Here is a 72,089-nt window from a genome sequence, read left to right as displayed (position 1 = left end):
GCCTCAGTTTTCTCATCTGTGAAGTGAGCCAGAGAAGGAAATGGCAAACCACTCCAATATCTTTGTCAAGAAAAACCCAAAGAATCACAAAAAGTCAGACATTATTCAATAATAAGTAATTTTGAATGGAGTGTAATTTCCCTTTATAAATTTTCCTATTGATTTTACTGGTATTTACATAAAACTTAATGATTTATGTGGATTAATTTTATATCCTACTCCTATGCCAAATATTAGTTGTAACAGTGGATATTCTTACTTTAACCCTGTTCTTACTGGAAAGACCTTTAGCATTTCTCTACTACATAAAATTTAGCCCTTGACTTTAGATACTACTTTGCTTTTTAATTTATATATTTCTTAGAATTCACTCCTTCCTAAAAAAAAAAACAACTTAGTTTTATTTATCAATTCAACACCAATTTTGTTTTTTTAATCTCTTTGTTTTTCAAAATTTCTAGGTTGATGTCAGGATTTTTCAGTGTATTGTTCTTTCTAGTTCTATCTAGTTCTACCTGTTCGTTTAAAAATTGTATGTCAAATTCATTAATTATTTTCTTTCTCTCTTTTGTTGATTAACTTATTTAGTGATATATATAGATATAGATATATACACATATATATTCCTTTAAGTGTTGCTCTGTACCCCAAAGTTTTCTTATGCTATCTCATTGTTATCATTTTCTTTTGATGAAATTATCTATTGTTTTAGAATTAATTCTTTGACCCATCAATTCTTTAGGATTAAGTTATTTTACCACCAATTAATTTTTAATCCTTCAATAACCTATTATTGAATATAATTTTATTGTATTATAGTTGATAAATGATATACTTAACATTTCTGCTTTTCTGCATTCATTTGTGAGATATTTTTATGCCTCTCACATGGCCAGTTTTTGTAAAGGTGCTATGCATAGCTGAGAACTCCCAGTAAAGGAATTCTCTCTATCAATGCAGATAAGGCAACTGCTCTATATTTTATATTCTTTTTCCCCCTTTGGCTTTTAATACCATTCCTATCCCTATTCTGCCTTATTTAAATTACACAGGTATAGCTTATGGAACTACCCTAGAGGAATCCTTATAAGTGATTAAAAGCTAATTAATTAAATTTCTTCTTATAGTTGTCATATTCAAACTCTGGGAATTTTACTACTACTAATAACCAGCCTAATAGTGGTAGTATCCAGATTACCCCCTTTCTTTTATAACATAGTTCTTCTCTCTACTCTTGGTCTTCATTTGAGGCTGGACCCTCATTAGCTCTTCCTGGGTTTTCTGAAATAGTTTCCTGGCTGGACTTGAAGTTTTCCATTTTCTCCTCCTCTCTAGTTATGGCTATAAAATAAAGCACAAATCTGACTATATCATTCCTCTACATAGGAACATTTAGTGTCTCCCTATTATTTCCAGGATAAAATACAAAGTCAGAATCCCAGAATTTGAGTTTGAAGGAACCTCCAGGAGTCAACCAGTCCAACCCGTAGTCAAAAGGAATCTCCACTATAATACACTTAGGTGATCATTCGGCCTCTTTTTGAAGTCCTCCAAGGAAGAGAAACTCATTACCTCTCAAGTCAGAACATTCCATATTTGGATAATTTATTTTTAAACCCTAACCTGTCTTAGGATCCAAGGCAGAAGAGAGTGATAAAGGTTAAGCAATTGGGATTAAGTGACATGCCCAGGGTCACACAGCTAGGAAGTGTCTGAGGCCAAATTTGAACCCAGAACTTCTCAGCTGTGGGCATGACTTTCAATCCACTTTCAATCCACCTAGCTCTTTCTTCATGTGGACAGTTGTAATTGTTAGGAAGTATTTCCTAACATAAAGCCTAAATTGGACTCCTTACAACTTCCACCCATTGACCTGATTCTACATCCTGGGACCTAATAGAGCAAGTATAAATTCTTCCTCCCCATGATAGCCCTTTAGATACTTCACTTGACAACTATCATGTTCCCCGCTAAGTTTTCTCTTCTCCAAGCTAAATATGCCCAGTTCTTCTTTTTTTTTTTTTTTTTTTTTTTTTGGTATTTTTTTTATTCCAAATATTTACAAATGAAAACAAAACAACCATTTCCATATATAAAGAAAAAGAAGATATTAACACAACTAAAGTCATCAATCTCCTATATGTTCAACCTACTTTTCTTCATATCTCCATGACAGATCCCATCCAAAAGTGTCCCGACCTCTTCCCATCCCCCCCATATCACATAGGATGTCATCAGGGAGGCCAACATGTTCATATAAATGAAGTCTTTCATGCTTTATCTTTCTGGAGGTAACATTCCCAGGTTATTCTTCCATTATTAATTTTATGGCTATATATAATGTTCTCCTAGTTTTATTCATTTTACTGTTTATTATAGTTCTTTCCAGGATTTTTTAAAAAATTAGTTTGTTCATCATTTCTTTTAGTGCAGTAGTAGTTCATCAAAATCATATACCACAATTTAGCTACTCCCCAGTTGATGAACATCCCCTCAGTTTCCAATTTTTTGCCACCACAAGGAAAGCTGTTATAAATATTTTGGACCAGATGGGTTCTTTTCCTCCTTCCCTAGTCTCCTTGGGAAACAGATCCAGCATTGGTCTCCAAAATGGTTGAATCAATTTAAAGCTCCACCAACAGTGCATTAGTGTCTCCATTTTTCCACATCCCCTCCAACATTTCTTTCTTTGCCTTATTGTCATTTTAACCAGTCTGGTGGGTGTGAGGTGATAATTTCAGTGTTGTTTCGGTTTGCATTTTTCTAATCAGTAGTGATTTGGAGCATTTTTTCATATACCTATATATGGTTTTGTTTTCTTCCTCTGAAAATTGCTCATTCATATCTTTTGCCCATTTATCAGTTGGGGGATGACTCTTATTCTTATAAATTTGAAGTTCACTATATATTTTTAGATATGAGACCTCTACCAGAGGGACTGGCTATAAAATTTTTTACCTAATTTTCTGCTTTCCTTCTAATCTTGGCAGTACTTATTTTATTTGTACAAAACCTTTCATTTCAGTGTATTCAAAATTATCCATTTTACATTTCACCATGCTCTCCATCTCTTGTTGACTCATAAAGTCCTCTCCTTTCCATAAATCTTATAGGTAGTATGTTCCTTGTTCTCATTTACTTTTCTCCTTTTATGTCTAGACCATGTATCCATTTTGATCTTATCTTAGTCTACATCTCATTTCTGCCAAACTGGATTCTAGTTATCCTGGCAATTTTTTCCAAAGACTGATTCATTATCCCAAAATCCTGGATTTATGGTTTTATCAAATACCAGATTACTATAATCTTTTATTGCTGTTTGTTATAGGTCTGTTCTGTCCCACTGGTTTACCTTTCTATTTCTTAGCCAGTATCAGATAGTTTTGATAATTACTACTTCGTAATACAATTTAAAGTCTGATATTGTTAGACATGTTCTCCCATTAATTCCTTTGGTATTCTTGACCTTTTAGTCTTCCACATGAATTGTGTTATTATTTTTTTCTAACTCAACAAAATAATTTCTGTTAATTTAATTGCGATGGCATCAAATAAGTAGATTAGTTCAGGTAAGATTGTCATTTTAATATGTTTTGCATCCTTCAAAAGTTGTTTGGCATTTCAGTAACACAATGATCCAAGATGATCCCAAAGGACTCATGATGGAAAATGCTATCCACCTCCAGAGAAAGAACTGATAGAGTCTGAACACAAATCAAAGCATGCTGTTTTTATTTTCCTGATGAATTTTTTAACATGTGTTTTCTTCCACAGCATGATACATATGGAAATGTTTTGTATGATAGCACATGTATAACCTATGTCAAACTGCTTACTATCTCAGGAATAGGGAAGGGAGAGAATTTGGAACTCAAAATGTTAGAAAACAAATAATAAAAATTGTTTTTATGTGTAATTGACAAAAAATAAAACATTACTGAAGATTTTTTTTGCATCACTAAGAGCTTAAGTTTATTTGCTCAGGGGCACAACGCCAGTGTGTTTCAGAGGCAAGACCTGAACTCAGATCTTCCTGACTCCAAAATCATCTCTCTACATAATACTACCTCAAAGTCCAATCTCAAATGTTTAGTAAAGATTTAAACTTAGGTTTTCTAACTTCATATCCAGTAAAGGAACTTACTAGTAGTCAACCTAAATCTTCCAACTCCAAATCCATCATCACATATACCAGGCTTTTAATCATGGTGGCTGGAAAGCAGGCTCACTCCAAGCTTCCATGAGGTCTCTTATATTTGACCCAGGCAGGGAACATCTATTGCAAGCTTAAAGGACCATTTTCCTTATAGGTCAATCTATTCTTATTATACTTCTTTCATATACTAGTCTTCCTTCCTCCTTTCCTTCCTTTTTCTTTCTTTTTTCCTTCCTTCCTTTACCTCTCCCTTGCTCTCTGGCTTACAATTGATATAAATTTTAAGACAAAAGAGCGGTAAGGGCTAGGCAATTGAGATTAAGTGACCTGCCCAGGATCACACAGCTAGGAAGAGTCTGAGGATTCAAATTTGGATTACTTTCATTTATTTTTCCTACTTTTCTTCCCATTTTTCTTCTATCTTTCTTACTTGGTTCTTGAACTTATTTCGAGTTCCTCAATAGCTTGTAACCAATTTCTATTTTTTTGGAAAGTTTGGATGTGTTTGCTTGTTTGTCACTGTCTGCTATTGCTTCTGTACTTTGCCCTTTCTCTCCATAGAAATTATCCAGGGTCAAGAGGTTTTTTGGGTTTGGGGGGGGAGGTTTCTGCTGCTGCTTGTTCCTTTTGCCACTAGTTGATTGGGGTTCCTGCATGTTGATTGCTTTCTTAGCTTCCGACTCACAGGTCTTTGCCTTGGTAGTATCTTCCCTTCACAATCAGAAGCCCTAGTGAGGGTAGGTAATGTGATGTTCTTTGCAGCATGCTTTAATGTCTTTTGCTCTGAGGCTATATTTCCAGCCACTGCTGCCTCAACTGTGTCCAGCCCTGTCTCTGCCCAAGCTCTGCACTCTGCTGCCCAGGCTCCACACTCTTTAGCCTGGAGTCTCAAGTCTCGCTGCCAAGGCTTTGCACTGCCCTCAGGGGTAAGTCTGTGGTGCTTTCAGCCAGCCCCCAAGAATTTAGAGATTGCCCAGCCCTCGCTCTGACTCTGGCAGTGGTAGGTGATATGGGGGAGGAGTGATCAGCTTGCCCTTTGATAGTGCAGTTTCGCCTCCTTATAGCATGAGAATACCTAAACACTGACTACCTTTAAGGCTGCCTCCTGTGGGAGAATCCCTTTACTCATCCGATTTTGATTTCTGTCCTTTTGAGATGCTTTGTAATGATGGGTTGGAAGGAGATTTAGAAGGTTCCTGCTACTAAGCATCTTAGCTCTGCTCCTAAGGATTCAAATTTGGATTTGAACCTAGGTCCCCCTTGATGCCTGGTTTTCTATCCACTGAGCTGCCTAGCTATCCAAATATGGTAGTCTTTCATATACTTAAAGACAGTCACCAGATCACTCATAAGTCTTGACTCCTGTCTAAATATTCTCAGTTCCTTGAATTGATCATCATTTAGTCACCCTCTTGGTCACCCTCTCCTGGGTACTCTATAGCTTATCAATGTCCTTCCTAAAAGGTGATGCCCAGCACTGAATCCAATAATTCTGATATAGTCTGACCAGAGTAGAGGTGAGAGGGAATATCACCTTCCTCAACTTGGACACTGTCCTTTACCTAATGTAGCCTAAGAATGCATTAACCTTTTTGGATGTATTTTCATAATGATAATTCCTACTGAGACTTCTAAAATACCTAAATCTAGGGATAGGGAGGTAGTACAGTCAGTAAAGCATCAGGCCTGTAATCAGAAGGACCTGGGTTCAAATTTGGCCTCAGATACTGTTATGATAAGAAGAAGATAAAGGGAGTCACTAGGGGCCTGGGAGCCAGTGACCAGTCTAGCAGGAGATTGGGGTTAGTTGATGACAAAGGTGAGCATCAACATCTGGGAATGAATTTGGTATGAGAATAAATTCAAACCCTGTTAGCTTGGTGCCCAGTGTGTCTTCACTGCTAGCTGTGGGCTCCTTTAAGATGTTAGGTGAGGTGGCCCCTCCCTGCTGAGGTAGCTGCCTTCCTATTGGATGAGAGCAGAACCCAGCAGGAAGCTGAGACCTTAACTTCCTGGCTAACAATAGAGGCTCAGATTCGACTCCACAGTAACTCCAACTACTCAGTATTCTCTCTTCTCCCCAGTCTCCTTAGCCTTGATGGTGTCGGAATAATCACAGAATTCTCAGATTAAGGATAAGGCATTTATTTGAAACTGAGGAAGGGAAACCAAGGTAAGAGGGCTAAGGTGTTATTAAGCTGTTGCTATGGACAACTGACTGGTGCTGGCAAAGGTCTTAGAAGGACTTGGCAAGCTGAGGGCTGGCTGCCCTCAGCCAAAGGTAATAGTCTCTGTTCAGATATTATTTGAACCGCTAGCTACACAAAAGATGTTGTTGGGTTGATCTTGAAGATGTTCCTAACCACTAGGCTATCCTATCCTAAGTTCCTACCCACGATCCACCACCCTTCTCCCTTCACCACCTGGGGCCCCAGGGGGAAGGTCAGGGGTAGCAAGTTGTCTGGGTGAGGTTAGGGGAAATCAGAATGCAGGGTTGGGTTTGCAGGGCCTTTTATAGCCACAGCCCAACTGCTGGTTGGCACCTGGCACATGGCATATGCCATGCCAGAATTCCATTCTGATAACTGACAGGTATACCTGAGCCAATATTGCATGCAAAATCCCTGCACTACAATACTTCCTAGCTATGTCTAAACCTTAGTTTCTTCATTTTTCAAATGGGTTAATGGTCCTTCCACTACCCATCTCACAGGGCAGTTAAGAAAGTGTCTTTTAGTGGTGGCAAATAATGTCAATCACTTGGGGAATGGCTAACAAGTTGTGACATATGATTAAGATAGAATACTCTTGTTCTATAATGATGAGGGGGGTGGTTTCAGAAAAACCTGGGAAGACTTATATGAATTGATGCAAAGTGAAAGGGGGCAGACCTAGGAGAACATTGAACACAATAACAGCAATATTATACATTGATCAGTTGTGAATGACTTAAGAATTATCACCATTGCAAGGGTTTTATGATGAAAAATGCTATATACCACCATTGAAGGAACTGATGAAGTTTGATTGCAGATCAAAGCATAGCATTTGTCACTTTATTTCCTTCATGAGTTTTTTTCTCATATATATAATGTGTCTTCTTTCACAACATGATGAATGTGGAAATACATGATAACACGTATATAACCTACATAAGATTACTTGCCATATCAGGGAAGGGGGCAAGAATTTTGATTTTAAAATGTCAGAAAGCAAATGTTAAAAATTATTTCTATTTGTAATTGGAAAAATATAATAAAATATTACTGGGGAAAAGGAAAGTGACTTTTAATCTCAAATCTGATTTGAACCTATGCAACCTTGACCATGCTTCTCAAAGGCTTAGGAGGTAACCATATTGTTCAGACCCCTAGTCCTATGAAGGGCTGTCACTGTAGGGTTCATACTGCTATTTGAACTCTATCCTAATTTGGGGAGGGAGAAGTTTATTCAGTAAAGAAATTCGTGGTAGGGTAGAAAGGAGTCAGAATTTTGATGTGAAAAAGTTAAAAACAAGAAAAGGATGGAGATGAAAGAGTCAGAAGCTGGAGGCAGTGTCTGAAGGAGGCACAGGATCAGAACCAACAATAATTACAAGATCTGCATGGGCTCTGACAGGTAAGGTCCAGGATTTAGGCTACAAGGCTTGGCACCAAACAGATAGGTGAATGGAGAGAGACAAAACTTTATCATAATTTGTCCATTGTTTGTCTCTAAGTACATGTGGCCTGTTTTCCAAATTTTTTTGCAGCCTCTACATCTGAAGAGGTTCTACCACACTGTCATCATTCTTCTCCATGTTTATGGTTTGGTCTATGTTACATCTGACAATGAGTATTGGGAGCAGGAAAGGGAAAAGGAGATAGACAGTGGTGGAAGGAATAGTATAGTTGGATGAAAGGGAATCAGTTTTGCAAATGTATAGATTTTATTTGTTTTTTATTTGAAAATTTTTATTTAATTAATTGATTTAGAATATTTTTTCCGTGGTTACATGATTCATGTTCTTTCCCTCCCCTCCTCCCAACCACCTCCTGTAGCCAACAAGCAGTTCCACTGGGTTTTACATGTGTCATTGATCTATTTCCATATTATTAATTGCAAATGTAAAGATTTTAAAAGTAAACCCCAAGACTTCTGTCAAAATAACTGAGTGAATACAAACTGAACAGTCCAATTCCCACACATGAATTTCATAAAAGCTAATATAAAAGAATACCAGAGAGAATAACGATTAAGAAATAAAGAGACAGGGTGCAAATAGGTGGCATAGTAGGTAGAGAGCCAAGCCTGGAGCTGGGAAGACCTGGGTTCAAATTTAGCTGCAGACATTTTCTAGCTGTGTGGTCTGGAGCAAGTCACAACCCCAATTGCCTAGCCCTTGCCCTTCCATCTTGAAGTTGTTACTAAGAGAAAAAAAAAAGAAGGGAGGGAAGGAAGGAAGGAAGGAAGGAAGGAAAGAAGGAAGGAAGGAAGGAAGGAAGGAAGGAAGGAAGGAAGGAAGGGAAGGAGGAAGGGAGGGAGGGAGGAAGGGAGGAAAGAAGGAAGCAGGAAGAAGGAAGGAGGGAGGGAGGGAGGAAGGGAGAGAAAGAGAGGAAGAAAAACACAGTGACAGAGAGAGAGAAAGAGACAGACAGACAGAATAGAGAAACTACAGTGAGGGCCTTTATTACTGAGAGGCTATTCTGTTCCCATAGTCTCAGAGTACTCTAGCTACTTAGCCCCACAGTAGTTAAATATCCCAGTTCATGGGCACAGGAGCTAGCAAAACTGCAAAGCACCTATAAAGTAGGCAGAGGTGATTCAGCCTGACTTAAAGACTCTGAAAAACTTGTAGCTGACCTGAGCCACCTCTTATAGTCTTGAAGGTCCTGGGTTCAAATTTGACCTCAGACACTTAACTAGCTGTGTGAACCTAGGCAAATCACTTAACCCTAATTGCCTAGGTCTTATCACTCTTCTGCCTTGGAACCAATACTTGTATTAATTCCAAGATGAAAAGTAAGAGTTTTTTAAAAATCATTTTATAAGTGAAATGAGACTCTAGAAGAAGGAATTGGGAGGAGAATGAGAACTATATAAGTGTGAGCTGTTACCATAATTATCATTTTTATTGACAATCAGGTGACACAAGAGATGGAATGTGAAGCCTAGAATTAGACATGAGTTCATATCTAGTCTCAGACACTTACTAGCTATGTGGCCCCGGGCAAGTCACTTACTCTCTGTTTGCCTCAATTTCCTCAGCTGTAAAATGGGAACAATAATAGCATCTACCTCCCAAGGTTATTGAGGATCAAATGACATAATAATTGTAAAGTGCTTAGCAAGGTGCCTAGCACATAGCAGGTGTCATAGAAATATTTTTTATTAGTATTATGTAGTTATTCAAAATTCACAAAGCATTTTATGTGTATTATTTTGCTGGAACCTTACAACAACCTGGTGATGTTTTGTTTTGATCTGGTCCCAAGTTTTCATCAGGGTAGGGGATGATATGGAAACTTCTTCCACTGAAATAAATGGAAAATCCCTTTGTAACTTTTAACCTACAATCTCGGAGAGTTGCTCATGGCATTGAAGTCAAACGACTTGTCTGTGGTGTGGGATCCATATTGCTGAGAGGGGTTCAAGCTGCATTAAAGAATTCCATAGTGCCCCCCAGAACTCTAAGAGAGGGGGCAGTTAAAGACAGCTGGAGTCCTGGTATAAAAGCCAGATCACCCTGCTTGCAAGGATCTGGGTTCCTGGCTCTTTGCTCTTGGCTCTGAGCAGAGGGGATCCTAAGGCTTGGCTCTGGGCTCTGGGCACACATACTCTGTGTAGCTGCTGGAGCCTTTCGGTCTCTAACAGCCAAAGCTGTTTTAATTTTGTTAGACCTTCAAGTAATACCACAGTCTACCTTAGTTTAGCTATCTAGGTTTAGAAAGAAGAATATTTAGAAGCTTAGATAGGAGATCAGCCATTCAAAATACATTCCCCCCTTTGGGGGGGGGAGGAAAGGGGCTGCTTATTTGACATAGCTGTTTTAGGTAGTTTCTCCTTACCTATCAATCCTAAGCCATTTCCCCCCTTCCCATTCCCAGATATCAGTAAACCCTTATCATCTAGGAACTGTATCTGGATACAGATAATTTGGGGAAATACTCACATCTTCCATAAGCCAAGTTCCTCTTACTAGTGGCTCTGAAGTTGATCCTAACCTCTGAGCCAGTGAGCTGCTTCTAAGACATCAAACCTCACCTATTCTATCCTGTGGGGAAATAATATACAGAGAAAGATATCATCATAAGGAGTTTAGCCTTTCCCCACTTACCATCTTGGCACAGAAGTTACCAAGCCAGATTATCCACCATTACCAAGCTGTTAACTGATTTCCAACTGCTTAGAGGGAGGGGGGAGGTGAAGGAGTACTCCTCAAGCTCCTGCCCCACCCTTACAGTCAAACCTGCCTGTGTTTCTCTAAAGACCTGGGATTAGGGAGACTTCAGTGTCACTGACCCCTGTCATCTTACAGTTTCACTAATCCTACAGTGGTCAACCAGTTAGCACACATCAGATACAAGACATGAGCTCAGGTCTTCCAATGCCAGGTAGGCCCTCAGTCCAACTATTCCATCCTGCCCTTCATGGTACACAGTACAGGTGCAGGGTGCAAATGCTATTGTGTCCATGTTACACTTAAGACTTAGAAACTATGCCCAAGGTGCACAGTTAGTAAGTGACAGGGCCAAGATTTGGATCTGGATTTCTAGTCCTCTTTCTACAATATTGCATTCTCTTTCAGGCAGCTGATCCTGTGCTAAATTATTCCACACAAATTATAACTCCATAGCACTTATAGCTTGTGCCAAATAATTAAGCACTTAATTAGATATTTGGGGATATTGCTCTCTATTGTTTCATGCATGTTCAAAGTGCCCAGTCTAGCACAATGCCATGTAGATAATGACACTAAGACAGTTAATACATACTTGTTAATAGACTAATCAGTAGGGACATGCTGATAAATATTTAACAACCTGCTCTCTGGGGGGAGAAAATGTATGCATAACAAATTTTTAAGTTTAATCTGCATTATTAATATTTTCACCAACATACTCTTTTAAGTCTAAACAATCACCAAGACAACAAATAAAGCCCTAATTTGTAGTATTTGCTGATTTCTAAGGTATAACCATTTTTGCTGAAAATTTAGCAATCATTTCTGAAATGCATTGGTTCCAAAACACTCTAGCAATAAATAGAGAGGGGAGCAGCTAGGTGGCTCCATTGATAGAGATCAAGGACTGGAGACAGGAAGTCCTACATTCAATTTTGGGCTTAGACTCTTCCTAGCTTTGTGACCCTGGGCAAGTCACTTAACCCTTATTGACTAACCCTTACCAGTCTTTCACCCTAGAATGAGTGCTTAGTATTGATTCTAAGACAGAAGGTAAGGGTTTTAAAAAAAAATAGAAAGGAAAGACAGCATGGCATAGTATGAAGCAGTAAAATGACTTGACAAAAAAAAAACACTTGATTTAAAGTCAAATGATCTGAGTTCAAATCCCAGTTCTGTCACTTGTATAAGCTTTTAAAACATGAACTATCACAGATCCTTTCTGAATTTGAGTGTCTTCAATCAGTAAAATGAAGAGGTGGGCTAGATGATCTCACCCCTAACTCTACAATTAGTGATCCTATGAGAGCATCCTAGGTCTTCAAGGGGAGGAAAATTATTGACAAACTGGGATCAGTCCAATAGAGGATCTTTGGGAGCTGGGGATATTTAACCGGGAGAAGAGAAAACTGTGAGGAAGGAAAGGAAGGAAGGAGAGGGTGGGAAATGGCTTGCCAGAAGAAAGATGAGGCTAATCCTGCTTGTTCTTGAAAGTCTGAACTAGGAGCAATGAGTAAAAATTGCAGTAGATTTAGGCTTGATATAAGGAAGTACTATAAAGGTAGAATAAGCTGCTTCAGGAGATAATGAGCTCTCCATCACTGGAGGGCTTCAAATAAAGACTCAACAACCAATTACTGGAGACATTTGAGGGGAGAGATTCCTTTTTATATATGGGTAGCCTAGATGGGAAAACTCTTTCCAAATCTGAGGTTCTAAAAATCAACAGATTGTGTTAAAGGATATTAAAGAGATACCAAAGTCTAAATGAATCAGAAAATAAATTGAGAAGAAAAAACTATTTAAGTATACCCTTCCCTTTTCTTTTCTTCTCTTCTCCTTTCCTTTCTTCTCTTTTCTCTTCTTTTCTTATTTAAGCTCTTATCTTCTGTCTTGGAATCATACAGTGTCTTGGTTCCAAGACAGAAGAGTAATAAGGGCTAGACACTAGAGGTTAAGTGACTTGCCCAGAATCACAAAGCTAAGATGTGTTTAGGGCCAGATTTGACTTCTAGGCCTGCCTCTCAATCCCCTGAGCCACCTGGCTGCCCCTCTTTATTTTCTTTAAAATTGAATTTCATAGGAATTTGTGTTTGCTCAGATCAGATGCAAACTGATGCTTGTGTTTGTTTCACCTAATCATATAGGGAATATGAGAAAGAGAACATCACCAAAGCTAGGAAGAACAAGATAAACCTTTTGTAAATGTAGATAAGGGCAAAGCCATTTTTCATGAGCTGGAGAACTTTTTTTTTTCTTTTCTGGATCCTGCCTGCAAGGTTGTGTTAAGATTTCTTTCCCTCCCAACCCATCAGCATTCCATCCACTCTCCAATTCCTCCCACCATATGGACAACTGTCTAAGCAGAGGGGGCACCATGTGAATACCACCTGCAAGGCTGATTCATAAATTCCTGGCTGAGTTTCCCTGCCCTTCCTCCCTTCATCTACAAAATGGGATAAAAGTAGATTCTTTCTTTCTAGGAGATATCAGAAAATTAAGAAACTCCCTGAAAATGGAAGGGACTATGAATTCTCATCCCAATTTGATCTACCTATCTTCTCCAGGCTCTTAACTATAAAATAGAGAGATAAATATCAACTAACCAGGTCACAGGCTGGTGTCACTACAATTATACTAGGTGGTGAAGCCCTTCGTATCTGTATGCATGACATGATCAACAATAATAATAGAGAAGAGAAAGTTAATCCGAATGCCCCAAAGAGGTACTAAGAAAGAGGGGACCTGAAGCTGGGGTCTGCTGAGGCTATGGATACTTTCACCAAAAAATAGGCCCAGGCAGAAAGAATACCTAAAACAAAACCAAACAGCCTTTGTGGAAAGGGAACTGGACTCTGTCTAAAGAGACGAGTTCAAATACCAGCTTGGATACACACAAGTTATATGATCTTGGGCAAATCACAACCTCCTAGCCAGTTCCTTCATCTGTAAGATTCGAAGAGTGGTATATTCCCTATCTTATTAGGTTGTTGCATTAGCTTTTGTATGTTATATAAATAGAAATTACTATTATTAGTCCTATCCCTACCCTCCCTGACACTTTAGCCAAGTAACCCTGAGTAAGCGACAATCTCTCTGAACCACCATGTTTTCTTCTTTAAACAGAGGTAATGATAGGCAATTGAGAAGGAAGCACTTCAAACTTATCAAACTCAGTAATTGTTGTTGCTTTTATACCCTGGATTGCCTTCCCTATGGACTGATAGCATGATTTCAGGGATATCTGGAAAAGAACTCCTTCCCTTCTCAACCATCCCAAAATCACCTCCTCACCTGATTTACAGACCCTGAAATTCTATCATTGAGGATGAAACGTTTTCTTAGGGGATGCCATTCTTTGATTTAAATTCATACTATCAGGTAAGTGATTGATAATCCAACCTTTCTCTTGAGTACTTCTAATAGAGGAGTTTCTCTTTCCAAAAAGCAGGAAAGGGTAATCTATGTACTAAAGAGGAGAAAAAGAAAGAAGTGTAGAAAGGAAAAGCAGGAAACTCTGAAAATAAGCTTCCTGCTTCTCGGTTCTGCCAGGGGCAGTAAAGGAATCTACAAGAGTTGAAGTTTGAGGTCATTCTTTGAATCCCTTTCTGCTGGGGGTTGGGGGGAGAGGGGAGAGGAAAGGGGGTAGGTTGGAGTTGGTGGGGAAAGAAAGGGAGGAGATAATTTAAGGAGTGTCATAGTTTTGGAAAGGAACTTTGAGATTATTTTATCCAACTTTTCTCATTTTACAGATAAGGACATTGAGGCCAAAAGAGAATAAAGTTGTCACTTGCCTATAGTCACATAGGTAGCAAATAAAAGTTATTTTCTGACTTTAAGACCAGTTCTCTGGACACTGACCTAACCCTGGTGTAGCCCTACACCAGAGAGACCTGGATCTCTCAGATCTTGAGAAAAGGAAGGGGTCGAATGCGAATCAGACTAACAGGGATCCAAAAAATATACCTAAGGGGGAAAGTTACCTTAAGTTATCTAGCTATTCAGTTCAATAAATATTTATTAGAATCATACGACTGAAAGCTGGAAAGGCCCTTTGAGATCTTCTAGTTCATAATCCTTATTTTTACAGACGAGGAGACTGAGGCCCAGTTTATTATGTGTCAAGTTCCTGGGGACGGGGAGTGGGGGGAAGGTAAAGAAAGGGGAGATAAAAAAATGACAAGCGTCTGGCTCCCAAGGAGCTCCCGATCTGGCGGAGAGAACAGACCTCTCACCCTCAAAGTGGCCAGATCGATACCACAAGGAGGTTGCTGTTCCCATGGCCGAGCCCAGCTCCCGCGCTTACAAAGTTCTTCTATTTAGTGCCAGGCCGGGCACGCCACTCCCACCCACCCCCGCCCCCATCCCTCTCTGGCCCGTGGGGGATGGGCGGGCCCAGGGGAACCGGACAACAGCTCCGAAACCCACACGAACCGCGCACACACGGAGGTAACTCTAAACGTTTGCGCCTGGGCAGGAGGAGGGGGCGGGGGTGGCGGAAAGGGATGAGGTTTTTCCAGCGCCATTCGAAACTGTCAGGCGGGTGATTAATGACCAACAGGTTTGGAATCGCCTTTATTGCCAGATCAGTATTGTTGCCCGTGACAGCTAATGAGGTTGGACAGGCTTCTCCACAGTGAGCTTTATGGGCCCCCGCTCCCTCCCCTGCAGAGCTCACGAGTCCTGCCAGCTTTTGTGCGCAAGAATGCCGGAGCCCCTCACCCCACTCCCACCCCCTTACCGACGACCCAAGGCCACCTCCTCGGCCACGCGGGCCGCGGTGGCACCTGGGAACAAAGGCCCAGGAGCAAAGGTCTCCGTGCCCCCAGCCACCTCGCCCCCGCCGGGAGCTGGGGAGCTTGACCAGGGAAGCCAGGCAGGGTAGGAGGGAGAAGTGACTGGGAGACGGATTCAAAAACTGCGAAGAGAGGAGCAAGACCAAAGGGAACCCTCTTCTCCTGGGATTTAAAAGCGAGGAAAGGCTCCTGGACTCCCCTTCTGGCCAGTCTGACTGACTACAGGCAAGCAGCCCTAATGAGCCCATTCCAAAGGCGGCCAATAAAAGTCGAAAAGGATTTTTATACACTCACTGCTTCGATCAGACAGTGAAGGGGTGAGAAGGGGTGAAGGGGGTCCTTCAGAATGAGGGGGAAGGGAAGGAGTTTGAGGCAGAGAGGGAATAATAATGGTTAATTAATTCATCATCTTCATCATCATCTTTTTCTTAAAAAAAAAAAAATTAACAAAATCAAATCCCTTCCCCTTCAGCGCTGTTAAATTCGGTCCCAAAGGTTTCTTCTGTGCAGAAACGCAGCCAGGCTCGGGTTGGAGACTGGCGAAGCACTGACTTTGTTTTCCCGGCTCTTACAAATAATATTTACTTTTGTGCCGTTTCACATCTTTATACATTTAAGCACGTGTTTGCCTGTAGTTTAATATTTGAAGCAGCCTGGGCTGCGTAATAAGCAAACCACTCAGAAAGCCCAGAAAGACCCCACTGCTTAAAAATCTATTACTTTTCAATGTGATATAAATGTATTTTGCTTCTGCTCAGAGCAATTTCCTAGTTTACTCTTATTAAACTGGGAGTCAGCTTCGCAGAGTTCCTTGATTTATGAAACACATACTAGATTCATTAAAACCTTAAAAGATTTAATACATTTTATCAGGACATTAAATCTGTGCTGGCTTTTTAAATCAAATACCTGCCATATTTCATCTCCCACACCCTGCACACTTATTTAAGAACAGTAAAATGTGGCCTGACAAACATTAAGGCTGCTTCGGACCTGATTTTTTAAAGTGGCATGAAAGGCCTCCTTGGTGGGATTTACAACAGAAACCCTCCCCTCAATCTGTCCCTCCCCAGAATAAGTGATTCCCTTCTTGGTGAGCCAATCCATTAGGATGAGTTCATGGTTCCTAAACTTTTCCCATCAAGGATAGTGTAACATAGTGTAAGAGTCATCTAGTCCAACTCCTTCTCCTTGCAGACAAGGAAACTGAGGTGGAGAGAGAGTGAGTGGTTTGCCTCAGGCCACACAGCTAATTAATGTCAGAGCTTCCACTGGAACCCAATTTCCCTGACTTTCAGCCCAATGTTCTTTGTATTACACCATACTACACATCTTTCCATTAAGTGGAAATGAAATCACCTAGCCCCAGCAGGGAATGAAATAATAAAATAAAATAAAATAAGTCTTCTCTTTCTGAAGTTTCTGACAACTTTTTTCTACAGACCCAAGGACCAGATTAAAATGTGTAAGAGTGAGTAAGAATTAGGGTCACTTTGAAAGCCTATCCTGGAATCTCTGATTTAGCCATTTTATGATGTAACATTCCCTCTAAGGATTAAAGGATCTCAATCATAGATTCAGAGTTGGAAGGGACTTCAGGGTCACCCCAATCTAACTCCCAATTTTTACAGATGGGAAACTGAACTCCCTCCCTCCATAAGGTGACCTGCATAAGGACATCCAGTCAGGAGGCATCAAAGTTAAAATTTGAGCTCAGGTGCTCAGACTCTGAACCCAGCCCTCTTTCCACTGTACCATGCTAAAATTTAGAAGTCACTCAGTTCCCTAGAGTGGCATAAGAACGGATATCACAGCCACCATTCTCAATTTCCTAAACAAATGATCCTGAAACTGCTTTCTCCAAAAAGCTCTCCAAGATTATCAATGATTTCTTCACTGCTAAAGCCAGTGCCCTTTTATCAGCCTCCATCCATCTTACCTCTCTTCAGTTCTTAAGACTCTGTGGGACACTCTACTCTTTCTAAATGTTCCCTTTTCTCTTGGCGTTTGTAGAACTGCTAGTTCTGGGTTTTTTTTTTTTTAAACGCTTTCTGTCTCAGTAACAATTCTAAGACAAAAGGGCAAGAGCCAGGCAAATAGGGTTAAATGACTTGCCCACAGGTAGGAAGTTTCATATTTGAACCCAGGTCCTCTAGACTCGAAGTCTGTTGAGCCACCTTTCAGTCTCTTCTTCTGGATCATCTGCCTTGATTTCTTCCACCAGGATAAAGGGTGTTTCATCCACAGAAATGGTATTTTATTTCCATTTTTCTTTTCCTCTCCAATTTTGTACCTTGAACATAACAAAATATTTATAAAGCCAGAGACTTAAATAAGACTTTAATTAGATCCATCTTCCCATTTACAGCCATTTACCTTAACTGAGGATGGGAGAAGTAATGGGACCCTGTCCTCATCAGACCACATCTGGAGTACTTGTGCTTGAGTTTTGGATGCCCTGTTTTAGGAAGAATACTGAGAGGTGAAAGAACATCGGAGACAGAGCTGAATAGAGAAGGGAATGGAAGATGTATTGTATGTATGTTCAAGTAACTGGGGATACCAAACCTAGAGAAGGTTTAGGGGAGACATATCTACAGAGCCATCCCGTGGAAGATTAAACTTGTTTTGCTAGGCTGTAGGGGAAAGAACTAGGAATAATGGGTAGATAGATAGATAGTGATACCTAGGCATAGCTACATTTATAAACACTAAATGTGTGACCCTTACCGCTCTTTTGCCTTGGAACCAAAACACAGTATTGATTCTAAGATGGAAGGTAAGGATTAAAAAAAAAAATAGAACATTTATAAAGTGCTTTCTTTGTATTGGGAACAATGCTAAACAATGGAGGTACAAATAAAAGCATGTTAGACTGTCTTTGCCCTCTGGAGTCTTATATTCTAATGGGGAATGAAAGGAGATCTTGAAAAGGAAAGAGTACTGAGAGAAGAAGATCTTGTGATGGCATGGCTAGAGGGGTCTGGGAGTGTTATAAAGATTTAGAATTGAGAAAAATAAAGCCAAAGGCCAAGGGAGGATTCAGGGGGTAGAGTCCAGTTTTCCAGCAGGAAGAGAAAGAGTGGAAGTGATGGCCAGATTGAAGATAACAGATGGCTGGAGATGATTGCAGTGATATAGATTTCAGCTCCACATACAAAACAGCCCCTTCTTAATAAATAGAGCTGCCCAGCAGTACAATAAGGTATCTTGAAGACCATCATAGGAGATCTTCAAATGGAGGCAGATAACCACTAGTTAAGAGTAGCATGATAGGAAGGAAAGACCTATACTTGAAATTCATCTCGATACTAGCTGTGTGACCCTGGGCAAGTCACTTAACCTCATTTTGCCCCAGTTTCTTCATGGTTAAATGAGGATAATAATAGAACATTTCTTCCATTGCCCTACTGGCAAACTTGCCCACAGTCTAAAACCCCAGAAGATTTTCAAGGAGCAAACTCCAGATTCTTCTTTGGCAGTACTTCTTTCTCTTCCTCTTTAGATCACAGAATTTTAAGGATGGAGTTGGGGGGGGTATTGGGGAGGAACCACCCCTTTGTACAAATGATGAAATAGTCTTAGAGAAGTCAAGTGGTTTCAACTTCAACACAAAGTTAAGTGGCTAAGTCAGGACTCAAACCCATGTCTACTGACCCCAAGACCATGTGCACTTTCTGTTAGGTTCCATTTCTCCATCTCCTTAAAAAAAATCCCCTCCCTTCACTATATTTGTTGTTCTTATCAGGATAATGATAACTCACATTTCTATAGCAGTTGAAGTTTACCAGGTTCTCTCCTCAAAACACCTTGGTAAGGCTGATGGAACAAGAATTATTATCCTCTTTTGTCTTTTGGACAAGTGTTTTCATCAATGAAGGGGCCTTCCAGGGTGATAACTCCTTCCCATGCAGATCAGTAATTACTCTGGAATTTATGGTTTTAGAAAACTGACTAGGGTCCTGAGAGATTAAGATGATTTGGCCTGGGCCCCCTGGCCAATTTGAGTTGGAAAAAGGTCCTCAAAGATCATCTAGTCCAAACCCTTTTTTTTTTTTTTAAATTGATCAGGAAACTGAGGCCCAGGGAAGTGAAATAATTTACACGAAGTCATACTGGTGGTAAGCATCAGAGGTAAGACTGAAGGCAGGTCCTTTTGATTCTAGGGTGCTGTGGATAGAGGTGTAGGACTGAAGTCAGAAAGACCTGAATTCGAATTCTGCCTCAGACATACTAGCCTTAAGACCCCAGGCAAGACACTTAACCTCTTTCTGCCTCAGTTTTATTCAGCTGTAAATGGGGATAATAGTAGCATCTATCTCCGAAAGTTGTTGTGAAGTTTGAATGCAGTGCTTGGCATAAGCTTGTTGTCATTTCAGACCTATCCAACTCTTCATGACCCCATTTGGGGTTTTCTTTGCAAAGATACTGGAGGGATCTGTCATTTTCTTCTCCAGCTCATCTTATAGATGAGGAAACTGAGGGCAACGGGGTAAAGTGATTCTCCCAGGGTCACATAGCTGGTAAATTTCTCGGGCTGGATTTGAACTCAGAAATATGAACCTTCCAGACAATGGGCCTGGCACTCTATCCACTACACCACCTAGCTGAGCCAGTTGCATTAGATGATTTCTAATATCCTTCCCAGTTCTAAATCCTGTGATCCTATGAACCCAGCAGGGATATGGCTGCCTCTCCAATCCAATTCAGATAATACTTCCCATTCTTATTTCCCATCCAAGGCCCTCTGCTTTTCTCTCTGTGAAATGAAAGGGCCTGATGATTTCTATTTTAGAAATAGCCTGGACCTCAGTTTCCATGTCTGTGAAATGGGAGAGTTAGGCTAGGGCAACAGGACAAAGGTAATACCCTCCTTCTCTCTCGTCTTCAGCAACTTTCCAGGATAATTTTTTTCCCTGTCCACCCACCCCAATAAGATTCTGCCCTTTCATTCATTCCCCTAGGCTCTCTGTCTCCTCCCTCCCCTCCTAGCCCCAGCTCCGCCCCTCGAGGGGGACGGATGGGACCGAGGGGCGGGCTCCCCCTCGTGGCCGATCGGGGCGGGTGGCTGCTGCCAGTTGCAGAAGCCGGGTGGGGGCGGGGCAGGGAAGGCTCTGGGAGAGAGGGAGACACAGGAATTCGGCCCCCCGCGCCTCCTGATGACGTCTCAGGTCGGCGACGGACCCGGAAGGAGGAAACGTGCTGTGCTGAGCGGAGTGGCAGCGGCTGCCCGGGGAGGGAGCTCGGACAGGTACTGAGCGCCAGGAGGGACAGCTTTAAATGCCGCCCCGTCCCACTGCCCCCAACTCTCTACCCTCTTCCTCCTTCTCTCCCGGGGCCTCTCCTGACCCCTCCCCCCCAACTCGGGTTCCTATCCTCTGGGACAGGAGTCTGCAAGCCCACCGCCCCCTTCCGACTCCTCTGTTGCCTCCCGAAAGTCTCTGGGCCTCAGTTTCCTCAACTGTAAAAGGAGGGGGAGGGGGGAATTGGCTTAAGGACCCCTAAAGCCCTTTCCACGCTTGACCCCCCACAGTGTCCCAGGGCCCCCTTCCTGTCTCTGTCTCCCGACTCTCCGGTCTCCAAGGTGCCTTCTGCCCCCAGACATTCTTTGGGCCATTCACTGCCGGGACGTGGTGCAAAAGGACCTCGCCGGAGTCCAGGCTGTCGCCTTGAACGATCTGGGGAGCTTCTGTTCTAAGGGCGACAATAAAGGGATTAGTTGTAACATCGTACAAAGTCACCGCCTTCTTCTCCCCATTTTATAGACGATGAAATCGAGGGCCAGGGAAGTGAAATACGACTTGGAGGCAGTCACTTAGGGAGTAAATCAGGTGGAGCCATACGCTTGGAGTCAGGAATACCGGAGTTCAGACCCTACCTCATACACTAGTTGTGTGACTCGGGCACTTCTGTGTGCCTTGGTTGCCGCACCTGTAAAATGGGGATAATGCCACCTACTTCCCAGGGCTGTTGTAAAGATAAAATGAGTTGTAAAATGTTTTTCAAAAGTTAAAGCACTATATAAATGCTAGGTAATGTAAAGTTTTTTGCAAACCTTAAAACACTATGTTTATGATTAGCTGGAGGGCAGCCAAGTTGCTCAGTAGAATCTAGGGCCTGGTGTCAGGAAGGTCCAAGTTCAAATGGAGCCCCAGATACTAGCTGTGTGACCCTAGGCAAGTAACTTACTCTTATTTGCCTCCATTTCCTCATCTGTAAGATGAGCTGGAGAAGGAAATTGCAAACTACTCCAAGTATCTTTGCCAAGAAAACCCCAAATGAGGTCACAAAGAGTTGCACATGACTGAAAAAAGGTCTAAACAACAACAAACCAAACAAAAATGCTAGCTGGTATAAAGTTCTTTGCAAACTGTAAAGCACTATTTATTTATTTGTTTATACAATCATTCATTCATTCATTTATTTATTTTAACCCTTACCTTCCATCTTGGAGTCAATATTGTATATTGGCTCCAAGGCAGAAGAGTGGTAAGGGTAGGCAATGGGGGTCAAGTGACTTGCCCAGGGTCACACAGCTGGGAAGTGTCTGAGGCCAGATTTAAACCTAGGACCTCCCATCTCTAGGCCTGGCTCTCAATCCACTGAGCTACTCAGCTGCCCCCTGTAAAGCACTACTTAAATACTATCCAATATTAAGTTGAAGAGTTAGCATTCAAGCCTGGATCTTCTGGCTCCAAATCCGGAATGCTTTCCACCTCAACTAGCTGCCTCTTGGTCCTTGGAGTGGAACTTGATCAAGCCCTACTTTTAGCCATAGGACACTCTGACCTTACTTGCATCAGCTTCTGATCCAGTCTGGTTGCAGATAGGAGCTGATAAATTCAAAGACCTCAGTCTTGGCTTTTTTGCAAGTTTAAGCTGATGCTCTTAAAGATACCTGCTACCTATTTCTTTGTCTGCTTTCCTATACACCTTCCAGTATAAGGATAAGAAAGTAAAATTTCTCTCCAATACAGGGAGCAAAACCAATTCCTGACTTAATATTTCCAAACTATATTCCTCCAGTACTTGCCAGTATAATTACAGTGGCCATATTTTCCAAATTAAAAATCATTACACATAGTTGGGCAAAAGATATTTCTTCTTCAGGGCCTCTTTCAAATTATATAATCCTGGAAAATCTAAGCTGGGGCTGCCATCACAATAGTATGTGTACCCTCTCACAAAGAACTTTTTTTTTTTTTCCAAACAGCTCTATGATGTGAAAAATGGTCTTTGCAGTATAGCTCTTTGGATGCTAAGAGCTCATAGGAGTTTAAGGTGTCTCTTATTATTCAAAGGCTAGTTCCCAAAAATAAATGCACAAATCACTGCTCTAAAGTGTTCTCATATTTGAACCCAGCTTAAAGTTCACGGCCAGAATCTCTAGAATTTCAAGTCCTTCTTTCCTGTCTGAACAGATATCCCTGGGGAATATAATCAGCTATAAAGTGTTATTCAAGTAGCATGTATAAAGCAGTGCTTTGGATTTAATCATTTTCCCAAGTGACAGGGCCCTACCCTATTAAGGACCAAATGAATAAAGGAGGAAAGGAGAGAGGAGGAGGAACTCTCTAGAAAATCCTGCCCTGGAACCCTGCTGTGCATATACTGTCTATCACCCTAGCATGTGAAAAGAGTAAATAACAGTTTCCTTTGAAATAGCCTGCAATTAGCATTGGGTGGCTCTGGCTGGAATTACATAGCCACAGTCTTCTGCTCATTTGACATCCTGTATAATTTGGTCAGTCAGCACTTGCAGCTGGCCTGCTCCCCCTTGACAAATATATGTCACTTCAAACATAGGAAGATCAGTTAGATGAAGAGCTTGAGGATGTTTAGCCAGAGAAGACATTTAGGAAAGACGTGATAACTTTTCTAGTATTTAAAGGACTATCAATAGGAATTGGGATTATACATATTTTGCTTGATCCCAGAGGGCAGAATGAGAACCTATGAGTTGAAGTTTTTAAAAAAAGCAGATTTCAGCTCAATTAAAAAAAAAAAAAAAAAACAACCAACTTCCTAACAGTTATACCTGGCCAAAAGTGGGATTGGCTATTTCAGGAAGGAGAGTTCTCAATTACTATAAACCTTCAGACTGGGACTGGATGATGACTTCTTATTGTGGTAGGATACATTCCTGCTCAGGTAGGGTTTGGACTAAATGACCCCTAATATCCTCTTTTTAACTCCTGAGATTCTGTACTCTGTCTCCAGTGCTCATAAGCAGAGAAGTATGAATCTGAATTCTACCCTAGGCTCTTCCTTGGATTATGGCTGACTCTGAAACCTGCTCTGCTTTAGGGGGTTGGGGAATAGTTTCTGGGCTTTTGAAGATATAAATGTTTAAGAGTTTTTCATCTGCTGATCCTTAAATGATAACTTGAGGCCATTCAAGCCAAGGCTTAGGGTAAAGAATACAGAATTGGGGGCAATCTAACATACATAAAGAGTCTGGAGAGGTTTTATAGTCAGGATGACATCCTATAGATGAACGTTTGGATCCCACTAGATCCAATCGGTAAGGCTGAAGGCTCAGTGGAACAGCTTAGGGGTCTGACTTTTGACTAGAATAGAAACTTCAGTCCTGCAATTGTTTGATTTCTCATGCTCAGAGAATCTGCATTTGCCCTGGTGACTGGAGAAGACACATAGAGAATAGAGCAAGCCTTTGTAAAGAGCTTGCTTTCTCCTTGAATCTGCTTAAAGGGATGTTTGTCTTTATTAGGCAAAATTGCATCTCCCCAAATATCTTGCATTTATAAAATTCTGAATCTTGATGTTTCTCCTTATTTTTGATGGTATGTATTTCCTTGCTATTTTCTATTAGAATTTGCAATACTGCTCTTGCCTCACCCCTTCCCCCCATCAGGTCAAAATAGTTGCAAATTTAGTTTCGTATTCCACTTACATTGGTACAAGAATAAACCTGTGTAAGCAGTCATGCATGATGCAAGGTATGTGTATTGGTGAAATACTGTTGTAGCTTTTCTCCTGGGTCCTAACCATCACGTGTTTACCTGCACCCCTTCCCTAGAGTAAAAACTTCCCAATGGCGCAAGTAGGGGCAGTGGTGGCTGTGGCGACTAGTTTCTTCTGTGCAGCCCTCTTCTCAGCCGTGCACAAGATTGAAGAAGGGCACATTGGGGTGTATTACAGGTAAGAGGATGGGGCAGGGCTGCAGAGAGTTTCTAGCTTTCTGAGATTGTTAATGGTTCTTTGCTCTCCTGCTACCAAAACTGGATTCTGGTTTTGTTGGGTTTGTTTTCCTAGGGGAAGGAGCATTCTGTTAGAGTTGCCGCTCTATAGTAACAAGTACTGCTAGATCTGTTTATATATATAAGATATCCCAGAACTTTTTGTGCAGTTTTGAACTTTAATAATTTAAGCTTTAATAACTTAAAACTATCCTGAGACTTTTGGGATACTGTATGGAGCTGCATTCAGATGACACAATTGATGACAATGTTAATCATAGTAATTGTTCAAAAAGAGTACTTTCCTCATGACTGCCCTGTGGAGTGGGTAGATCAAGGAGTAGCATCCCCATTTTGCAGATGTGGTAGCTAAGAGTCAAGAGAAATTTGCTCAGTGTCACAGGATTGGAATTTGAACCCAATCCTTTTCTGTCCATTTGTGCTGGTTCAGAATCAAAATGTAAAGAGAATGCTGGGTTTGAGAGGGATTCTAGAAGTCAGTTTTCCATTCACTTGTGCCTAAAAGGCTTCCTTCTAGGTTCCTAGGTTGCCCCTGAAAAAGCCAACTACCTCCCTTAATAGCTCCAAGAGAGGACAGTGTTCCCACTGTGTCTGATCAAAACAAAAGTGACTCTTAAGGCCCTTCTAAAAACTTAGGTCCTCTGGGGCAGCTAGGTGGCTCAGTAGATAGAGAACCAGGCCCAAAAGTCCTGTGTTCAAATTTGGCCTCAGACACTTTCTAGTTGTATGACCCTCGGCAGTTGCCTAAAGCCCTCACCACTCTTCTGCCTTGGAACTGACATTTAATTTTTTTAAGTTATATCCTCTGTTTATATATATTGAGGAGACTCCCTGGGAGGTTCTTATTAGAATAATTAAGCCATCCAATTATCTGTACTTTTATCACTGTTATCCAAAAAATTTACCTCATCATTTGTGAGGAGGTGACTCTGGGTTCTCAAAGATTATCCCATCAACTACAAAACCTGGAAGGTCCTACAAAGCCGAAGAGGCTTCAGGTATGACCTGAGGCTATACTATGTCTGTTGTCTGTGGACCAGCTTCACTATTTTCCCAGAGGCTCATCACCAGAAGGATTGCAGCTAAATGACATTTTTTTGTTTCTAACAATAACCACTCACAAGAACTATCTTCTAAGGCAGCTTTTAATCTTCTTTGTGACATTGTCTTTGTCTTTGTGACATTGCCAGTGTTGTGATACCTCTGAACCCTTTCTCAGACATGTTTTTAAATGCACAAAATAAAATACACAAGAAACTAATTATACTGAAATAGCAAAAAAAAAAAAATGTTTTTCTTTTCAAAGTTCATAAATCCCAGGTAAAGAACTCCTACACTAAGGCACAGAGGGAGTACAACATGTGTCAGAGAAGGGGCATTCTCCTCTAACAAAAACACAGATCCTTGGAATAAATCTTTGATTTCATAGTAAAATGTGATTGTGTTGCTGAGCCCTCTGTAGACTTCCTTTTCTGAACTGAATTGTAGAGGACAGCAATCAGCAAGTAAGGACTTATTGAGCAGTACTTATGGGCATCCTCATTAATAGTCCACACCTGATTTTTAGTGTTTAGATTGACTTCCCTTTCCCAAAAATACACCTGTGCCACTTCCCCTTAGCATAAGACTAAGGGAAAGAAACTAAGTTTAATATACATTTATGTACCACAAAATGGGGAAAGCAAATGTATTGTCCAAGAAATAGCCCAATTATGTTACAAAGCTACATAGAAAATGTTGGGAGGGGTTTGATTGGCCACATCCCTCTGCCCTAACATTATTAAATGTTGACCTGAATTCCTACTTTCAGCCTTCTTAATGGATTGCTACCTCCTCAACAGCCCACTGAGTACCACTTGTGGCAAAGCAAAACCAGCTTCTACTCTTACCTCAACTCCAGCCAGAGATTTTTGTCTCATTATGGGCAGGCAGCCTGTGTGCCCACTTCATTCCTAACAAAGGCCTGATTCACTCATCAGCTGGAGGCTGGTCATTAAGAATATCACTGCTGCCTAATACATAAGGACTAAGTCGAAGGGAGGGTAGGGGAAGAGAAGGTCCAGAGAAAGCAAAGTTGCCCAGAAGGTTTATGGTACTCTAGAGAGTTTGTATATTCAATGTCTATGATTGTTCTGAGCTCTTAGGCTCCCTACAGGAGCTGTAACTCAGCCTGCCTCTCTCTCTTCCTTTCCTGCAGAGGTGGTGCTCTGTTGACCTCCACCAGTGGCCCTGGTTTCCATCTCATGCTTCCTTTCATCACATCGTATAAGTCCGTGCAGGTACTTTGGCTTGTATCCTGTGAATATGCTTACATTTGGATGACTGGATTGTTTTTTTGTTTTGTTTTGTTTTGTTGGCATTGGGTGGATAAAGTACCCCTTTGTGAAACTAAGTCAAAGCCTTTGATATCCAAGAAATGCAAGACTCTTGAGATATTCACTTAGTCTTCTCTGAAACCAACAGTTGTTCCTTGGGGCTCCTTGTCCTGGCTCACATGTTCTTCCTGTTCTATTTAAACTAACAGACATCTCCATGGCCACCATTTTCATGGCATATCCCAAGCTGAAGGTTCTTATTTTGCAACAGAGTAAACCCACACAAAAAGTAGGAAGTGAAAGCAAAAAAGGAATTTGCTCTTTACCTCCAGGCAAACCTCAGTGGAAAAAAGTATGAGATGAATATCGCTTAATTAGAATTCAGCCTCAGAGAGATGCTCCTGTGCTCATGAAGTACCCTAGGCTCCATGGACTGAGTAACTAGACCAGCTTTCCCAGGCATACCCTGTATGTTTTTTCTCTTAGAATAGTGCAGTTAATGTGATACAAAATGGAGTTAGAGATAAGGTCAGATAAGAGAAAGAAGGCATTGGAGAGCTCTGGGAAGCATGTCCTAAAGAAGAACTAGCTTGTTCACTCTTATATGAGGAGGCTGAACAAAATAAGAATGGCCTTCCCTTGAAGGAACACTCCCCATTCCATGGGTATCTCCCAAAGTCACAGAATGTTTGAGCTACAAAAGACCTTCAAAATTAGTTCAACCTCTCATTTTGCAGGAGGAACTTAGAGGGAGGGAGTATTTTGCCCAAAGTCACACTGAATTAGTAGCAGAGTTTGGACTCTAACCTAGGTCTCTTCACTCCCAGTTTAGTGTTCTTCAGATAAAGAGAATGAAAATTATAAGAGAACGGTGGATTTCTAGTGCCTGCTTTACTATTGACACTACTGAGGTGGGAGAAACCCCCTTCTCAGGTGTCAGTGGGTTTATGGGTTTTGATAACCTTCTCAGGGTTTCCCCATGGAATGCCAGGGGCTTTGTCCTTTAGGACAATTGGGTAGCTTTCTTCCTATGAGGTCAAATTTTCTTTATATCAATCATTGACCCAGAAAGTACCCAGTCAAATAGGGGAGGGTCTGCCAGTCTCTCTGCTAATTTACAGATGGTGAACTTGAGTGCAGAGAATTGTCCCAGAACAAGACATTGGAGGTGACAAAAAAGAAGACAATGTTCTTGCTTCCCCACCCCTTTAAAACCTTTTCTGTTTTCTTTCTTTACAGACCACACTCCAGACAGATGAAGTGAAGAATGTTCCTTGTGGAACAAGGTGAGGAGCCAAGAGTGAAACCCTTGGGCCCCAAGAAGTGAAAGAACAGGTTTTTAGTGGTGGTGGTTTGTCTTTTTTTTTAGTTCCTTCATGACTCCTTTCCTTCTCTTATCTCCCTGCACTTTGGCCTGTTCATCTACCTCTTCATTTCCTTGTGGCAATAAACAATAGATAAGTCAACAAATCCTTTTTAGAATGCTGGTTGCATGCCCAGCCCTGTGTCTGCCACTGCAAAAGCTACAAAAACATAATAATTGCTTACATTTATACCAATCTTTCAGGCTTTAAAGCACTTTTACATGAATGATCATATTTGAGCCTCACAACAGCCCTCTCAGGTCAGCCATGTTGTGAGACCCATTTTATATTTTTGAGGAAATTGAGTTTCAAAGAGGTAAAGAGACTGGCCCAGAGCCATAGAACTAATATGTTTCTGAAGTGAGATTCAATCTCCAGGATTTATGACTCCATATAGAGTTTCTCTTTTGCCACAGTGCCTTGTGGTATATTCCTGCTTGCTCTCAAGATGCTTATATTCTAACTGTGGAGTGCACATAGATGAAATGTAAGAGCCATCCTCTTGAATTGGTGCTTGGCAGTTTATTAATTTTTACAATCTGGGGTTTATTTCTCTCTGTCTCTGAGCTTCAGTTTCCTCATCTAGAAAATGGAGATAATTATACTTAAACTGCCTACGTCTTAAGCACAATGTGAAAAGGCTGTTTTGATGAGCCTTGAAATTATATATCAGTCAACAATCATTTATTAAATAAGTTCATGCTATGTGCCAGGTCCTATACTAGACACCAGCAGTACAAAGACAGAAATGAAACAATGCTGGCCCCTAAACAACTTACTTTCTAATGGGAGAGAAATGTACATATATGTCAAAATAAATATCCAAGGTAATATTGAGGTGAGGGCACTAATGACTGGAGGAGATCAAGAAATGTTTCATGTAGAATGTAGCCCTTTTTTTTTTAAGCCCTTACTTTCCATCTTAGGATCAATACTGTATTTTAGTTCCAAGGCAGAAGAGTGGTAAGAGCTGAGCAATGGAGGTTAAGTGACTTGCCCAGGGTCACATAGCTAGAAAATGTCTGAGGCCAGATTTGAACCTGGGAACCTCTCCTTCTAGGCCTGGCTGTCAATCCACTGGGCCACTTAGCTTCCCTTTAGAGTATGACATTTGATCTGAGTTTTGAAAGAAATAGAGGATTCTAAGAAGAGATGGAGCTGGTACAAAGGGTACAGTGATGGCAGATGGAGTGGCATATGGGAGGAACAGCTGGAGGGCCAGTCTGGCTGGACTTCAGAGTTCGGTATAACAAGGTTAGAAAGGTAGGTTGGAAGCCAACTCACAAAGGGCTTTAAAAGCCAAGCAGGAGTTTATATTTTTTCTTAGGGGCAATAAGGAGCCATTGGATTTTATTGAGTAGAGGCATGATATATCCAGATCAGTGCTTAAAGAATATTAGTTTGACAACTGTGTGGAGGAGTAGAGAAAAGTAGGAGACCAATAAGGTGGCTCGTTCAGCAGTCCAGCTGAGATATAATAAAGACAGAAATAATGATTTTTAGTTGATGGGATATGATTTATTAGCTATATAGAATAAGGGAGAGTGCCTGAGATTGGAAACTTGGATAAATGGAATGTGCCCTTGATAAAAATAGGGAAGTTTAGGGGATAAGAAGAAGGGGTGAATTTAGGTTGAGTGTGAGGTGCCTGTAGGACTTCCATTTTTGATATGTAAGACTGAAACACAGGAAAGAGAAATAGCTATTTATACTGTGCTAACTCCTCCACAAATTTGTCCTTTGCCTCTATTTAGTATTTAGAACGGTATAGCTTCTCCCACCATACCCCCAGCCTCACTCATGCCTTCTTCCACTGAGCTCAATGGCAAGTCTTACAATGAACCCTTTTTAAAAATGCTCCTACATGCCATTAGCCCTAGGGTGTATATCTGAAGTTGCTGCTATGATCACCCCTCCTTCTCTTGAGAGCTGTTTGGCCTCTAGGGCTCTCTTCTTTTTTCTGGAGAGGGTTGGAGGCTAGTTGTTTAAGGAAAAAGGTGCTGCTCACCCAGAACCAGACCTCCAGTTGTCTTCCTTGCTGACTGACCACTTTTTTCCCACTAACCTAGAGTTTCTCACCCAAGTTGAGGCAGCATCTTATAGGGTGAAAGACACTGGACTTAAAAACAAGACTAAATAAGGTTCAAATATTGTCTCCAGCCCATACAGCTATGTTACCCCAAGTATGTTGATTCATTTTTCATGAGCCTCAGTTTTCTGATCTGTAAAATACACTTGTTAATGCACTAACTGCCTCATGAAAAGGTCAAAGAGAAAATACTTTGCAAACTTTGAAGCACTTATAGATAGGAACACCATCTGTAGGAGCTGTTTAATAACAGTGTCAGTACCTTTTCCATTTTAAGATGTTTTCTTTTCTCATTAGCTTGGAGGAACACTTTTTTATTTGGGAGCCCAGAGATGACCATTTTAGTGCATGCAAGTCAAAAATCAACTCTGCATTCTTCCCACTCGTGTCTTTGTTTGATTTTTTTTTTCTACTCTTTTGCTGCCAAGTCACTTAGTTTATAATCTCAGGAAGTTTACTAGCTCCTCAAGCTTCCTTTCTGACACCTTTGTCCTTTCTCCTTCCAATAGTGGTGGCGTGATGATTTACTTCGACAGAATTGAGGTGGTGAACTTCCTGATATCAAATGCTGGTGAGTTCTCCCCATATTCATTATCTCCAGAAAACCTAACTGGTTCTCCTGAGTGTGGGATTCTTGTTGCTCTCACAACCCTTTCCTGCAAGAACCGTTCCTGATCTCTGCAGAAGATGTGTCTCTTACATCCCTGCCCTGTCCAACTCAGCCATCTTTCCTTCCTTCCTTCAGTTTATGACATAGTGAAGAACTACACCGCCGATTATGACAAGGCCCTCATCTTCAACAAGATCCATCATGAACTGAACCAGTTCTGCAGTGTACATACGCTCCAAGAGGTTTACATTGAACTCTTTGGTAAGTCTCCTTGAAAAAGAGTTCCTCTTTTTACTTTCCTACTTTGCTTCTCAGTTCACTTCCTAATTCAGATTTTGAGTATATATATTCCTTGGGCTTGGGAGTATATATATGGGGTGGGAAAATTTAGAGCATCCATTTCTTGGATCCTGGTCACAAAGTGAGTTCCTAGGGACTGTTCTGGACCAAGTAAAGAGACTGGGATAGAAGAAATGCCCTTAGAGATAAGAGTGGGAGAGAGATTTCCTGCCAGTGGCCAGGATAGAACAGAACAGAATGTCAATCTGTTCCTTCTTTTCCTGGCTTATAAATTCTATGAGACCAGGAATTATCTCTTCTCCAGGCTCAGTGCCTCCCCAACACTTAGCACAGTGCCCTGCCTAGAGAACTTAATAAATTTGGGGGAGTGTGAGGGGTGGGAGGAAAACAGGGGTTGTGAGAGCTTTCTCTAATCAGAAAAGGCTTGGCTTTTCATGTGACTCCAGGGAATATACCCTGACTTCAGCTGCAGTGGAAGGAAATAGTTGACCCAAAGCATTACTCTTTTGGGGATCTGGGGTCCTCTTCTTCCCTTACTGCTGATAGGTTTCTGCATAGTGTATTTAGGGTTGATGTCAGTAAAAATAACTCACAAGGGTGTTGCACAGCCTGCAAATAGGCTGCTGGTGCAAGATAGTGATGCCCTCGAGAAAAGTGATGAAACCTCTCAGTCAGTGGTAGAAGCCTCACAACCAGAGTCATTTAGAACCAGGATTGCAAGAGTATTGCCAGATCATCTTACAGGGAGGAAGTCTCTTCAGGCTTTAGTGGGGCAGAACTAAAGGAGAGGCAATGGTTCAATCTTTTCCCAAGCTTAAGTGATTAGTTCTTAGGCTAGAATGTTGTTTTTTTTCCTTGCTCTCATTCTCTTTTTGCTGATACTTCAAAAGCCCATGATTTTATTATTGTGTCCACTGAGACAGAGCCCATCCTCCCCACACCCATAGGTAGTTTTCATGAATTTCTGTGGCCAAAAAATTGTCATCACCTGGGAGCTTTACCTTTTTCCCCCGTTTTTATTGCTGTCTTTTACTTTTATATCACCTACATTCACCTTATATCCTATCCCCTGCTCTTTCAGAAATCCATCTTTAAAAAAAAAGAAAGAAAAACTTTTACTTTCTGTCAGTATTAATTCTAAGACAGATGAGTGGCAAGAGCTAGGCAATGGGGTCAAGTGACTTTCCCAGGGTCACACAACTAGGAAGTGTCTGAGGCTATGTTTGAACTATGGTCCTCCCAACTCCAGACCTGGCATTCTATTCATCTTACTCTCTAGCTCCCCCATAGAGAGCTATCTTTTAGAAAAATAAATAACAGAGAAATGTTTGACAAAGCTAACCAGAATATCAGCTAGGTCTGATATTTTAATTTCCACCCCCCTAGCTAGCCCCACCACCTCTACAAAGAGAGGAGAGAGGCTTGTGGTCTTCTCTCTTCTTTGGCTTCAAACTTGTCTTTATCATTTCAGGGCATTCTGTGTTGATTGTCTTGTGGTTGTTCCTTCCATTCGCAAGATTGTAGTCATTGTGTATACTTTCTTGATTCTACTTATCTCACTTTCTATCAGTTCATATAATGAACTTGTTTGGTAAACTTCTATATTTATCATATTCCTTGTTTCTTACAACACAGTAGTATTCCATACCTTCATTTTGCCATAATTTGTTTAGCCATTTCCAACTGTCAAGCGTTTACATTGTTTCTAATTCTTTGTAACTACAACAGTGCTGCTGTAAATATTTTGGTAGCCAGTGGGACCTTTTTGTCATTGAGTAGCTAGCCTTATGGTAAGGAAGAAGGCTTTTCACATTCAGCAAGGGTGGTCCCCACTTCATAGCTTTTCTGTTTTGACAGAGCCTGCCAGGACACACAGATCCTTGGCATAATCTTTGAGAACCTCAGGACCCCTGGGCCAGGGAGATGCATCAGAGGAGAACTTTAGTGGAGATTTTGCTATTTAGACTCATACATAATAGGACAGATGAAGCCTAACTGCCCACAAATAATGATGCCTGGTCCCTTGCACCTGCTACTAGATAGTACTCAGTGCACCATTAAGAATGTCTTATCATCTTTTGATGGGAATAAATATTATCTTAAAATAAATTCATAGGGGGTAGACAGACTTAAGATACTCATGTATCCCAGATATATAATTATGAGGCTTAGAGCTCATTAGGGTAGATTTTAAAGGAAAGAGATACACACACACACACACACACACACAAGATACATAGATATATACATAGTGACACTTAGAATGAATATTTGAAATATTTCATAGTATCTCAGGGTTTAAAACAGAGGTTCTTAACCTAGGGTTTATAGATCTCTAAGGGGTTTGTGGATTGATTTCAGATGGTTTGTAAACTTGAGTTGGGGGTGGGGGGGAGGCATCTAGGTGGCTCAGTGGATAGTCAGACCTGGAGACAGGAGGTCCTGGGTTCATATGTGGCCTCAAGATATTTTCCAGCTATGTGACCCTAAGCAAGTCACTTAACCCCAATTACTTAGGCCTTACCACTCTTTATGCCTTGGAACTGATACTGAATATCAATTCTAAGACAGTAGGTAAGGATTTAAAAAAAAAAAACTTAGATGAGAGGAAAGAGAGATTACATTTGTTTTCATTAAGCACTAATTGAAATATGGCATTTCCAGGGATCCATTTCTATTTGATTTTGATACCCTGCTCTAGTCCAACAAATTCCCTCCACAGTCCCTAACAAAGGTTATCCAGCTTCCCCCTGACCCCTGGCTTCCTCCCCTCCCACCCCCAGTAACAGAAAATTGATTGACTCCTGAGATTGCCTATTCTTTTAAACAACTTTAATTGTTTGGAATTTCATCCTTTCATTGAGCCCAAACATACCTCACCTAGCTTTTCTCTTAGTCCTGCTTTCTGGGATCAAGCAAAGCAAGTGAGACCCTTTTTCTATGAGATATTCCTTCAGTTCCTTAATGGTAGAGACCCCTGAGTCTCCTCTCCACTAAGCTAAGTACCAAAAGTTCCTCCAGCACATCTTCTGTCATTGATTTTAAGTCTCTTCACCTTCCAGTGAATGTCAGCTCTGGAGGTACCCCCAGTTTCTTAATATTCTTTATAAAATACAGTGGCTTGAGTAGTGCCCTGGCCAGGGAAGATGTCATGAGGTTTCTCATCCCACTCATTCTGAACTCTTAAATTCAATTAATACAACTCAAGATCTCTTGGATGGGGGGAAGGAAGAGAGGGGAGTGGGGAGGGGGAGAATGGGGATTTGTGTTGGCTACCATTTCTCACTGTTGTTTTATGTAGCATTTTCAGTTTACCAAAACCCTTGTGGAAAAACGTCTTTTTCCACAAGAACTGTTGTCTAGCCACCTGTCCTCTTTACTTGTACAGTTGATTATCTCTAAGTCAAGTATAAAATTTTACCTAGAAAGGGCAGCTGGGTGACTCAGTGGATTGAGAGCCAGGCCTAAAGACAGGAGGTGCTGGGTTCAAATCTGGCCTCAGACACTTCCTAGCTGTAGGACCCTGAGCAAGTCACTTAAGCCCTATTGCCTAGCCCTTAATGCTTTTCTGCCATAGAACCAATACACAGTATTGATTCTAAGATGGAAGTTAAGGGTTATTTAAAAAAAAAAGAATTTTACCTATAACTATTATATGCTATTTAATTAGATTCATTCCATCATTTTAGCCTGATGAGATCTTTTGAGATCTACTGTCTAACATCCAATGTGTTAACTATCCCTCTCCACCTAGGGTTGTCAGTGAATTTTATAAGCATGCCATATCATCATTAATAAATGTCATTGATAAAAATGTTGAACAGCATGGGACTAAGGGCAAAATCCTATTGTTTTTCCTCCCTGCCTGTTAATAGTTTATCCATTAAGCACCAGTCTTTGACTATGGCCATTCAACCAGTTCTAAATGCACCCATTTTGGTTATACTTCAGGCCACATATCTCCATCTTATATACAAAGATATCATAAAAGACTTTGTTAGATATTTTGAAATCCTGATGTGCAATGTGTATGATTTATTCTTGTTAGAAAAGGAAAGTCTGGCTTGAATTCTTCCTCGTGAAATTGGACTGACTGGTAACAATCACCACTTCCTCTTATTTTTAACATTCGTTTTTTCCAAATTTTGAGTTCTATATTCTCTCCCTACCTCCTGCCCCTCTCCCATTCATTGAGAAGGCAAGCAGTATATTAGTTACACATATGAAATCATGCAAAACACATTTCCATATTTTTATACCTCTTCCTCTTTTTATTCCTTTTTTATTATTCTTACTTCCTCTTAATGGTTAAGTGCCATTCCTTTAATATTGTAACCTCATATTTTGTGTTCTAGAATCATAACTTGGATGAATCATGACTTAATGCTAAGAAATTTAAAGACAAACTTATATTAGCTTGGAAAAGAGCTGATTGTTAAATTTTCAATGTAAGCATTTATACTTCAGGAAGTAGTAAGGCTCTAAATCAGCCCTTGCTCTGTTGTTTTGTTGATTGTCTAGATCAGTGGTTCCCATACATTTTTGGCCTGCCACCCCCTTTCCAGAAAAAATATTACTTAGCGCCCTGGAAATTAATTTTTTTTGAATTTTAATAGCAATTAATAGGAAAGATAAATGCAGCTGTGGCCATCACCGCTCCACTGGATTGCTGCAGCAGCCACCAGGGGCCGATGGCACCCACTTTGGGAATCACTGGTCTAGATGTAAGAAAGTGATGGAGAAAATGTTAATAATGCCAGTTGAACTTAAAAGTGTGTCATAGATTCATTTTCCCACCCAGAGAGCCAATTGTTAAATAGTACACACTCCCAAAGTGGCAAACTTCAAGATCCAAAAAGTTCTTGATGGGCTGGAATGATTGACCAAATCTAATAAGATGAAATATTATAAGAATAAATGCAAAATCTTGCATTTAGATTAAAATAATTATAGGGATTTCACCCATACTTCTGAAGTTACACATGAGGAAATGAAGCCTAACGATGCAGTGATAGAATTTCAACTTAGATCCCCTTACTCCAAAGCCAGTGCCTTTCTATTAATCATAACTGCCACCTTCTTTTTTTTTTATAAATCCTTACTTTCTGTCTTAATAACAACTGTGCAAGGACTAGACAAATTGGGGTAAGTGATTTGCCCAGGGTCACACAGCTACGAAATGTCTGAGGCCAGATTTGATCTCAGGTCCTCCCTTACTCCAGGCCTGACACTCTATCCACTATGCTACCTAGTTGCCCCCATACTGTCTTAATAATTAATTACAAAAACATAGATAGAATGAGGGAAGTTATGTGAAAAGGATCTGAGGGTCTCTAAGTTCAGTATGAGTTCTTGTACTATTGATGGGTGAACCAATAAAGCTAATGCAGTTTTTGGCTTCATGTCTGTATATTTTTTTGTCCAAATTTATAACTTTATCAGAGTAGGGGATTACTGGTATGGAGATGCCCTCCACCAATACAGATCAGAAACACCTCAAATTTAGTCAGTTATCCAACATGTATTTATTAAGAAACACTTGCTTGCCAGGCACTGTGCCAAGCAGAGGGGTTAAAAAAAAAGACAAAAATAATAGTCCTTGCCCTCAAGGAGCTCATATTCTAATGGAGGAGACAGCATGCTAAAACTTATACATACAAGACAGACAGAGATAGAGCTATAAGATAGAGAGGTATGAGAGTTATAAGATATGTAGAGGGAGAGAGAGATAAGATATAGAGATAAATATGAGAGATATAAGATAGATAGTGCTAGAGATAAAGAGAGAGATATGTGAGAGATAGTAAATGGAGGGTAATCTCAGAAGGAGGCCCTAGCAGTGGAAGGAACTAGCAAAGGCCTTCCGCAGAAGGAAATATTTGAGCTGAATCTTAGAGGATCCAGGAGATAGAGGTGAAGAAGAGCATAATCCTGGGCATGAGGGACAACCTGTAAAAGTGCTCGGAGGATGAGAAATGAGAACAGCAAGAGAGACAGAGTCATCACATGATTGTAAAGTACACGGAGGAGAATATAGTATAAGAAATATAGAAAGGTAGGGAAGGGACTAGGTTGTAAAAGGCTTTAAAAGAAACAGGACATTTTCTAATTGTCTCCTTAAGGCAATAGGCATTCAATGAAGTTTATTGTGTAGGGTCAGTAAACATGGTCAAACCTGCATGTTAGGAAGATCACTTTGGCAATTTATCATGTTAATGATTTCCCTGGGAGTACTAAGAATTTAAGAGATTTGCCCGTGATTTGTTTTAGTGACTAGACTTGAGCTAAGAGTTCCCTGACTCCAAGAGCAGACATCTCTCTAGTTTTCTGTTCTACCCCTCTTTAATAGGAATATGATATCCTAAGTAAGGGAAGTGATATTCATATTGTACCCTTCTCTAGTCAGACCACATTTAGAATATAGGTTTTCAGCTGTGGATCCCACATTTTAGTGGAGACAAGGTGGACTTATCCAGAGACTGATTAGGATGGTGAGAAAACTGAAAGCCCCATGATTATAATATCTCTAGAAAGAACAGCATAATTTTTGCCTAGAGAAGAGATTGACGAGAAGGTGGGGGAAACAGGTGATTGCTGTCTTCGTGGAAGAAGGATTAGATTTGTTCATTTTGGGCCCCAGAGGAAAGAGCTAAGATCAATGAGCAAAAGTTGAAGAGAGGCAGATTTAAGCTCAGTACAAGGAAGAATTTGTGTGTGTCATGGGCTGTAGACTGCATACATGGTAATAATTTGGACTTAAATGAAATGGGCTTTTTTAGGAGGTAGTATTGTCGCCAGAAGTCTAAAATCAGGCTGGGTGCTCACTTGTCTGAGATGTTGTCCAGGGCCTTTCTACTTCAGATATAACGTAGACCAAAATTGAAAGTGGGATCTTTCGATTCAATTTGAAGGATTTGGTTTTGTTGAAAAACCTCTTTCTCTGCTTCCTCCTACAGTCTGGGTGAGGGTCATTCGAGTGGAAGATTGAGGGGGACTATAAAACCATATGGAAAGGGTCCAGGCTATAGAACTCAACCCTTGGTGCCGGTTCTCCATGACCACATCTGGAAGCAGGTGCAGGAAACTGATTACAGCTGTTTCCTACACTCCTCTCTGAACCACAGCTCACATGTGAATTCCAGACGAGGGAGCAGGGACCAAAGCAAATAACCAACCAAATGAGTTGGAATCATTTTCAGAGCTATAAATTTTAATTTTTCCCCTGTGCTGCTTGATGAAGATTCCAGTGGAAACAGAGCCTTCCTTAGGGCTTTCCTGGAAGCCAGAGCCTTTGTTTTCCTTTTAGATACTTCACAGCCGTGTTGAGTTTCGTATGTTCTGCTGAAAGGTTTCTTGCTCTTTTCAAAATGCCTCCCATGTCCATTCTCCTGCTGTTTCCTCCTCCTTGGGCTTTTGGTTCACTTTCCTGTTTCATGCATTACCCACTGATGATGGGCATGCTGTCACTTCTCTGAAGATTGCTTCTTAAATCCTGATAAATTGCTATACTCATTTTTATTTATTTCAAGCAAGACCTCCATCTAAAGTGCATTTGAAATTTGTTGTTCAGTTGCTTCAGTCATATCTGACTCTTGGTAACCCAATTTAGGGTTTTCTTGGCAGAGATACTGGAGTGGTTTGTCATTTCCTTCTCTAGCTCATTTTACAGATGAGGAAACTGAAGCAAACAGGATTAAGTGACTTACCCAGGATCACACAGTTTACTAGTATCTGAGGCTAGATTTAAACTCAGGTCATCCTAACTCCAGGCTTTGGGATCAATCCACTGTACTTCCTAGCTGCCCATTCAGATGGGATTAAGATACCCAAACCACAGAAGGCAATTTATCTTGTGTCTATAAACAAGCCCACCCCACCCCCCAAAAATGCTTTTACCTCAAAGGATGGTTGGGCAGGCTCTTCCAGTTTCTGCCATTTGTGAATATTTCTGAAATAACTTGCATTGATTTTCTAGTTTTTCAAAGTATTTGCTCCCAAGAGGCCTGTGAGGTCATTTGGGCAAACATTATTATCCTCATCTTACAGATGTGGAACTTGAAATCCAGGGACAAATAGCTAAGAAGGGCTAGAGCTGGGCAAGTCACTTAACTCCAGTTGCCTAGCTCTTACTGCTTTTCTACTTGGAACTGATATTTAGTATCACTTCTAAGACAGAAGGTCAGGGTTTAAAAAGAGAGAGAAACTACCTCCATCTAATTGTAATTGTTTTAATTATTCTTTTTTTCTTTTCATACTATATATCAGATCAGATTGATGAAAACCTCAAACTGGCTTTGCAGCAGGACCTGACCTCCATGGCACCTGGACTTGTCATTCAGGTAAGGCAGGGCCATGGCATGGGATTCTTTTGATGACCGAGTTCTTTGCCACAGTCAGTACAGTGGCCATTGGGATTCTCACCACCCCATCCATTTTTGCCCTCTTTTGCCAGGCTGTGCGGGTCACAAAGCCCAACATTCCTGAAGCAATCCGAAGAAATTATGAACTAATGTGAGTATCCTTAGGCTTAATCTGCCCCCTGCCCCATAGCACCTAAAACCCCATGCCTGAGATGAGCATTCAGTTCTTCCCAGTGCCTTTGTTCCTCATCTCTAAGAAAAAATCAGAGTAGCCTCTTTTCACCATGGTAGAGAAGTAGGCCCATTGGGGCTGTCACCTGGGCTGTTGGACTGCGATTGAAAGCCACAGGAGCAATCTTTGGAAAGCAATGGTGCTCTCAAAGGGGTCCTGGGGGCCTTGTTTGTGTTTAATGGTTCGTGCCACAGGTAGGAGGGAAGGAGCATGGAGGGGGCAGGTGAGTTTATTTTCCTAAGAGTAAATTATGTTTTATTTCCCACAAATGAGTTATTGTGAGTGAAAGGAGAGCCACTTTAATATTTGAAACAGGTCAGTTCTTAGCTGGGACATTGAGCAGAAGCCACCAAGAGAGAATGTGACACAGGCAGTTTGCTTCTGTCCGTTCAGTGAGTTTGTTGTCTCTGAGGGATGGCAGATCCCCTTCTGCAGCTTTTGCCACAACTGCCTCTCATAACAGCTGGATGGTTTTTCCTCTTTAGGGAAAGTGAGAAGACAAAACTCCTTATTGCAGCACAGAAACAGAAAGTGGTGGAAAAGGAAGCAGAAACAGAGCGGAAGAAGGCTCTCATCGGTCTGGATACGGTTCCTGGGCAGAAAAACTGGTGGGGGGGAGGGGTAGGGGGGCAAGGGCCAGGGGACTCTCAGGATAGAGGCAGGATGTACATAGGATGCTCACATACTGTTAGGGAAAGCTGTCTCAGTGCATGCTTTCTCTCAGAGCATGAGTAAACCCAGAGCTAAGTTACCTCAGGCTAAGTGGGTCAGCCATAAGCATAAAGGGCCTATGCTTTAAAAAATCAACCACAGGAGTGCCAAGTTTGGGGGAGCTTGGGCTAAGCATCTGGGTGATTCTGCCACCCAAAAGGCTAATGTGCTCTTGGGCCAAAATAATAGAAACATCGTTGAAAGATGACAGTGCCCTACTCAGAGCAGATCTGGAGTTCCATGTGACTGAGCACATTTTGAAGCAGGACATTGACACACTGGAGGTTACCCAAAGGAGAGTGAGCAGGACGGGGAAATGACTGGAGACTTTGGCACCAAAAAAGGTGTGGAAGGATCTGAGCTGTTCAGTCTGGGGAGGAGAAGACTTGGGGCTGGGAGGGCGAGAGTGGTCATGATCTAAGTATCTAAAGGCCCCACGGGACTTGGAAGCAGCCTGGTTCAGCCCTATGGTAGATAAGGAAACAGTCTCACAGAAACTCGGGGCACACAGGTACTAAGTAAAGCCACATCTCAGTCTGGAGCTTGTTCTCCCACACCCACTACCTCCTCCATGTGAAAGAGGAATCAGACTTGTTTTACTTGGTTTCAAAGGGAGAAAATAACAATGGGTAGAAGTTGCAGACAGGCAAGCTTTACCTTAACATCATCATCATAATGATAGCTCACATTTATATATAGCATTTCAAGTTTTGCAGAATTCTTTACAAATATTATCTCATTTTATCTGTACAATAACCCTGGGAAATAGGTGCTTTTTATAATTCTCATTTTACACATGAGGAAACAGAGATAGACAGATGATTAAATGACTTGCCCAGAGTCACAGCTAGTAAGTGTCTGTGGCTGGATTTAAACTCAAGTCTTGCTGGCTCCAGGCCCAGTGCTTTATCCACTGCATCACCTAGCCATCGGGAAGGAGAAACCTAACAGCGGTGGAATGGTCTGTATCAGGCATTTGGGTGTGGGGAGGCAAGGGGAGGGTCAGCACATGGTGAACTTTTGCCCCACTAGTTAGGGAGGCTAATGAGAAGATAATTGTATTCATGGAGAGATTGAACTAGCTCCCTTCCAGGTCTTCATTTCTAACATTTTATGCTTCTGAGCTATTTGTTTCAAGACATGTCTTCTCTGCACCAGGCCAGCAGAGCCTCCTCTAGAGACTTTGAATATGTGCCTCCCATCCCCTGTTTCTGTCACACCCTATAAGTTAATGAATTCTGATATGTTGGGGGCAGGAAATTGAAGTTCACGGGAGAAAACAGTCCTTTAAAACCATATGTCTTAGGGCAGTAATGGTGAAACTTTTAGAAGTGGAATATCAAGGCCCGCCCCTACCCCCCAGACAGAGTGCTGTGCCTTCCCCCACCCCCAAACTGCCTGCCATGCCTTACCCCACACGGGAGGGAGGGGCAGGTGAAGTGAGGAATGTCCTTAGGGAGTAAAGAGAGGGGGAGGGAAATGGCTGGAGTGTTGGGCTCCCCTCCAGCTCTGCCACCTCTGAGCTGCCCACCTTACCCCCTGTGTGTTCCCATTGGACTGCTGGACAGAGGGGTGGGGAATGTGAAAAAATGTCATCAGGCAAGGTATAGGTGGGGAGGGGAGCAACTCTGCCCGAGGCCCTCTGCCTTTCTAGTAATATGGGGGGGATAAGGGGGGCTGTTGACAAAGAGTGCTCTGTGTGCCATCTTTGGCACCGGTACCATAGGTTTGCCATCACTGTTTTGGGGAAGGGGGGTGACCTGGAGGCCATTTGTCATAGACTAGACAAAGTTGGGGTCAGTTCTGTCTCCCTCTGAGCTGACCAAATCTCTGGCCCACCTGCCTGTGGCAGGAGCCCTTCGGTTACTGCAATCATCTAGTCCTCTGGGACTAAGATGTATAACCCCCAGAGTTTTCCATCTTCTTCTGCCTGTATCCCCACTCCAGCTTTAGGTGGCCCAGGGATTTTTGTGCAGGTTTCCTAAATGTTTTGCACACCATAGGTAGTCGAAAACCAAGGTACTCACCAGACCTGCTCATACCAACCTTTGAGATCTGAAACCATTTAGTCATTTTGTTCGGGGTTTTTTTTTTTTTCATTAAATTTTATTGATACCTTTTGGTTTCATATCACAGCTATTTCTGGGTTGGAGACTTTTATTTTAATAAGGGGGGGGGAACAGTTAAAACAATTAATGTATCTCAGGCAACATTCCACACACCTAGCCTCCCACCCACTGAGGCTTTTCTCAACTTTATTAATTCAGAGGCAGAAAAAGTGGCTCAGGTGGCGGAAATCACTTATGGGCAGAAAGTGATGGAAAAGGAAACAGAGAAGAAGATTTCAGAAATTGAAGGTGAGCCATAAACAAGCAATAAATGCAGCTCTTCCTCACATTTGAGGGGGAAGAAGTGGTGAGTGCAAGGCAGACAAGGGTTAAATCGTTCATTCTCACTGCCTATTTGCCTTCTACTCAAGTAAGTCTCTCTGTGCTTTCCAGGAGTGTCACCTTTCCTCCTTTGGGCATACTTGAAGTTTTAAGGAAATCATCTTGACTATGTTTGTCTCAGTTTCCCATTTCTGTATAAGTAACTGCCTGAAACACCAAAAGCCAATAGCTTTTCCTGTTGGCAGACTGGAAGCTAATAAGGACTACTCTCAAATGAGTGTCCTGACACTTTTCCCCTCTTTTTCTCATTTAACCAACCCTACTCAACAACTTTCACCAAGAATGACTAGGTGCAAGTGTTTACTTAGCTATTTTTTCCTTTTTAAATCATTATTCACTTTCATTTCCCTTCCCCTAAAGTTTCTACCTCGTTCCCACCACCACCCCTGCTCCTGGCCCCCATGTAGTGCGTTGTGTCAGGCAAATTCCAGGACAAAAACAGGACTTTGAGTCCCAGGCTTCAAGCTCCAAGGCGCTGTGTCCAATTACACTCATTATGGGGCCTGTCAGGCTTTGCAGGGGCCCATTGAGGAGCCAATTAGGATTTTACAGATCAGCGGCTCCTCATTAAGGAGTTCCCAGCAGAACGACAATAAGTTTTTATTTCTTATAAATACATGTCACCAGGTGCCAAGGCCAGCTGAGTCGGCTACATGGCAGCCAGAAGCCTGGCCATTCTGCAGCCTCCCCCCACACTGCTGCCTTCCACCCCCATGGTATGCTGGGTGTATGCATCGAGAATCCACCCATCCACAAAATGACCTTTCTTCCCAGGCTTTTGGCTACAGATATTCCCCTTGGTCCTGGCCTGATTCCCAGGGCAGAGAAGTAAAGCTCACCAGGGTTTCAGAATCTGCTTGATACTCATAGTTAGGTTAGTAAGATACACTGCTTGCAGATGGGAAGCTAAACCACTCTTATTTAATTCAGGCAGGAACAGTTTGAACAAGGGCATCTCATCCTCTCTTAAAGGTTGTGCCTTCCACTAGTAAGTCCTCTGCTATTTCATCATGGCTTGGAGGCAACCCTGGGTTTTTAAAGGCTGTGCCAACAGAGCACATGCAATGGAAAGGTTTGCCAAGTTAGAAGGGCCTCAAGTTTGGGCTCAGTGATCCTAAGTGTGTCCTCATTCTGAGGATCAGCCTACCTAGGCTTGGGAGGGCTGATCACCAAGAAGATGACACAAAAGGATGAGTTTTTCTAGCTGAAGACCCTTCAAAGGTGTGAAGGAGTCAATATAGGGGAATACCCATTTCAAAGTCAAGAATCTTGGAGTATTGAAGAAGGGTTTGGTTATCACAGTGCTTTCTTGTTCATGAGAGGCCTTTCTAGAAGACTGATGGGAATGGGCAGTGAAATAAAATAAGAAAAACAGGGAGATGGGGAGGCACTAAATTACTACATATTTCCTTTTTGTTTGTTTGTCTATGACATGCAACTTTATGGATCTGTGTCTAGTTTTATACCTTGTCTGCCCTGGGCTTTTGGTAGAAAGGGAGTCGATTAGGGAGGCTCAGCCCTAGAACTGAGTGCTGCCCTACTTTCTCCACTAGGGATTTATAAGGCAGTGAAAATGTGAGGGAACCAGGCTTGATTCCCCAGTAACACCACTTTATTATTCTACTTTAGAGTAGATGTAATTAGATAGATCTTTGTCATTTGATTATACATATACATGCATACATATGTGTATTTTTTCCATATAAAATGTTTTTTTATTTTTATTTTTCCCATTTTTAAATTTAAAAAAATTTTCCATGCTTATATGATTCATTTTCTTTTCCTCCCTCTTCCCTCTCCCTTTCCAGAGCCAACAAACAATTCCACTGGGTTGTACAAATGTTATCACTTGATGCCTTTTTCCATATTATTCATTTTTGCTATAGAGCAATTTTTTAAAGCCTAAACCCCAAATCACTTACCCGTATATACATGTGATAAGTGATGTCATATGTTTTGCTTTTGCATTTCTACTCTCATAGTTTTTTCTCTCAATGTGGTCAAATTCTTTTACATAAGTCCTTCAGGAGTGTCCTGGTTTGCTGCATTGCTACTAGTAGCAAAGTCCATTACATTGGATTTTCCCACAATGTTTTACTTTCTATGTACAGTGTTCTTCTGGTTCCACTCATTTCACTCTGCATCAGTTCACTGAGGTTCTCCCAGTTCATATAGCATGTGTAAATTTTAAATGAGAGGTAGTATGATGTAGTAGGAAGAGTTGGCTTCAAAACTGGGCAGACCTGAGTTCAGGTCTTTGTGACACATCCTGGTTATATCCACAGTTGTTGCTCCTGTCTGACTCTTCATGACTCCATGGACCACTATCCCTAGGGTTTTTTTGGCAAGGATATTGGAGTGGTTTGCCATTTCCTTATCCAGTGGAAGGCAATCAGAAGTTGAGTGACTTGCCCAAGGCCACATTATTAGAAAGTATCTGGGACCAAATTTGAACTTATGGGTACCTGACTCCAGACCAGCACTCTATCCACTTAGCCACGCACCTAGGTGGTTCTTATTGATAACAGGAAAATCATTTAACCTCTTAGTGCTTTAGGCACCTCTCAATAGACCAAGAAGGGACTCAGAGGAAATTTCCTCATCTGGGAACTCACAAACCCAACAAAATCATGAGTCAAGTCCCCATCTCCATTGAAACTTTTGACATTTTTCACAGCTCTTTTGAGCCTCATAACAAACTAGCAAAATATGTAGAAAAAAGTGCCATTTATCCTAATTTCACAGAGGAGGATTATTGAGGCACAAAAGGTTAAAATGACTTACATGAGATTACAAATCTCATTAGTGCCAAAACTGGACCTAGAACCCAGGCTTCTTTTTGTAATATGTAGCCCAAACTCTCCATCAGACCACAATGCCTTGCCTTTAATTCACAATATTCTTTCCTGGCAGATGCTGCATTCCTAGCTCGAGAGAAAGCAAAAGCTGATGCTGAGTGCTATACAGCCCTGAAAATAGCTGAAGCAAATAAGGTAATAGATTTACTGCAGCTGGATAAGGGAAGTTAGGGTGTTTCTTGATTGTGCATCACCTAGAAACCTTTCATAATCAGTTGGTATGACCTCTCCTCCCTCATCAGACCCTTGATAGGAATTTATTTTGGGGAATCAGGGCCTTTCAGAGGTCTTATATCCCTGGCACTAGAAATTTGAGGTTCCCTTCTCTTGCAAATTCTCAGTGTTAAAATCTGTACAGATGGAAGATTTTGGGGGAAAGAACTTTGATGACTTACGTGAGTCTGTCCTCTGTTTACTTATTTAAAAAACCCTTACCTTCCGTCGAACAATACTGTGTATTGGTTCCAAGGCAGAAGAGCGGTAAGGGCCAGGCAATTCAGGGTAAATGATTTGACCAGGGTCACCTAGCTAGGAAGTGTTTGGTGCTAGATTTGAACCCAGGACCTCCTGTCTCTAGGCCTGGCTTTCTCTCCATTGAGCCACCTAGCTGCCCCCTGTCATCTATTTATAAATTGAAAAGAATCACATTAAGGTTTCAGAGCCTTCCAGATTCAATCAGCTTCTGTAGGTCAGGAAGAAAAGTTCAGGAGATGGTCTCCAGTTTAGACTTGTCGGAAGGGTTTCCCTTAACAAGTACAAGTTCATTACCACTATTTTACTACCTCTTTCTCAGTTGCCTGAGCTAGATTTGCCTTCCTAACGCACTGCCAGCCAGAAGAGTGATCATGCTGGGCTTGGGATTCACAACCTTAGACATTGTTGCTTCAGTGGAAATTTAATTTCAAATAAGCAAAGCCCCTCAAGCCTGGCAGTGTGGGCCTAGGGATTTAGTTTCCCATATGCATCTCCCTTGTCTCATGTGGCCCAGAGTCCTGCCCACCTCCCAGACATTCCAGAACCAACAGTAACAGTAAGCAAGAGTGGTGGGTTTGGTTTTTTGGCTTGTTTGTTTTCAAAATGCAGCAACTTAAACATAAAACAGTATAGAGGCACACAAATAAGGCCTGCCATCTCAACATAAAGCACAGGTTAATGGTTTGTACACTCTCCCAGAAGAAGAGTTACCACCATGTGACCCTTGTGGCTCCAGAGGCACAAGTCTTGTTTCTGCCCCATGCTTTCTCTGATCAATCCCTTCCCTCAGGGTACCATCTTCTTTCTGCACAGCTAAAGCTAACCCCGGAATACCTGCAGCTGATGAAATACAAGGCAATTGCCTCCAACAGCAAGATTTACTTTGGCAAAGACATCCCCAACATGTTCATGGACACCGCAGGCAATCTGGCCAAGCAGTTTGAGGGGCAGGCCGAGGATCTGGGCTCTAACATCGAGGACAGCTGGGGGACAGCCACAGAGGAGCAATGAGCACAACGTTTTATACAGCCTTGAAGGACACTAAAAAGAAATCTTTCTATTTATTTTTCAAAGATGAAACAATGTCCTTTCCCCAGAACTACCTTCTTGGACTCTCTTCTAATACTGTGATAAAGTGGCAGAAAAGGACTTAAACAATCACATGCTTTGGGGGGGCTTGTGATTGGGAGCTTCATATAGGTGGATTAGACCTGACAAAATCTGGAAAGCATTGGTTTATTCTAAACCCTTTGACTTCAAGTTCCAGGTTTGGCCCCTTTGAAGCTTGACTTAATTGGGGATGGTGTTGTTAAGGAACCGGGAAAATTCAGGGTGTTTCTGCTAGGTGATTTGACTCTTCTGTTTTATGGAGAAGTATGGTCTAGTTCTCTAACCCTTGCTTGCAATGTAGGGGACTGGAGGGTGAAACTCAGCAACTGAGCAAAACATATGTTTCCAAGTCTTGCCAGTGGGTTTATGGAAAAACATCTGCAGAAAGTCAATTTTTTTTTTTACCGGCACTTATTTTACCACCTATATGTATTATTTTAGGGATATGCTTTCTTTGAGCCCTTGTTTTAAACAAATATAATAATGGTGCTAGGCTTTGCAAGGTTTTCTACATGCTTCTTGCCCTGCCCCAGGGTATGAAGGCTGGGCAGAATTGGATCACACATTGCCAGGACCAATACGTGGTCGCTATGCTGGTTGCTGAGACATTTTTTCTCCCTCTTAATGTTCTGTAGATTTTTCCTAAACCTAAAAACTAGCCACAAAATTAAGCAAGCACCACTTTCTGGTCTTACTTAGCTTCAAGAAAACAAAAATACTCACCAGGGTCTCTGAAGCCACTGTGGAACTGTGTGCCCCCCTCCACCTCACTTTGAAAAGGTATTCCTTTATCATTCAGGGGAACAGAGGAGAAGCCCCATATCATGGGGAAACATATAATGGCCCTGGTGCAGTATTTCCAAGGATCTTTTTCTTTTTTAATTTTTTCATGAGGAATTAAGTATCCTCTGGCTTACCTGAGACAAAGAAAACCCATTCCTTAAGTTTTTAAATTGCAGAACCCACTGAATAGGCAGGTAGGCTGATTTTAAGCTTCCTGGAGTGGCTTTGGAAGTAGAATTCAAAGTACCTGCCCAGCATCTCTGGAATAGAACTCTTACAGCAAGAATTTAAAATGTAGAATACTGCTTTAAAATAGAGCACTGCTTTAGAAAGTTTTGAACTATCTTGGGAAATTCTAATGGCTTGTTTTTAGAGAAACTTCCTTAATATCTCTGAAATGATGGGGTTACAGCCCACAGCCAGTGGGTTAAGTCCACCCTGCTTTGACTTGGTGGGGTGAGGGAACTGATTGAATACATTCAGCCATTCTCCTGGCATCAACCCTAAAATTCCTTGGTTATCCTACTTCCCAAGGAATAAGAACATGAATTACTCTGACTGGATCTAGGTCTCATACCTAGACCCATGCCAAACAACTAACTTGGGGGGGAAGGGGGGATTAACTGGAGACAATTGATCCCAAAACAGGACATGCCTTGCCCCACAGAACTTCGGACTTTTCAGGAGTTTGGAGAGAAGGGAAAGATCTGGGCCTTATGGAAGTAATTAGCTCTTACTGTATTAAATCTTGTCTCCATTCTAAATCCTGAGACTAAATTTTGCCCTGAGACTAAACTGCTGCCTCTTTGAGCTGCCCCACCTCATGTATTGTCCAAGAAGCAAAAATCCACATGTAGCTATGAGGAATGCGTTGTATATGTGGCTCCTCGAAATTCCAGATTGAAATTGGCCACATAGTTTCCTCAGAATCACTCCCCTGCCCTATCATAGTACCTCCTTCCTTAAAGAACACTAAACCCTCTTCCTTTAGAATATTCAGTCTCCACTGGATCTGTAATCTTCTCAGTATGGTTATTCCCTTCAACAGGGCAGATCGCAGCCCATCCATCTTCTGACTCTTTCTTGTGGGATGCAGTCAGTTGATACCAATTCCTTGGCAAATTGATCTTCAGTGATTTGCCTCTTTAGAAGCTTCATTGTTCCCTGTTGGAGCAGATTTTTGCTCTCTTTATTCCTAACTCTTATTTCTTGGGTCTCAAACCCTTTTGAAGTTGTTTGACCCTTTGCTTTGGGACTCATCCTCCAAGCTGTGGTTAATACCATGGCCAAGGTGGAAAGGGTGAGTATGGGGGAATGTCCTAAACCATCATGCTCACTTTTTGATCCTGGGGAGCCTCTAGTTCTAGCCTCCTGTGCCATCTTGTTCCTTGCACCAGCAACACTTTGACATCAGGAAAACTGCTCAAGCTGAAACCTGCTATATATCTCAGCCCTGTCAGTGTTAATCTTACATCCACTTTAAATAATGCAAATCTGTGGATTTCTGCCTTCACAGATCCAATGTGTGTTCCGTACCGGGATGAACATAGGAGAGCTGGCTATTTTGGAGATGTGTTTATCCATCTTTGTTTTTTAGCTCTTCCTGGAAAACCTGTTCAAACCATGTTTCAATTTTGAACATGGGAAATATAACAATAGTAGCTTGCATTAACAGGCAGTAAAGTCATAGCTGCTATTTACAGACTTCTTGGATAGCAAAATAAGTAACAATATTTTTAGATTTCAAAGTTTTTGTAGGCTTTTCCAAAGTAAAATCATCCTTGATAAATGTTACTTGCTCATTAAGATTTGCAACAGCTAATTCATACATTACCATTCACTTTTTTTTCAAAAGTTAACAAATGAGACTTGCAAGGAAGCCAAAGTTCATTATTATTATCATCATTATAATTATTAGTTTTTATGTGAGGTGTCTGCTGTTGTAACATAGGAGGGCAATCACATAATAAGGGGTCAGTGTCACCAATGATTCTAATAACTTTGTTTTAAAAGAAAGGAAAGTTGTAGTTAATTTTGCCACCTTATGTTTATCTAGCGCCTTATAGTTCTATGAAGCATTTTCATGCATATTATCCTACTTGGACCTCACATCAAACCAGTGAGGTTGAAATGGGGGGTGGCAGGGTAGGGTAAAGGACTGAAGGGGAATCAGAGTTCCTAACTGCATCATTTTGTGTGTGTGTTCAGTTGAAAATATTGACCAAAAGAATCCCTTAGCAACAATGCCATTTCAAAATAAGTAAATAATATTTTTTAACGAAATCTGGCATTCCTCCTCAGGGTCTCGGCACCAAAACTCTTCTTAAGAATTTTCTGCCATTGGTAAATCTTAAAATGGTGAATGCTTTCTAGTCACAATTATGACTCAGCCCTTTGATTGCCATCTAGTGTAAACCACAAGGTTTCATAATGTGTACCTATATTCAGGCCAGTTACTATTCCACATCGATGTACCCAACTCACCTCTTCTTGACTTCTAGGATTCCATCGATATCACAATTCTTTCCGTTTCTCTCTTCTACCTCTCCTATCATTTCCTTATAAATGAAGTGACAGACAGCCGATCAATAGTCTGTTCCTTTTCCTTCTCCTTTTCTATGAGCAGGTGTTGAATGTTTTAAATGATTCTGTTTGACAAAGGGCCCAGAAGAATAGGTGACCCTTTATGCTGGAGAAATTACTATGTGGTATTACTGATTCTATAGATGATGCAGCTGAAGTTGATTGTATTACATTGCTATTTGGAAGAGGGATTGTTTTGGACCACATGGAGTCCTATGTGAATGTAAAAAGTCCTTGGATTTTGTTGTTCATTCTTTCAATAAAAATGGGTCTTTGGTTTTGGTTGGTCTTTTTAGGGGGAGCTGGAGGAATCATAATGGGAATTTTTTTTAAACCCTTACCTTCTGTCTTGGAATCAATACTATGTATTGGTTCCAGGGCAGAAGAGTGGTAAGGGCTAGACAATGGGGGTTAAGTGACTTGCCCAGGGACACACAGCTGGGAGGTGTCTCCCAGGACCTCCCATCTCTGAACCTGACTCAATCCACTGAGCCACCTAGCTGCCCCCTATAATGGGAATTTTAAGATAATTGATGCAAAGATGCTTCACCAGGGTAATGTGATAACAATGGGATTGGATCAAAACCAAACTAATATCTAGGTCTAATATTAACCTTTATGTGACCCTGGGCTAGTCATTTAATCTCTGAATCTCAAGGTTCCTAATTTGTAAAACAGCACTGATAATTTTTTACTACCTATTAAAAAGGATGATTGTAAAGAAAGTGCTGTGTGAAACTTAAAGCATTCTTCTGAATATGAACTGTTATGTGGTGATTTAATGGATGCAAGATTCCATGCATGGGGCTATAATCTTCACCTGTGCAGGTTGGCTTCTCATTCTATGCATTTATTTTTTTTTTAATCCTTACCTTCCATCTTAGAATCATACAGCATATTGGTTCTAAGGCAGAAGACTGATAAGTTAGACAGTGGAGATTAAGTGACTTGCCCAGAGTCATAGAGCTAGGAAGTATCTGAGATCAGATTTGATTGAACCCGGGACTTTCCATCTCTGGGCCTGGTTCTCAGTCCACTGAGCCATCTATCTAGTTGCCCCCATTCTATGCATTTCTTAATGCCCTTCTGAAAAAATCTTAAAGTATCTAATGAATGCACTTGCCAACTTCTTTGTGATCTTTTAATTTTTTGTGAATGACAGATGGGTGATAAAAAAATCTGAAAATGGTTTTTCCTTTTTTGATCATGAATTTAATCCTCAACTGTCATAAACACTTCTAGTTTCAAAGAATGGGAGCAGGGGGACATTTGTATAAGAAACAATTTCTGATACAATTTTTTAAAGAAATGTATAAAATTTAACAAGGTAGAAACAAATTTACTTTTATATTTCCTTCTATGCTTTTTTCCTTCCATACATTCTTAAAAGTTTTATTGATATTTTTCCCCCATTACATGCATTTATTTTATATAGAAAGCTGCATCCATCATATATATCTTAATGTAGTTAATACCATGTTCATGGTCAACTATTTTCTATTGATTCCTGGCATTATCCCCATCCATTCGTCACTGCTTTTCCTGATATTGCCGTAAAACCAAAAGGAGCAACTTGATTCAAATGGGGTTTTGTAGAGTTAAGTAAGAAAATGCTTTTGCATCTTAAAACATTAAAGTCTATGTAAGTTTGGGGGTTTTAAGAACTACTATAATAGTAGTTAAGACTGTAGACCTACAAACTCAAAAATGGGGATTAGTAGCAACAGTTCATGCCTAGAGAACAGTAAAGATGTTTTAAACTATTTTGTTTTTTGAAGTATTGGGTTTCAAGGAATAATGTGGCTGAAAGTATAACACATGCTATGATTATTAGATATTAAGTCTTCCTTATATTAAAACAAATTACATTTTCTGGGTAGACTTTGAGAATTATCTTCTGTCTACATTAGTCCATAACATCTCTTCTCCCATACTGATGAGAGGTAGGGGAAAATAGAAAAAAAACTTCTATATAATGTGACTAGTCAAAATACAGAAAGAGAAGTTCTAATGCCAAACTATGGAGTCTGTGAACAGCAGATTGACTTGTTTTTTTCTTTAAGGACTGCCCAAAATTCTAGAGAGTAACTTGTCCTAAAGGTTAGAGTACAGCACTGCACATAACTTGATCTCAGTACAAATAATAATGCCAAAATAAGAACTAATTTTGGCTTCATTATTCCTCTAAAAAATATAGCTCCATGTGAGCTATTTCCCCATAGCACGATCTGTTTCAACTAACCATATTTTCAAAGCTAAAAATGTTCTGCTAGTTTGATAGGCAGAGTATATTTTAAAATTCTACTCCAGCCTTAATTTGGTGAAACATACAGGGCAAAGTTAATTCAAGTCAAACTTAGCCCTACTTGGGAAGATATTTTAGGAGTTACCCAAAATTATCCCCCATTTCAAAATATTAGTATAGGAGCAGATTCCATCTTCTCTGATTATGCTATTTTAAAGAACTCTTCTCCCACCCCCGACCTCCCAAATTCAGGTTAAATAATCTGCAGACAGAATGACACATTTAAAAAAAGCAGTATGTTCTTTTTCTAATTTAAAGACTAAAGGAAATAGATTTTCAGCCTTCTTGGTGCTTAAAAAAAATTTTTTTAGAAGAAATTATTGAACCAATTTGAAATTTTAGGAAGTTTCTTTTATACCCTGTTTTTGTTCAGTCATTTCAATAGTGTCCAACTCTACATGTCCCCATTTGGGGTTTTCTTGGCTGAGATATTGGAGTAGTTTATTATTTCCTTCTCTAGCTCATTTTGCATGTAAGGAAACAGAGGCAAACAAGGTTAAGTGACTTGCCCAGGGTTACACTGCTAATAAGTGTCTGTGGCCAGATTTAAACTCAGAAAGATGAGTTCCTGACTACAGACCTAACTTTCTCTCCACTGTGCCACCTACCTGCCTCCTTTATGCCCTATACTGTGTTGATTTTTTTAAAAGACAAAGTTGTAAAATTAACAGTAGACAGCAGGCTTAAAAAACATTGTCTCTTCTGAAGTTCTCCATAGCAACTTTTCTAAATACCATCAACAGTTTTCACATTTAAACTGGTTAAAATTCCAGGATCCCCTCTGGAATATAATTTTTCTTAATCCTAGAATTCTTCAGTACATTCAGTACAATCCGCTCTACTTGAAAAAACCAACAACAATAATGGAGAGGGGAAAAGCCTCCTTAGCTGCACTGGTTCCTAGTAAAAGGGATGACATGGGATGAAATGGAGTTTCAAAGCAACCAGAGAATTAGGATTTGGCATAGGGTTTTGTTTTGGGGTTTGTTTGTTTGTTTTATCCTTCCTACTAAAAATTCTGTATAGTTGGAAAATCTTGAATCCTCATGATTAACATAGTATCTGTCCACAAAATAGCCAGTTCTCTGAGAACTAAATAACTTGGTTATCAATATCATCTATAAGTTTGTCTTTGGGAAGGAAAGAATGATCTGTTTTAGCACCTGAGAATTAATAAAGTTTTGTTTTCCAGTATTTCTCAAATCTGTACCATACCCCACAAGTACAAAATCAATAAAGCCTATTTTATATGAAAAGGCTTTTGAAAACAATATTAACAACTGGTAACTTATTGTTCATTATAAAGTATTAATAGCTTGGTACATGTTGTATATTTATCAACAAACATTGTATTAATAAACCAGTTAATTTTTAAATTAAATAGTCAAAGTATTTTAAAACATCCATAAAGAATTGAGGAGAAAGGGGGTGAGATACAAAATGATCATCTTTTTCTACCTCTATCCCAAGTATTATCTTCTCATAAATTAAATTCAGCATTTGTGTTTGAAGCCTGCTCTATTTCCAATGCATACAATAATACTTTTCAAGATTTTTCATTCTGATTTTAATGTAATTCAGTTCTTCCTCTTGTGTCAGTTTTTAAGTTCTGAAGAGCTTCTGTCTCCCCACAGAGTAAGCACAGGAGATATAGGATTCTCTGTCTCTAGTACTTCAGTCTCGTCTTTCAAAGTTGATAACATAACCTTATATGTCTGCTTGGCTTCCACTGTAAGCTCTATCTTATGAAATTATCCTGCATAAGATCATAACTAAAAGTTCCCATCACTCTGACTGGTACTGCTTTGTCATGCTGCCCCATAGCCTTTTGGTTGAGATCAAACAGAGGGGACATTCTGTTCACAGGCATAAATCGATGGTATGCAATGTCTCAGGCAGCCCACCTTATTTTTGTTGTTGTTATTGCGAGTCTGTCTCTTCGTGATCCCATCAGCCATAGTTAGCCAGGCCCTTCTGTCCACTGTCTCCCAACCTCTGTCAAGCTCATTCTTTAATACTGTCCATGGAGTTTTCTTGGTAAAGATACTGGAATGGCTTATCATTTCCTTCTCTGCGGGATCACGTTTTGTCAGAACTCTCCACTATGACTTGGCCATCTAGGATATCTTTTTTAAAATATCACCATTCACTAGTCAAAACCAACACCATGGCCTAATCTAGATAAAGGCAATTGTTTTAAAAGGAGAAGTGGAGGAGATCGATAATTTTCTGTTGAGTTAATCAGGGAGAGATCACTCCTGTTCAAGTTCAGATTTCCTCATTAAAAAGGCATAATAACTTGTCTGATAATAAAATATCATCATCATAGCTAACATTAATATAATGCTTATTATCTGCCAGGCAATATGCTAGGTACTTTAGAATTATTTTCTCTTGATCCTCACAACAACCCTGGGAAGGAGGTTCTGAGGAAACTGAGGCAGAGGTTAAGTGACTTGCCAAATGTCACATCTAGGAAGTATCTGAGGCTGGATTTTAACTCCAGTCTTAATGACAAAGGCCCAGTGCTCCATCCACTGCCACCTTATGGATGACACAAACACCACGGAATGACTATCCCCTCTGAGCAAGATGTTGGGAGGATTTCAGAGTTATGGGAAGACATAGGCTTCTGCCCTCTCACTCATACTCTAAATGTGCTAGATACATTCAGGGATAAGTAGATAAATCATTTCAACAACAGGGCAGCAGAAAGTTGCCAGCATTTACTCTGGAAACTTTTCTATTAAATCCACCCCCAATGGAGGTCAGTCATTTCCCAAGCCATTTGCTGTGATGCAGAAAAGGACATCACAGCCCTGGCTGAGTTGGGAGCCAGCTGTATAAATAACCCAGTGGTATGAAATTCTAAACTGATAAGGCATGGTTTTGTATTCAGTCCTTACATGTCACAAAAATAATAATAAAAATAATTCTAGAGGGGGAAGAAACATGAGTTTTTATAAGCACTCTTGAGAGTATAAGGTATATATGGTGTGACAAGTTGAGCTTTGTAAAGTATAAATCCAGTATGCTAATCTAATCTTTTAGGACAGGCTAATAGGCCTTGATGATTAAGGAGGAAATAATTGTCACCAGCCTCGATTTTAGCTAAGCTTTGACTATTGTCCAATATAACATAGTCAACCGCAAACTGGGAAAATAAGATATGGAAACCACATAATTATTAGGTACATAGGAAATCATATCCAAATAGTGATTACCAATAGATTATCAGCTGGGAAAAAGAAAATAAGGTGTTTCAGAGGTCTCCTTTTTTAAAGGCCTTTGTCTCTTCTCTGATCAGAAAAGAATATGCTTGTCTTAAGTTCAGGTGCCCCCAAACCTTAGAAGACAAATGAGAACAGATTAAAAAATTTTGTAGAGTACTGTAACATAGTAAAGAGATGAGACACTGAGATGATTAAAGGACTAAAAAGTAAAATTTGTGAGGAAAAAAAAACCTAAACAGAGGTAGAGGACATTAGAAAAACAGACTTTTGAAAATTTCTTTCAATTATCAAGCATTTTTTTCTCCCACCTCCTGCCTTGAATTTAAAAAATAAAAATGATAGCCCTATTATCCATGTCCAAATATGTGTTTCATTCTTCATATTTGTCCATCATCTCTCTGGTAGCATTCTTTCTCATCCGTCTTCTGGAATCGTGATTGATCATTGCATTGATAAGAGTTCTTAAGTCTTTCTAATTTGTTGTCTTTATTATAGTATTAATTGTTCTTCAGGTTCTACTCATTTTGCTCTGCCTTAGTCTTCCTAGGTATCTTTGAAACAGTCTCTATTTTCTACCACACAATAGTATTCCCCCTTTTTTTTTTAACCTTTAACTTCTGTGTATTGGCTCCTAGGTGGAAGAGTGGTAAGGGTGGGCAATGGGGGTCAAGTGACTTGCCCAGGGTCACACATCTGGGAAGTGTCTGAGGCCAGATTTGAACCTCCAGTCTCTAGGCCTGACTCTCAATCCACTGAGCCACCCAGCTGCCCCCTCACACAATAGTATTCCATTACTTAATTTGTTCAGCTATTACCCCATTGATGGGCATCTCCTTAGTTTCCAGTTCTTTACCTCCACACACAAAAAAAGGAAAAAAATGTTATAAACATTTGTGTGTTCTTGGAACCTTTTCCTTTTTAATCTCCATAGGGTTTAGGCCTAATAATGGCATTTCTGGGTCAAAAAGTATGCATAGTTTAGTAACTTTGGGCATCATTCCAAATTACTGGGAGAAACATTTTAAATGATAGGTAGGAACCCATGGCCTAATCAATCCAGAAGGGATGGGAAGCTTTCTCTCAAATAAAATTCTTAAAAGAAGACACCCCCACCCCAAAAAAGGAAAAGACAATTCTGCTGAGGGAAGCAAGGGAGACTTGTTTAATGATGTAGATATACAGTATGCTCACTCCAATTTGGGCTTTTAAAAGCATGTGTAAAAAATGAATATATATGTATATAAATGAATATATGTGTATGTGTGTACACACACATACACATGGAACTGCCTTGCATGAATAATGCCAAGTTATGCCAAAACTCAGAATTTGCCCCAGGCTCTCAAGGAAGTCAAGTAAAACAAAAGGGGGGTATTTGTAAGCCATATGGAGGGAAAGGGAATCAAAGAAGCAATAGAACTGCCTCTTGGGATGAAAAAGATTCTAATTGGCCAGGGAAAGAAAACAACTACTTAAGTTTTATTTTGCATCTCTTTTCTCTGACAATGAGAATACTTTTTGGACTGGAGAAGAAAGCAAAATGACTAATAAAGAATTAAAACTCAAGAAAAGTAAAGAGAACACTTAGCTGCTTTTGATTGAGTTTTAGGTCACCAAGCCCAGGCAAACTATATTGCATTCTGAAGTAAATGACTAAGGTGATGCTGGACAAAAATATTGTGGAGAATAGAAAAGGTATTATAGGACTGAAAAAGGGTAAATTCTACCCTGATGTTTAACAAAAAGAAGAAAGCAGGGTCTTTGAACTATTGTACAGTCATGTCTGACTCTTCATGACCCTATTGGGGGATTTCTTGGCAGATACTAGAATGTTTTGCCATTTCCTTCTCCAGCTCATTTTACAGATGAGGAAACTGAGGCCAACAGGGCCTTGCCCAGGGTCACACAGCTAGTAAGTGTCCAAAGCCAGATTTGAACTCGAAAAGATGAATCTTCCTGACTCCAGGCCAAGCACTCCACTGTGCCACCTAGCTGCCCAAACTATGAAATGATGAGCCCCCAGAAGCCATCAGTCTGCCTAAGGACAGCAAACCAGCCCAGGTCAGGTCAGAGTTTCAGTGCTGATCTGTAATGGGGTCCATTCCATAAATGGCACTTCTAGCCTGAACAAGATATATTGAATCTAAAACAAAAAAAATGGAAAAATGCACACATGCTGACAAAATCATAATGGAAAGTGAATATATAAAGGGAAAGGAGCTTAAGACAAAGACTTGTGGGAAGCACCTATAGACAGGGGCAGCAGAAGAATGAATATGAAACATCCCAGGTAACTCAAAGAAGCAATCAGAAAGGGAGGTGAACCAGGAGAGAACCATATTCTAGAAGCTAAAGAAAAGAAGTATATCCAGGAAAGGGAGAACAGTGACTAGTTTTGAATGTATAGAAAGTTCTTGAAGGATAAAGAATGGAAAAAAAACAATAGATTTTAAAATGAAGATATCATTGGTTCCCTTTAAGTAAAAAGCACACAGGATGATGATAAGCCAATCTATACTAGTGAAGGCTGTAATTACATGCATGAAATCATGCATCTATCAAATCACTGTGTAACAAGAGTACATATTTCTGCAGTGATTTAAGGTTCACAAAGAAGCAGTAGAGGAATAATGAGTTGGGAGCCAAATTGAAAACCTTCAATAAGCAGATGGATGGTGAAGAGGTGGAGAAAGTAAATGTGGGCCACCTTTCTGTGTAGTATGGTTGTACCTCCTAGGTACTCCTTTTCACCTAGGTAGTGATATTCCCAAAAAGATATTCCAGGTTTGAGGCAATCTCTGAGTCAGCACCCACTAAAAGTTGCAGTTCACAAGCCCTCATGAATGTAGTTAAATTTTATTTGCTCATAAGATGCCTTAATTCGAAATAAGTAGCATTTCATCAATTAGCTAAATAATAAATAATAAATAACAAAAATAATGTGAATTCTGATCAACCTCGTCACTGATCACTGCCAATGACATATCTCAAACTTTGTATCTCTCTCAAGTTCTAACACAGCATTCAATATACTAAATTTTTGTCTAATTTTTTAAATTTCCATTTTGATGACAATAACATTGTTTATTAATGATCATGGAATGAAATATTTCCAGTTTTTAATATACTTTTTTCTAACTAGCATATCACACTTTGAATATCTAGCATTCTCCCAAACCTTCCTACTCCAAAGCTTTGACCCTCATGCCCTTTAACATTCTCTTATAACATCTCCAAAACAACTCCTGCCCCACCACTCTCCTTCAGACACACTTGCCAGCATCTGCCAGGATATCCAGCAGTCTTACTTGGACTCTTGAATATTTATAAAACTAATCAGATCCTACCTTGACCTTCAAAGTGTCATTGAAGCAAACAGTTATCCTACCTTGACCTTCAAAATGTTATTGGAGCAAACAGTTATATTTTGTTGGCCAAAGCCTTAGCCACCAATCCTTTCTTAAATCTTAAAAAAAAAATTAGATTTCACTTTTAGAGTAATACATGAATGAACAGTGCAATGAGCACCCAGCTTTTCCTTGGAAAAATGGCATCCTTTTTTCAAGAATATCTAGAATTTTGTTTGCCAAACCAAATGGCCTAAGATTCATTCACTTTTGGAAGGCCTCCAGGTTATCAATATCTAGCCTGAAGTGTGGGCCTCAAAGGGCTATAAAAGAATGCAATACCACTACTAGATGTGTATCCCAAAGAGATTTTTTTTTTTTACATGGGAAAGGGAGAAAAGGAGATACTTGTACAGAAACATTTATAACTGCTCTTTTTGTGGAGGCAAAGAATTGGAAACTAAAGGGATGTCCCTCAGTTGGGGAATGGCTGAACAAATTGTGGTATATGATGGTGATAGAATACAATTTTGCTATAAGGAATGATGAACAGGATAATTTCAGAAAGAGCTACATGAATTGATACAGAGTGAAATAAGCAGAAACAGGAGAACATTATACACATTAACTGAAATATTGTGGAATGATCAAATATAATTAGCCTTTGCAACTAACAGCAATCCAATGATCCAGGATAATTCTGAGGAATTTATGAAAATGAATTGTATCCACCTCCAAAGAAAGAACTGTTGGAGTAGGAATATAGATGAAAACATATGATTTATTACTTGTTTATTTGAGTAAATGTATGGGAGTTTTGGTTTTATGGGATTGTTCACTTATAAGAATGAATATTATGGGGGGGCAGCTGGGTAGCTCAGTGGATTGAGAGCCAGGCCTAGAGACAGGAGGTCCTAGGTTCAAATCCGGCCTCAGACACTTCCCAGCTGTGTGACCCTGGGCAAGTCACTTGACCCCCATTGCCTGCCCTTACCAATCTTCCACCTATAAGTCAATACACAGAAGTTAAGGGTTAAAAAAAAAATGAATATTATGGGGATAAAATAAAGTAAGGGCCCACAACTGAACAGGACTGATAATGATCTGATTAAGTTGGAGTACAATGAGATTGTCACCTCTATTATTTCTAGAGAAAATGTTCCAATTAAAAATAGTGGATGCCATTCCATGGCAACCCTAGCCAACACTGATCCCCTTACTAAGATTTCTTCCTAATCTTATTCTTTTATATTCAGTTTTCCTCTTCTCCTTCTCACCCTACAACCTGAAAAAACTGATGTTAGCTTCTTGAGAGTAAGGACCTGAAACAAATACTTTTTCTCAAGATCATCCTTAAGTTTCATCCCCCAACTCTGAGCATTTTTACTGGCTATCCTCTCATGCCTATAGTACTCTGCCTCTTCCTTTCTGCCTCTTAGCTTTCCTAATTTCCTTAAGTCTCAGCCAAAAAACCCACTTTCTGCAAGGAGTTTCTACAATTCTCAATGCTGGTATGTTCTCTCTGATATTATCTACACTTTATCTCCTATGTGTATTTTTTTAATGTTGTCTCTTCCATTAGCTTATGAACTCATTGAAGACAGAGACTATTTTTTACTTTCTTTGTCACTTTTGACAACTTAGTACAATGCCTGCCATAATTGACTGGTTGTTGTCCTTTGTACTAGAAGAGGACCAAAATGACATCACCAGTGATGTCTTTTTTTTCCCCCATGGTTACATGATTCTTGTTGTCTCCCTCCTTTCTTCCTTCCCCTATCTTGGAGTTGACAAGCAATTCCACTATGTTTTACATGTATTATCACTCAAAGCCTATTTCCATATTATTCATTTTTGTAATAATCTTGTAAAATCAAAACCCCACATTCTATGCCCATATAAATAAGTGAGAAATCATTTGTTTTTCTTCTGCATTTCTATTCCCACAGCTCTTTCTCTCGATATGGATAGCATTCTTTCTCATAAGTCCCTCAGAATTGTTCTGGATCATTGCATTGCTGCTAGCAGCAAAGTCAATACAGTTGATTGTCCCACAGTGCTACAGTTTCTGTGTACAGTGTTCTCCTGGTTCTGCTCATTTCATTCTTCATCAGTTCACAGATATTTTTCCAGTTCATATAGAAATCAAGCAGTTCATCGTTCCTTATAGCACAGTAGTATTCTACAGTGATGTCTTTTGACTTGAAAATAAATTGTATTTAAGTGAGACAGAGTTGCACAAAGTCTGTGGTCTCTCTCCCCTTTTAAACTCTTATCTTCTGTCATAATAGCAACCATTATCAACTCTAAGAAAGAAAGGTGGCAGGGGCTGAGCAACTTACTCAGGGCCACATCACTAAGAAGGGTCTAAGATCCTATTTGAGTCCAGGCCCTCCTGAATCCAGACCTGGCACTCTATGCTTTGTGTTAATAGCTGCTGCCCCTTACCCTCACCCTGTGACAAGACAGAAGTCAAGATGACTGGAGAGGGCTCAGGGACACAATGGAGGTCCTTGGCTTCTTAGTTGTCTAACCAAGTTTCAAGGGCTCTCCAGTGCCTGCCAACCTCACCTTCATGGCCTTTGGAACAAATAGTTCCTTTCCTCTACCGTAGAGTAGGCCCTTCATAAATGATTGTTGACTTAAACGTCCAGTACAGGGATAAGGGTACCACTCATTCAGCATAGGACTACAGAAAGGGGGCTGAATTTTGTTTGTTTGACAGTTTAGTTTTAGTTTTTATTTCGAAAATCCTCTGGTGTTACCTTGTCTCTAGAAGAGGGGCTTGGTTTTAAGTGTTCATGTTGGGACACAGGGTAGATGCTAAAACTAAAATTTCATTGTTTCTCTTTGAGAACTGCTCTAAATGAGAAACTAAACTACACTTGGTGGGGAGGAGAGGAGGAGGGTGTAATAACATACATAAAATCGTGTAGGGGAGTAGAGAGGGATAGATTCTCTGAAAATGTCTGTAATGTAAAAACGAAAGATTATAAAATGAAACTGGGTAAGTGCTAACTAGGGGAACACTGCGGTATAGTGGTAACAAAGGGCTAGCCCCGGGAATCAGAAGACATTGCTCTCAATCCCTCTTGGTTGAATCATTGTAAGCCACACATTTTACTTCTAATGAGCCTCAGTTTCCTCACCTGTAAAATGAAGGTAATCATCAGGTTGCGCTACCGAGGTTGCTGTGATAAAAAGTGATTTGCTACTGTATAGTGAGTTATATTATTAGTAAATTAGTAAGTTAAAGTATGTAAGTGGGTCCGAGCATTCAGAGAATGGAATGGACTATGACCAAGGGTCTCCATAGAGATGAGAAGCACTCGAGTTTGGAAGGCAATGGGGGACTGATCCATATTACTGAGCGGGGGTGGAAAGGAGAGGAAGTAAGGGAACTAAAGGGATCCTGTAGGGCGTCACTCTGCCCCCAAATCACTGTGGGACACGGAGAAAGCTTGCAGCTTCGACGCTCTTCCGTCCCAAGTCTCCTACTCAGAACAGCCCCTTCTTTCAGTTCCCCACCCCCACCCCTACCCCTCACCTTGCTATTGGGTGGTGCCGTTGGCGTATTCCCGACCTCCTAAATATGGCCTCTCTAGGGAGGCGAGGACGTCCTCATCGTCGGGGCCGCGTAGCCATTGGCCGAGAGAGCTCAGCGGCGGTCAGTGATTGGTCTAACTGTCGGGGAATGGGCGGAACCGGAAAAAGGTCCTTTTCGGCGCACGAGTGCTGCCGCCGGGAGTGGGAACAGGGTCCCGCGTTGGAGCGGCTTAGTGTTATGTGGAAAACCGCCGGCATGTCTGCAGAGCTGGGTGTTGGGCTAGCGCTGCGGAACGTGAAGGAGCGGGTGCAGCAGTCTGCTGCGCGGCGACCCCGGGTGAGGGCAAGGATTGGGGGTCCTGCGACTCGGGGACGTCCCGGTGACGGTAGAGGTGGGGGATGGTTGCGGGGGTGGCAGGGCTGAGGGCTAAGGCCCGTGGTCTGTAAAGATGCAGGGTCCGATCCTTGAAGGGGTCCCCCAGGGCCTCCCAGTCCCAAGCTTTTGCCCGGAGATGTCTCACTCCATGGGGTTGTGGGGCGACCCTTAGGACGGAAGAACGCGCTGCTGCTGCAGCAGTGGGGTCTAGCGGCCTGCAAGCTCCTTTTGAGACGTGCCAGTCAGGTGACGTGCCAGCAATTCCCCCCTCGAAAAAAACAAACTTACATCCCAGGCCATACTGAGGGAAGCCAGAGCTGGAGCGCCTGACTTCGACCCTGGCTGTTGTATCCTCTGTGTGTGTGACCTTGGGCAAGTCATCCAACTTCCCTTGGTCGCTGTTTCCCGTCCTGTAAAATGAGGAGGGCCTTTCGTAGCTGTGACTAGGAAGGTGACAGCCCCTCCTCCCCCCTCCGCCGAGTCAGACCACACCTGGAGGGGCTATGGTCATTTCGGCGGCGGGGCAATTTGAGAAGGACCTTGATAAGTTAGTTGTAGAACGTCCAGAAGAGGGCAGCCAAGATGTTTTCATTTTGGAAAATCAGGTTGGAGGAACTTGGGGCGGACGTTTAGACTGGAGAAAAGAAGACCTAAAGAGTGTTAGAGGAGAGAGGCCCCACAGCAGTCTTTAGGTATCGGCCGAGCTGGCTTTGTGCATAGAGCACTGGGGTCGCGAACACAAGTTCAAATCAGGTCTCAGACAATTTCTAGCCGGGTGACCCATGGCAAGTTACCTCTGTCTCAGTTTCCTTATCTGCAAAATGGGGGTAAAAATAGCACCTAATTCCCAGCGTTGTGGTGGGGATCAAATGAGATAAAAGACTCTTCCAATTCATGAGATTTTTTGGAAAATGACTAACCCCTTGGCATAGTGGGAATTTACCATTTAGCTTTCAACAAGAGGAGATTGTAGAAAAGACACTCATAGTTACCTTGTGTCATGGTGATAAAACAGACCAGGTATAGAAAAGACACCCATAACACCTTGTGTCATAGGGATAAAACAGGCCAGGGTATGCACCCAAAAGAGGAATTGAATGCTTCAGGTCTTACAGTTTATAATGAGGACATCAGATAAAAAGATTTCTAAGACCCTTGGAACTGCAGTTCTGAATTATTTGAAAATCAAGGACTAAGGGCAGAGGCTCACATGAATAGACCTACAGAAGGTGAGAATGAGCTGTTACTTCTCAGGGTACTTAGGAGATTCAACAGGCTTCGGTGTAGACCAAACTTCTGATTTAATTGGTATAGAAAACTCCCTTTTCAATGCAGATCAGCACCTGCTTTACAATTTATATCCTTAAGAGTTTCCTAAAACACTTAGAAGTGCAGTGACTTTTCTAGGGTCAGAAAGCCAGTATGTGTTAGAGATAGGACTTGAACTCAGATTACTTCATATTCAGCTCTCCATCGACTTTGTCGTGTGAGCAAATGCTACTATTAAGGGTACTTTCTTAACTGACACAATTTATTAATCTTCTATGATTCATTAGACACATTTAAAGAATTGGGCAGCTAAGTGGCACCAGGGATAGAGTGCCAGGCCTGGAGTTAGGAAGTCTCATCTTTCTGAGTTCAAATCTGGCCTCAGACATTTACTAGCTGTGTAACCCTGGGCAAGTCACTTATTGTGTTTGCCTCCATTTCCTCATCTGTAAAATGAACTGGATTAAAAAATGGCAAACCATTCCAATATCTTTGTCAAGAAAACCCCCAAATGGGGTTATCAAGAGTCAGACATAACTGAAAAAATAACTCAACAACAGCAGCTTCAAGAATTGCTCTGACTGGAGACTTTATAACCCTGCAATCAGTTTGGTCAGAATGAGATAGCCTAGTCTTGTGGGGATTGGGGAAAGGTTTGCTCACATTAAAAACCTTTCTACTTTATAAGATCTGCCAGACCTTGTGCTCTGCAAGCATTGCTTTTGAAAAGCTAGGGCCACCTTCATACCTCATTGAGGCTTTGGAAGAAGAGTTTTGGTCTCTCATACATGTGCATAAGAGAAGTATCTTTTCTTTGCAATTGGTTTTCCTTCTCTTGAAATGACTCCAGACCACAGGTTACAGCCCCTTTTGGTAGGAGGTAGTCATCTAAAGGAAGATAAGATAGGGAATACTTTAAAGGACCCCCCTTGATTATATTGATAGATTTAGAAAAAGGAAATTCTGAGCTGGAAGTCAGAAGATGAGAGTCCCAAGTCTGACCCTTGACTGTGTTGCAGTCTGTAAAATAGAGGGGGAAAGAGTGGATTGATCTAGTAGGCAGCTAGATGGCACAGGAAATAGAGCATTGGATTTGGAATGTGTGACCCTAAGCAAGTCACTTAACCCCATTTGCCTCAGTTCCTCATCTGCAAAATAAATGCAGAAGAAAATGGCAAACTGCTACAGTATCCTTGCCAAGAAAACCCCAAATAGGGGCCTGAAGAGTTGGACAGGACTGAAATGATCCAAAAAAAACAACAAAAATCTAGTGGAAAGATACTACAGTAGAAATCAAGTGCCATCTTTTACATTAGCACCCTTCATATGATGGGCAATTCACTTAAGTTACCTGTTCCCTTAAGTTCCAAGGTTTCCTCATCTTTAAAATGAAGGGATTATGCTAGTTGATCTCTGAGATTTCTTCCATCTCTAAAATTTGGGGTCTGTCTTAGCCTATTTCATATCTTAGCCTATAACATCATTGAGCAGAACCTTCCAAAGAACCCATCAGCTTGTGGGGCTGGAATGTCTGAAGCACCAGATTTTTCTTCTGTTACTAGCTAATCTATTGTGCCCTTTCTCAGCCACCCAAGACTGCATATATTGAGGAAGAGAGTACTTCAAGAGAAATTAATGTATCTCACCAACTGAACTGCCAAAAAACTCAAGATCTGGGCTGTGACTACTTCTTTTATTGGGCCCCACAGTGATAACTGTTCCATTGACTCATGCTGGGTTACTTTGTATTAAGGAATCTACAAGGGACCAGTCAAGGCTTTACTGCATAAAAACAGATGGCTTTTCTTTAGTAAAAATGGAGCTGGTTTCTCATCACTGCTGTGGCCATTAAATTTCCAAGACCCAGGCCTTTTCTCACCTGTTGTCTTTGAGGTAGAAACAGGTTGCATACAGATGTTAAATTTATTTGTTTTTAATTTCAGGAATTTTGCCTTAGAACTGGCTGTAGTCTAAGAAGGGTTCCAAATCTAAGAAAGAACAAATCCCTCTTGACACTGAACTTGAATTTGTCCTTCTCCTGAACGGTTCTGAGTCACAAATTCCCAATAATTCTCTTCCCTTCCTTTTTTCCCCTCTTCTGAAACTGAGTTACTCAGGCTTACAAGGAACACAAAAGAACAGAAAATTAGTTCAGTGCAGAATATCCTTTGTAACTCTGGGGCATCAGGCCCCAGTAAATAGGTTTCTTTCTGTTTGAAGGATTGACTTTACTAATTCTTCCTACTTCTGCTGAGTAAGAACGGTCTTTTTTTTAGGTAATAGATTAACTTGAAGTATCATGCATTTAAAGAAGGAATACTACTTCCTATAGAACTAAAGAGATAAAAATGGGGTTGTCAAGGCTCTTCTTTTAATGGTAGCACAGAAGATAAAGCACCATGCCTGAAATTAAGAGGACCTGGGTTCAAATGTGACCTCAGACACTTCCTAGCTATGAAACCCTGGGCAAGTCAGTTAACCCCAAGTGCCTAGGCCTTACTCCTCTTCTGTATACTTCATATTGATTTCAAGGTAGAAGGTAAGGGTTTAAAAACCAAAAAACCCAAAGTGAATATCTCTACCTTTCACTCAAGTATGGCATCTTTCCCTCCTGGCAGGATCTTCCAGCCATCCAACCCCGGCTAGTAGCTGTGAGCAAAACCAAACCTGCTGATATGGTGATTGAGGCATATGCTCATGGGCAACGCAGCTTTGGAGAGAACTATGTAAGTGGCCTGTCTCAATTCCCCATGTCTGCCATGAGAGGATCTGACTAGACTTTAGAAAAGGCCCAATTGCTGGACTTTGGACTCATGTGATTTTCATTTTAATCTTTTCAGGTTCAGGAGCTATTAGAAAAAGCATCAAATGCTAAAGTAAGTGTGTTTTTATAGATTCTTTATATTCATTCTAAATCTTGATCTTTCTCCCTGGGCTGTTTTTAATTGGAGGAAGTATAAGAGTTCAAAAAATTGTCCATTCTGGCTTGATCCCATGTTTTTTCTAGCTAAAAGGAAAGTCTCATATGAAATCTCTTCCACTTCTAAATCCAATAGTACAATTGGTATATATACAAATGGTATAGATCTCTGATGGATTTTTCTCCCTTTTAGATCCATAAAAATGGTTGGTTATAGCCTGCTACAATCTTGGGATCTCTTTGAAACTTATATGCCCTGATAAATCTGGACATAGAGCCACTCACCTTGGGATGGAGACAAGGCAGGGCAGGAGCTCTAGAACTATCGTGCCTGAATCTTTCTCCTATTGAGGATGCTGTTAGGGAGCTAGGAAAGGGTAGGAGTAGTAATTTACCAAGTCCACCTGGAGCTCTTATGTGGGTGGGAGGTGGAGACTGACCTAGGAACTGTAGAAATCCTTGGCCAAGAAGTGCCTGCTAATGGTCCTGATCTGTACCCTTAAAGTCTGAGCCAAAATGTATCTCCCTCCCACTGCTTTTTCTCCAGATTCTGTCTTCATGTCCTGAGATCAAATGGCATTTCATTGGCCACCTGCAGAAGCAAAATGTCAACAAATTGATCGGTAAGGAAATAAGCTAAAGCTTTTCTGTGAAAGGTAAGAGGGAAAATAGCCTGAAGTGAAGACTCCCATGATTTACCCATTGGTGGTGATGGGTTTCTTTCAGGTAAGAAATTCAAGTTGTTAATATTGACAGGGTAAAACAGAGTAATTGATGCCTGTGGAAATGGATTTTAAACATTTTAGTTCATGTACTAATTCATTTTTACCAGCTGCAGATTAATGATCCATCACCCTCATAAGCTGGCCACTTCCTACTTTTCCAGGCTCCTTACACCTCTGTGACCTGACTTCTCTGGCCTCCTTGTTGTTCTTCAAACGAGATGCTCCGTCTACCAATTCTCCCGGAGGCCTGGAGTGCTCTGCCCCTCCTCTGAACTTCCTACCCTTCAGGAATTCCCTATTGCCTCTAGGATAAAATTCAAACTCCTGACTCCACCTTATTTCACATTGTCCCCCTTCATGCATAGCACATTCCAGCCTTCTGGACTATTAGCTCTTCACCAAATGTGACACATCATCCTGGCCTTGATGTGCCATCTGAAAATGTCCTCATTATTTTTCAAGAATGCTTTTTCCAGACTATTCCTTTGCCCACATAATGGGCCACCTTATGTGAATTTGAGTACCTGTCACATTTCCCTTAGTAGAATGTAAATACATTACTTAAAGTAATAACTGTTTCATTTTTTATCATATGTCATCAATCCCTAGGTGAGTACCTGGCACATAATCAAGTACTTAATGGATGTATTATCTCATCAGTGTAGGTACTCTCCAGTGGTGCAAATTCTTGGCCATCCATGCCACTCTTGTGGGTGTCCTCCCACAGATCCTCCACAGGGAGTTCACCCCAATATTCTGTTTCTTCTCATCCTCTTGTCATTGCATGGCTTCCATCAAAAATGTGGACTGTCCTCTGGTCATTCTTCTCTTCTGAAAACCTCTACACCATTACTCCTGCAGTTATTTGTTGGTTAGATATTGCAGCCTAAAGGAATTTGAAGCCATGCCTAAAAGGTAACTAAACTATGCATACTAGTTGACCTGTCAGTCCTAGGCCTTTTCCCAAAAAAAGAAATCAAAAAAACTGGAAAAGAGCCTATTTGTACAAAAATATTTATAGGAACCCTTTTTCTAGTTGCCAGAAGCTAGAAACTAATGGAGTGCCCACTTATTGGCAAATAACTAGTCAAATTATGGCATATGAATGTATTGTAATATTTTCATGCCATAAGAAGTGACAAAATGGACAGTTTCAAGAGAAAATAATGAATATAGAACCAAACTTTGTTCAACTATATAAACTGATGCAAAGTGAAGTGAGCATATCTAGGAGAATAATCTATGCAATCATAAGGAAAAGCAAGACTTTAGACTTGAAAGACTTTAGAATTCTAATCAATGCAATGATTAAACACAAATCCAGACACTTGAAAGAAAATGTGCCACTCATTTCCTGCTAGAGGTGTCTAGGTCAGTGATGGGCAAGCTACAGCCTGTGGGCCAGATGTGGCTCCCTGAAGTGTTCTATCTGGCTGCCAGACATTATTCCTAATCTGACAAATACAATGAGTAGGACACAATACAATGAAACTTCGAAAGAGTTGCCTTAGAAACAGACTGACAGATGAGCATTTCCTTTCCTTTGGCCCCCTCTTTAAAAAGTTTGCCCATCACTGATCTAGGTTATAATGCAGAGTGAGACATGGATTTTTGGACAGAGCTGATATAGTTATCTTTTTTTGCTGTGTTATACATATTGATATTAAGGGTTTTATTTTGTAATTGTTCATTGAGAAGGGGGAGAGTGGAGAATAGTTGGAAGGAGAAATTATACATACTTGTAAAAAATTAACTTAAAAAAAGATATTGAAGTTTACTCATTCCCTAAATGTACTTCCATTTCTAATTGCAACTTTAATGTGGTATTCTAGGTCTTCTAGCCATGAAGGATTCTTATTTTAACATCAAGGATATTTATTTTTTAAATTAATTTATTTAGAATATTTTTCCATGGTTACATGATTCATGTTCTTTCCCCCCCTCCCCTCTTTTCTCCCCCCTCCTGGAGCCAATAAGCAATTCCACTGGGTTATACATGTATCATTGTTCTAAACCTATTTCCATGTTATTCATTTGCAATAGAGTGATCTTTTAATGCCAAAACCCCAGTCATATTCCCTTCCAACCACGTAATCAATCATATGTTTTTCTTTATTTCTGCTCCCACAGTTCTTTCTCTGAATGTGGATAGTGTTCTTCTAAGTTCTTCTGGATTGTCCTGGGTCATTGCATTGCAGCTAGTAGAAAAGTCTATTACGTTCCATTGTGCCATAATGTATGTCTCTGTGTATAATGTTCTCCTGGTTCTGCTCCTTTCACTCTGCATCAGTTCATGGAGGTTGTTCCAGTTCACGTAGAAAGGGGATATTGATATTTTAAAAGATCATATAGGAAAAAAACAAGTAGGTGTTATATTAAAAGGGGGTACTACCATCTATTTGATGTATAAGACGATGGAGTACAGAAAGAGGATAGGATGACACCTCTCTCCTTTATAACAGTTGCCCAGGCAGGATCCTTTAGGTCAAAGTGTTTTATCCCTTCAGGACCCACCTGGGGTTAATTGATATTAATTACTGGGCTCTTCAGCTGAGGTAACGTTGGTAATCCGACTGCGTGACTCCCTTCACAAATAAGCTTTGGAAACCAATTCAGAAAGGTACTTTAAATTTTGAATATATTTGTCACAGAAGGATAATGGTAAGGGATTGAGGTATTAGGAGACCCTACTTAAATTGATACTAATGAATCTCTAACTGCAGGCAAATGAAGGAATCAAGATGATAGCTTCTCTCTGGTACAGAGCTACACCAGAGCAGACAAACTGCTGTGAAATCTTCAGCTTCTTCTTCAGTAGATGTTAAGCCTAATCATTTGAGATATCCACCCTTTATCCACCCTCTTCTTCTTCTCCTGCCCACTTCCCGGATCCCTCCCGGGTCCTGGGAAGCCTGGATGACTAAGATGATTTACTTCCCAATATCTAGGGGCAGTAGAAACAGAGATGGTCTAATACAGGTTGATGAAAGTACAGAAAACAGAGGAGGAGCTTGCAAGGTTGAGTTTGCAAGTCTCTATTTTCCCCAAAGACCAGGATCCATACTGATCTCCAGCCTCAGGGACAGGTAAAGACCCAAGGACCTCTGTCAGGGTTCTCAACTGCCCTCTCCTGAGTCCGCATGCCTCTCTGGGAACATTTCGACATCCAACCTATCTATCTGTCAATCATCGAGTGAACTTCAAGCTCCCAGAGATTCAATATAACATAGGTCAAGGATACCTGTTTCCTTGATTATGAAATGCTGCTAAATGGATAACCTTTAAAGGTGATCTAACATGCATGGTTTTATAAGGAAAGGAGAGAATGGGCGTAAACAGGTAAGAGAGATTTTGCAGAGAGATCAGTGTGCTAGATTTAACCAGATATTATCTGGGAGGATTATTAGCATCAGGTAATTAGTCAGGAATTTCTTAGACAGCCAGAGTAGGACAGTAAGCAGCTGGAAGACCAGAAGGCACCCCTTTGCAGGGGTCTTAGAAGGGGGGGTGTTTTAGCTAGAACCCCTTAGATCAGGGCTTCCTATTCCCTAATCCTCCCTTCCAGTCTACCTTG

General features: G+C 40.8%; 2 protein-coding genes across 4 annotated transcripts in view; both read left to right on the top strand.

Moving 5' to 3' along the window:
• The first annotated feature begins 20,532 nt into the window (after window positions 1-20,532).
• ERLIN2 (ER lipid raft associated 2) lies at window positions 20,533-47,822 on the top strand. Its single transcript, XM_044660868.1, has 12 exons — window positions 20,533-20,585; window positions 24,375-24,496; window positions 26,753-26,834; window positions 28,110-28,156; window positions 30,833-30,894; window positions 31,069-31,194; window positions 39,499-39,572; window positions 39,686-39,744; window positions 40,311-40,402; window positions 42,804-42,893; window positions 45,900-45,979; window positions 47,132-47,822. Exons 2-12 carry the CDS (start codon window positions 24,390-24,392, stop codon window positions 47,327-47,329), a joined length of 1,017 nt encoding a protein of 338 aa, XP_044516803.1. The 5' UTR covers window positions 20,533-20,585; window positions 24,375-24,389; the 3' UTR covers window positions 47,330-47,822.
• Window positions 47,823-63,443: 15,621 nt separating this feature from the next.
• LOC123234868 (pyridoxal phosphate binding protein) overlaps window positions 63,444-72,089 on the top strand; it is a 13,741-nt gene continuing 5,095 nt past the window's right edge. For 2 of the 3 annotated variants that reach the window (XM_044660866.1, XM_044660865.1), the window contains exons 1-4: window positions 63,444-63,562; window positions 67,489-67,596; window positions 67,711-67,746; window positions 68,338-68,413. In XM_044660866.1, the coding sequence (XP_044516801.1) occupies window positions 63,464-63,562; window positions 67,489-67,596; window positions 67,711-67,746; window positions 68,338-68,413 (319 nt within the window). In that variant the 5' untranslated portion in view covers window positions 63,444-63,463. The remainder of the gene's footprint in view (window positions 63,563-67,488; window positions 67,597-67,710; window positions 67,747-68,337; window positions 68,414-72,089) is intronic. The other variant, XM_044660867.1, reaches the window with a different exon arrangement.

Source organism: Gracilinanus agilis, chromosome 2 (genome assembly GCF_016433145.1).
Source record: "Gracilinanus agilis isolate LMUSP501 chromosome 2, AgileGrace, whole genome shotgun sequence".
Taxonomy (NCBI): domain Eukaryota; kingdom Metazoa; phylum Chordata; class Mammalia; order Didelphimorphia; family Didelphidae; genus Gracilinanus; species Gracilinanus agilis.
This window is presented reverse-complemented; position numbering and strand designations above follow the sequence as displayed.

Excerpts from the sequence above, each read along its gene's own strand:
- ERLIN2 (XM_044660868.1), top strand. The coding sequence starts at position 24,390 with ATGGCGCAAGTAGGGGCAGTGGTGGCTGTGGCGACTAGTTTCTTCTGT. Across the intron at positions 31,195-39,498 it reads GGTTTACATTGAACTCTTTG|ATCAGATTGATGAAAACCTC; the intron begins GTAAGTCTCCTT and ends ACTATATATCAG. Across the intron at positions 39,573-39,685 it reads CACCTGGACTTGTCATTCAG|GCTGTGCGGGTCACAAAGCC; the intron begins GTAAGGCAGGGC and ends CTCTTTTGCCAG.